This window comes from Sus scrofa, chromosome Y, assembly GCF_000003025.6.
Source record: "Sus scrofa isolate TJ Tabasco breed Duroc chromosome Y, Sscrofa11.1, whole genome shotgun sequence".
NCBI lineage: Eukaryota > Metazoa > Chordata > Mammalia > Artiodactyla > Suidae > Sus > Sus scrofa.
Genome location: NC_010462.3, coordinates 1,573,043 through 1,629,885, shown reverse-complemented (window position 1 = coordinate 1,629,885; position 56,843 = coordinate 1,573,043). Strand labels below are relative to the sequence as shown.

The 56,843-nt window shown below is 40.2% G+C and overlaps 1 long non-coding RNA gene across 3 annotated transcripts; it reads left to right on the top strand.

Annotated features, from left to right (window-relative positions):
• On the top strand, window positions 6,349-49,292 carry LOC102164143. 3 transcript variants are annotated; one of them, XR_002340929.1, is made up of 7 exons: window positions 6,349-6,766; window positions 7,922-8,005; window positions 30,682-31,683; window positions 32,542-32,764; window positions 36,072-36,174; window positions 39,541-39,684; window positions 48,495-49,292. It is a non-coding gene; the product is annotated as an uncharacterized LOC102164143 (long non-coding RNA). The 3 variants fall into 3 exon arrangements; XR_002340927.1 differs by having other exon boundaries at window positions 6,350-6,766; window positions 39,541-39,680; XR_002340928.1 differs by lacking the exon at window positions 36,072-36,174 and having other exon boundaries at window positions 6,352-6,766; window positions 39,541-39,680.

Sequence of the window (56,843 nt, the reverse complement as noted above, 5' to 3'; positions counted from 1 at the left end):
ATAACTTGGATTGGGAGGCTTCTTGGAAAGACCAGATATTAAGTCCAGCCTCCATTCGACCGCGGACATTATTGTGTGTCCTGTGTATGTGTTGTCTTCTTCTGTGATGTGAAGGATTGAGACCAGCATCTTGGGAAAGGGAACACCCTAGCATGAGGATCAAGCAGGCAGAAAGGGAAGATATAAGGAGCTTAGTCTGTGCCAGCATTGTTGAATGTCTGGATTTGTCAACCTGGGAGCTCCCCCCGATTTAGCATTTAATTCTTTGTGACATCATGCATTTTTCTAGGACTCAAGGCCATTTTCAGTTCTGTCCAGGTTTCATTGATGGAGTGATGTGGGCTTGAGTTGTAAGTTGAGACCAATTCAAGGAGCCCAGATGGCTGGAAGGAATTTTGTAAGGAGGACCACCTGAAGTCTTTAAGCCTTGCAGTGTCACATAGAAAGGAGTGCATACAGAGAGATGGACTAAGGGAGAGAGAGACACACACACACACAATGCAGAGAGATAAGCGAAAGCATTTATGCAATAATTGATAATTCAGGTGTCAAGAAGCTGATATGGAATGCCAATCTATGAAAGGGGAAGTAGGATAATAGGAGAAATTCACTTAAAAATGAGAAACCACAAGACAGCGTGAGCAGGGCAGGAGCAAAACGGGAAGAAAAAAAAAGTGTTCACAATTAAGTCTCTCCTTCAAACAATTCAAAGGCTTAATATATTTTTTAATAAAGCAGGTGTTCCCTTGTGATGCAGTGGGTTAAGGATCTGGCACTTTTACTGCAGTGGCTTGGGTCACTGCTGTGGGACAGGTTCAATCCATGGCCCAGGAACTTCCACATACCATGGATGAGGCAAATAAACAAACAAACAAACAAACAAAAAGCAGCTAATCTGTAATTCAGATGATGTTGAAACTTAAATTACCAATGTATATGAAGTTCCCATCATGGTGCAGCAGAAATGAATCCAACTAGGAACCATGAGGTTTCAGGTTCCATCCCTGGCCTCATTCAAGGGGCATTGCCATGGGCTGTGGTGTGGGTCACAGATACAGCTTGGATCCTGCATTGTTGTGGCTGTGGTGTAAGCTGGCAGCTGTAGCTCAGATTGGACCCCTGGGCTGGGAACCTCCATATGCCATGGTGAATCCCTTAAAAAGCAAAAAATAATCAAAAACCTTTCAGCTTAAGCTTATTTTATTTCAGGGATAATTAATGCAGGTAAAATTATAACAGTTAATAAATATGGATTTAACAGAAATAGCTTTTCCAAAAAAAAAATACATGCCAAAGAAATTAAATGTTCTCAATATTCTTAAACTATAAAAGCAAGATATCCATGAAGTTTTTCTTCATCTTTTTTTTTTTTTAAATCGTGGTGGAAAACATTGAGAATATGGCCAGACGTTGGTCTCAGACACTAACAATACAAGGATGAAAAATACAGAGCTTACCTTTAAACAATCTAGAGTGTAAGGTTTAGAAGCCAACAAACAGTTGAAATAGGGTAGAAAATACTGAAATTTTGGTGTACTGAGAGTTATGGGAATTCAAAGAAATGTCATCTAACCAAGCTTGGGGTGAGATGGTGTGGAGGACCAGAATAGAGCTGCTGGAGAAATAACTCTCCAGTGAGTTTTGAAGAATGACAAACAATAAATGCTGGAGAGGGTGTGGAGAAAAGGGAAGCCTCTTACACTATTGATGGGAATCTAAGTTGGTGCAGCCACTTATGGAAAACAGTATGGAGGTTCTTTAAAAACCTAAAACTAGAACGATCATATGATCCAGCAATCCCACTCCTGGGCATCTATCCAAAGAAAACCATCATTTGAAAAGATACATGTACTCCAGTGTTCATAGCAGCACCATATACAATAACAAAGACTGGGAAGCCACCTAAATATCCACGGACAGAGGAGTAGTTCAAGAAGATGTGGTACATATATACAATGGAATATTACTCAGTCATAAACAAGACTGGAGTAATGGCATTTGCAGCAACATGGATGGACTGAGAAATTATCATACTAAGTGAAGTTAGATAGTAGAAAACATCATATGATATCACTTACATGTGGAATCTAAAAAAAAATAATTATCCATATGAACTCATTTGCAGAGCAGAAACAGACTCACAGACTTTGAAAAACGTATGGTTACCAAAGGTGTCAGGTTGCGGGGAGGGATAGACTGGGGGTTTGTGATAGGTATATGCACACTGAGGTCTATGGAATGATTGAGCAGCAGAGACCTCCTGTCTAGCATAGGGCACTCTACCCATTCCGTGATTCTGTGATCATTTATATGGGAAAAGAATCTGAAAGAGAATGGGTGTGTGTGTCTGTATAACTGAATCATTTTGTTAGACCGCAGAAATGATTATGACCTTGTCCATCAACTATACTTCAATAAAGCTTTATAAACAACAACGAAGAAGACAATGAACTGACAAGAAGAAGGGATGCCATGGCTGTGATTTTCCTTCCAAGAAGGAAGTTGGCTGCCTCAGGCCATTTGGAGTGTCCGAGAGAGGATGGTTCTAGAAGGAAGTTAGGTAAGGCTATGGATACAAGCATGGTGGCTTCAGAAAGAGCTTGTTATTCCCAAATGAGACAACTTATTCTTTTTGTCCTTGCTTTTGGTTGCTGATGAAACTTGGCTCTTCCATGTTGCATAGAATTTCTTAAGCATTGGTTCTAGTGAAACCAACCCATTTATTTTCCCCCTGAAACTTGTGTGAGCAAAGAAGGCAAGGTTATTCCTGTTTTCGGATGTTTTTCTTTCCAGGAAATTAAAACAACAACAACAAAAAAAAAACAAAAAAAAACACGTTTACCCCAGATTGAATTTAATCAAAGACTTCTTAGACTTTCATGATTAAAAAAAACCTCTGGGTGGATGTGTCCAATAAGTGAATCAACATTTATGTGAGTTGATAAACCCATCAGGATCAACAAGAGCAAATTGCTTGTATATATGTTAATATGAAATTATTGATGCAGGCTTGATTTGTGTAAAATAAACGGTTAACATTTACATATTTAATTTCAGCTTCAAGTGATACAGTTCTTTAAATAAGATTTGTAATCCCAAATGTTCTCACTTGTTATTTTTTGCAAAGACCAGATTGAAATTTAACCATCTACATCCTACATCAGTGGACTGACAAAGTAAGCCAGCTCGTAGCAATAAAATTAAATCGAATAGTATTTCAATACCCCCTGTTAAGCATGAAATTATAATACTAATGAAACTATTCTATGCTTCCCTGAAAAGACACTTTATATCTTTCCCGATATAAAATCACATGAGGGTAACACTTTGTACATTTTCTTCTTGATGAGAAAATGGGAAACCATGGTTGTGCAAGTGCATGGATTCAAAAATTTGGCCAAATGTATTTCATTTTCTTTAAAATTTTAATTTAGCTCTTGAAGAGTATTAACCTCGACAGAATTTATTAGGAGGTGAAATCTTTGCTTTTACAAAAGTCTTGGGTGCCGTGAAAATAGGAGTCACAGGTCTTTAAGAACTGGAAAGTGGGGCGTTCCCATTGTGGCTCAGCGGTAATAAACCTGACTAGTATCCACAAAGACCTGAGTTTGATCCCTGGCCTTGCTCAGTGGGTTGAGGATCCGGCGTCGCTGTGAGCTGTAGTGTAGGTCACAGACATGCCTCGGATCCCACGTTGCTGTGACTGTGGTGTAGGCTGGCATCTGCAGCTCTGATTCAAACCCTACCCTGGGAACTTGGAAACTTCCATATGGCACAGGGGCAGCCCTAAAAAGCCAAAAAAAAAAAAAAGAACTGGCAAATGGGTCCCCTAACTTTAAGAAGTATTTTTGCTGACATTTGTTTTCAAGACACCAGCAAGGTTAGATGAGATATCATTATAGGAGGAAAAATCTCCATCCTTTGAGTCACAAGCGTCTGTGTGTATCTAATCAAAACGATTGACCTTGACCAGAAAAATACATGTATGTGCTTTTGCACATACCACAGTGTCAGGGATTTTCAGCCCATATATGGATCAGTGGTTAGGAATGCCTCCTTCAAAAAGTAAGTTCTCCTTGGAGGAGCAAGTGGCCTTTCTTAATTTGGGAGAAACAAGACCTTAAAGAATTACCAGCAAAGATTCACGATGTAAAGGATGTTACCAGCCTTTGCTGAAATGCCTGTACAGGAAAGAAAATGATTTGCTGGAGTAAGACTTTTTCATGACCTTAGTGTTTGTACAGATGTTATAAGAATAACATGCAATTCTGAATGCTCAAATGGATTTTTCTAAAGCTGGATGTTTCTTTGGTAGAAATCTTAGGTCAAACCCAACATCAGTGGATTCTTCACTCAGGTCCTAGTAGGTACCAGAGGGATAGGTCCTCTTTTGCGGCTCTGAGGTTGGTGTTTAGACCATCTCCCAAGTTCTGTTTAAGAATGTTGAACCCATACCTAAAACTGTGTCTCACTAAGTGGTATTCACAGGATTCTACTTTACTAGGGATCGTTTTGACCCTGGGTCCATTTCCTTCGGTCGTTTCATCTTATAACTCCTCTCAAAATTAAAATCAAACACAAGTCGATAATGCAGTTTCCTGGTGTTGGATGAGCATGGCGGTTCAAGAACAAAACCTAGATCCATCCCTCTTAGAGCTGACCAGCACACTGCAGGATCCAACTCATGGCAATGCTGAGTTATTAAGAAGAAGTGAACTTAAACTGGAAGAAAGCCCACCTGCCCGTCTAAAACATTTTGTTCCGTAGAAGAAGTCAGAAACAAACCTATGCAATTCTGCTGATACAAAGTTCAAGGTCCGGTGAGGCTCATGTAGTGATTTTCTCGAGATAGGAAATGTTTTGGAAGTGGGCAGGAAGGAGGGAAATGCAGAAATATTTTATATCATGTTCTGGCTGCTGTTTCCACAGACACATCTCTTTGTCCAGAGTCCTGAAGCTGCACACTTAAGACAGATGCATCCTATTCCATGTATATGATATCTGATTGAACTACCATTAGTTTTTAAAGACAGTAAGTTAAATTAGCAGCTGCTAAAATGTCTCTGTGGAAGCAGCAATTCCACAGGGCTTTCATAGATGTGATGCCATGTATTTCGTGTATCAAATAATATACCTTGTGGATAGGTGTGCCTGACAACACAATTTGGGAAACTCTCACATAAAGAGTGCTGAGTATTTAAACATGATATTACATTATAACCTAATTTTAAAATTTTTACTTTTATTAGTAGTACTTAAGTTTTATTTATTATTTTATTTTATTTTTATTTAGAGATTTTTATTATGGTTGATTTACAATGTTCTGTCAATTTCTGCTGTATAGCAAAGTGACCCGGTTATACACACAATTTTTTTTTTTTAGAAGTGAGTCCTTTCAAAATGGTTAGACTTTGGAAAAGTGGGTTTCAGTGGAGGAGCCCACTGATGAATAATTTAAAATGACAATTACTGCAGAGAGATGAGGTGAAGTTTTTCATTTTATTGTTGAAACTATAAAAACCTCAGTGAACAGACTGAATAATTTTACAAAATTTCTTTTCTTTTCTTTTCTTTTTTTAACACCACACCTATGGCACATGGATGTTTCCAGGCTAGAGGTCAAATTGGAGCTGCGGCTGCCAGCTTGCACTACAGCCACAGCAATGCCAGATCTGAGCCGTGTCTGTGACCTACACCACAGCTCATGGCAACACCGGATCCTTAACCCATTGAGCAAGGCCAGGGATCCCACCTGTGTCTTCATGAATACTGGTCAGATTCATTTCCGCAGAGCCACGACAGGAACTCCTGGTTGTTTATATTCTGATCGATGCCACAAACATTTATTTTTCTCTCTTAAAATTCACTGAGTTATCACACGGCCTGGCACCCTAAGAGGTGATTTACTGCTTCTTTCAATGGGCCCAAGCAATGACACACCTAGAAATGTAGGACCTCATGAAATATCATATAATATGTCATATACATTGAAATGTGTGACATGACTTAATTGCTAATTTAATTTGAATATCTTCCCTGCATCAACAACAACAACAACAAAAAAACAGCCATGCTGGAGTTCATGCTATGGCACAGCAGAAATGAATCCAGCTAGTATCCAGGAGGATGCAGGTTTGATCCTTGGCCTCACTCAGTGAGTTAAGGATCTGGCATTGTGCATGAGCTGTGGTGTAGGTCACAGATGCGACTCAGATCCTGTGTTACCATGGCTGTGGTGTAGGCCAGCAGCTGCAGCTCTGATTCCACCCCTGGGACCTTCCATCCGTCACAGGTGCAGCCCTCAAGAAGGAAAACAAACAAACGTACGAACAAACAAGAAAACTCCACCTGTAAGTTGAGAATTAGGTTTTATTAGGTGGCATACTGAGGGCTTACACCCAGGCAGCAGCTTCGTAGACCGCTCTGAGGGACCGTTCCAAAGAGGTCAGTGAGGAATGGGGATGCAGAGAAATTTTTGCAACAAAAACCAGAGAGTGGGAACATCCAACAGTGACTGTTATTTTAAGAAAAACCAGACATCTCACAGGAAGGAAGGGAGTGCTTTTCTGTGTCTGGGAAGATGCAGGGTTCTGGGTTCAGTGAAACCACTCCTTTCATAGGCACCTCAGCTCCTTGGGGCCAGAGTCCTATTTTTCCCCAACCCACCATCCTTCCCCACAGGAGGCACTGCCCAGAGCAGCTGTGGTGGCTGCTGGCTTGATGGCTGCAAGCGTGATGGCTGCAAGCGTGTTTATTTACGGGAAAGGTAAGGTGACTTTCTTTATCCACCCCTTCTGTATCACGAGAGCCTGGAAATGTTGTCTCTGTCCATTCGGTTGCCCTCTGACATAATCTGGGGAGGGATTAATTATCTGGGGAGAAAAACATGAAACATTCAAACTTCTTAGAAACCATCGAATGGTAGAGGTCTCCTGAGTGCATTTTAAATTTCAGCCTTCTGTGATCTGATGGGTTCAATCCGTATCAGTTCATTTTTAAGCCTGTTCATTTCATGAAAATTCATGAAGGTGGATTTCTTCTTTTTTTCCCGCCTTTAACTGTCAGTACGTGCTAAATCTGAACGCTCCTTCAAGGCTTCCACGGGAGACCATAGTGCTTTGCATCACCTTCTCAGCAGAGCCCTGGGTGGGGAATGGGCCGCCGGGACCCTTTTAACTTGATGATCTTTGTGTCTGTGGCCTGCCTCTTGTCTCAGGAGATTTTTCTCTGACATTTGGAACTAGGACTGCAGTTCCATTTTGGTTGGCCACCGGTAAAGAGTCTGCTATTTATATCAGCAACAGCCTACAGTTGGAAAGTGGTCAGGGATGCATTCTCCCTGGAGCTGAAAATACCCGGCTTGCTCACAAACAGATGATATGAGTGAGAGCATCATTGTCAGGGCAAATCGAACAAGAAACCCTTGAAATTCGATGGTTTGTTTTAGCATCAAATTAGAAGACAATGGCGCATATGCAGCCACCATCGTCAGAATAAAGGTGGGACATGATTTGATAGCATTTCTGTTGGGAGCTAAACTTCTTCCAACCAATTTCCACCCATTCCATCCATTTTTTGGGCTACTGGTAGACTAGATGGACCATAGTTCTCTTTTTCTATTCCTTACTCGTAAAATACAGCGGATTATGCCACTTGATTAAGAAGCATGTTTTATAAATCATCTGAAGAAAAATAGAACCCAGTGAAGAATGAAGCCTGCCCCATATTATATGGGTAGAGTTTGCACCACATTCTTTTTTTTTTTTTCTATTTGCAGGCAAATTCTCATCCTAAAATCTTACGTGCATCACAGATTCTTAGGTAGAACACGTGCTAGATATTAAATCATGTGTTTTATTCAGTGTGTGTGCTCTTTTTTCCTTTTGCTGCCTTGTGTTTGACAGAGGTCATTATCTTTCAGGTGATATTAAAAGGTAATGCATGTTGGATTAAAAAAACCCATTTGTATTGAGATGTCTTTCAACGCCCAGAAAACACACTGATCGTAAGTATTCAGTGGGATGCTTTCGGTCCATTTATGTATTTTTATCATGTGATATATGCACACAATTTTTCATTATCCTAGGAAATTCCCACCAGCATCCTAGGAAATTCTCCATCAATTAACTCCCCACCAGAGCCCAGCTTCTGTTGCTCTTGAAAAGGTTTCCCAGTTCTTGCACTTTTTGTTAATTAGATGTTACGATATATTTTTGTCATTTTTAAAACAGGTAACATTTCTGAGATTTATAGTGTTGTGTATATCAATGGGTCATTTGTTTTTATTGCATATTGCTGGTTTGGACACATATACAGTTTATATTTTCCTCAACAAAATTTGGGTTGTTTTTTAGGTTTTGGCCATTACAAATATTTAGGCTCTGTAAACTTTCATGTATATGTCTTTGCCTGGATGTATTTCTTTATGTTATTGGAACTGGTTATGTTATTGGAACTTCATGTTATTGGAACTGGTACACTTTTAACTTTGTAATAAACTACTAAAAAATTTTCCAGAAGTTACTGTCATGGCTCAGTGGTAAAGAACCTGACTAGTATCCATGAGGATGCAGGTTTGGTCCCTGACCTCTCTCAGTAGTTTACGAATGTGGTGTTGCCATGAGCTGTGGTGTAGTTTGCAGATGTGGCTTGGATCTGGCATGGCTATGGCTGTGGTGCAGGCCAGCAGCTGCAGCTCTGATGCAACCCCTAGCCTGGGAACTTTATATGCTGCAGGTGCAGCCTTAAAAAAAAAAAAAAAAAAAAAAAGTAATAATAATAATATAAAAATAGTGTAAAAATAATTTTCCAAAGAGGTTGTCTGATTTTGTACTTCTTCAGCAAGGCATGAAAATTCCAGTTGCTCCTGTACTCACTAATATGTGAATCATCCATCTTTATGCTATTCTGGTAGATGTGGTTTGATTTTAATGTTTTCATGTGGTTATTGGTAATGTTTATGTCTTGAATGGTAGTTACACATTTTAATTTTTTTTTTACCTTTCATTTATTTATTTTTGTCTTTTGAAAGCCACACCTGCAGCGTATGGAAGTTCCCAGGCTAGGGGTAGAATATGCTGGATCCTTAACCCACTGAGCAAGGCCAGGGACAGAACCTGTGTCCTCACAGATACTAGTCAGTTTCATTACTGCAGAGGCACAACAGGAACCCCAACACATTTTAGTTTTTAATTCATTTTATTGCACTGTTCATCTTCATTGTTTATTTGTAGGAATTGTTTATATATTCTGGATATGTCTTATAGATATGTATATACATAATTTATAAATTATAATTTACAATATATGATTTTTATGTTTTATTTATATATTTACATCATTTATATATTATTTTTTATACAAATGATATAAATATGTTGTGTATTATTGATATATCATTTTTATATATGAAATACTATTTATATAAATAATACATATTAAATATATTCATACATTATCTATATATAAAATATATATACATATATATATACTTTTTAGTGGTTAGCCTAAATATTTTCACAGTGATCTCTCTAAGCAGAAATTAGCAATTTTGATTGAGTATAATTTTCTTTTTTCTTTTTTTGTCTTTTTGTCTTTTTAGACCCTCACCCATGGCATATGGAGGTTCCCAGGCTAGGGGTCTCATCAGAGCTGCAGCCACCAGCCTACGCCACAGCCACAGCATCGCCAGATCCGAGCCACATCTGCAGCCTCTACCACAGCTCACGGCAATGCTGGATCCTTAACGCACTGATCGAGGCCAGGGATCGAACCCGCAACCTCATGGTTCCTAGTTGGATTCGTTTCCACTGCACCACGATGGGAAGTCCGAGTATACTGTTCCCATTTTCCCCAGGTTTTCCCATTTTTCCCCCATTTCCCAGTTTTTCCTGTCCTGTCCAAGAAACTTTGTTAAAGTGAAATCCTTCTGTATTCCCTGACAGAATCTTTATGTTAAGCTCAGGTGTATATATCCTCTAGAATTAATTATTAGCTGTTGTGAGGTAGAAGTATCAGTTCTGGTTTTTCTGTTTACCTGTTTTTCCGCCATCATGTATTGAAACTGTTTTATACCAGCTGGAGTCTCTTCCTTGATACCCTGTTACTTTTTGTAGTTTTTTCTCTTACCGCTGCAAGATCACTACAGCAATAGTAATAGGATATGACCTCTTGATATCTGACGGTATAAATCCTCCCTTTGTTCTCATTTTTCAAAGTCATAATGTAACAACCATTTTACACTTTGCTGGATTCAGTTGCCTACTGTGTTGTTGGTCTTTACTGCCTCCTTATTCATGAACTTATTGTTCTGTGTTGTTCCTACTTAGTAACATGTGTTTCAGGTTTTTGTGTTGAGGTAATGCTGACTGTTAGAACAAGAGGGGACATGTGCATTTCATTTTTAGAAAGTGTTTAGGTGGTGTAGATGTCATATCTTCTTTAAATGTTTATTTATGTACTTATTTTTGTGTTAGATTTACAAATGTGTTACAATGGAATACTACTCAGCCATAAAAAAGAATGACATAATGCCATTTATAGCAACATGGATGGAACTAGAGACTCTCATACTGAGTGAAATAAGTCAGAAAGACAAAGACAAATACCATATGATATCACTTATAACTGGAGTCTAATATACAGCACAAATGAACATCATAGACTTGGAGAATAGACTTGTGGCCACCCCAGGGGGAGAGGGAGGGAGTGGGATGGATCAGGAGCTTGGGGTTGTCGGATACAACTTGGAATGGATTTACAATGGGATCCTGCTGAGTAGCATTGAGAACTATGTCTAGATACTTATATTGCAACAGAACAGAGGGTGGGAAAAAAAGTATACATATAAGTGTAACTTGGCCCCCATGCTATACAGTGGAAAAATAAATAAATTTTAAAAAATGTTGTGTTAGTTTCAGGTGTACAGTGAAGTGATTCAGTTAGACATAGATTTTTTTTCAGACTCTTTCCCCTTATAGGTTATTGCAAAATATTGAGTATAATTCCCTGTGCTACACAGTAGGTCCTGGTTGGTTATCTATTTTATAGATAGCAGTGTGTTTATGTTAATCCCAAACTCCTAATTTAAATGTTTTAGAGAATTTATCAGAAAATCTATACCTCCTGAAGGGAGGTGTTTTTTTTATGGTATTTAAAAATTATTATTTTCCAAACTAATTTGATAGTTATATATCTGTTTGAATTTTATTTCTCCTCATGTCAGTTCTGATACATTGTGTTTTTTAAGGAAATATCTTTTTATCTGTGTTTATTACTATAAAGTTATTCATGGTGTGCCCTAATCGTTTTAACATTCCTGGCATTAGAAATGTCTATTTTCTGTCTTTTTCTGGATCCCTCTTCTTAGAATTTATCAATTTTCTTAAATTTGCAGAAAAAGACAAACTTTAATCCAGATATCTCTATTTTGCATGTTTTCTAAAGTATGACTTCCTACATTTGGTTTTATTATTATTTAATTTCTTAACTTATTTTGGTTTTATTTTGCTCTTATTTTTCTAGCTTGTTAATATGTTGATTTTATACTTTTTCTTAATTCTATGCACACTTTTGGTGCATCTCACACGCATATCGATATGTGGTCTTTTCATCTGCAGCTGTCAGCATTTCTAATTCTTCTTGCAATTTTGTATTCTTTCTCAGGGTTTTTAAAAAGCATTTTCTTAATTTCCAAATATATAAATGGTCTCTGTCTCTCTCTGCCTCTCTCTGTCTCACACACACACACACACACACCACAGATAGAACTCTTTCTCTGTTAAAGTGTGTTGAAGGCTTTCTACCTATTTAATTGCCAGTGGTACATAATTTAATATCCTTTTAGTTGGTGAAGAGGCTTAAAACTACTGCAACCGTCTAGTGGGTTTTGATGTTGGTATTAATGTATAGCACGTAATCTTAGCGAATGTGCCTATGCCCTTGAAAATCAGTATCTATTCTAAAGTTCCTGGATATGCTGTTACAGAAATGTTGATTAGGTAAATTTTATTGACCATGTAATTCAAATCTACCATATTTTTATTGAATATTTGTTTCATGCTGCTGAACATGGGTCTCTTTTTCTGCGTCTTTTTTTTTTTTCTATTTAGAACTGCATTATTTCCTACATTTTAAAGCTCCAATATTGACATCTCCTACATTGTAAGTCTGTGGGAGAACAATTTTTTCAGCAATTTATAGGTTTTTTTCAATTTTATTCCAGGCTCCCTTGTGTGTGGTGGATGGTTATATTTCATCCTTCCCAGTATTTTCTTGAACTCAATATGTCTTTATTCTCTGATTACTTTAAGGCTTAAGTTTAGTTTTATTTTCATCAGTGTGCCTATTTTGTAGCCAGTGCAGTTTTCTGTGTATGTATTCTGCCTGGTGACTGTCAAGCTTCTGGCCTTATTTGGGGGATGTGTTTTACCAACTTTAGAATTTTTTGACCATTTTGCTTTCAAATATTTATTTTTCCCCTTTGCATGTCTCAGCTCTCCGGAAGTACCAATTATACGTGTTATAGCGTTCAATATTTTGTTTGTTGGATGTCAAATGATGTGCTCCTTGGTTTGTGTTCCACTTTTTTATTTAAAATATTTATTTATCAGTTTCAACACTTTTCTTGCCTATGTCAAAGGTACATATACTTTGTTGCTGTTCCAGGCTCCTGTGGAGCAAATCCACTGAACAGGTCATTTTTTTGTAGCCTAGTTTTTTGTTTCCAGTGTTTCATGTTGATGCCTTTTTATAACTTCCATCACTTTACCAAAATACCCACTCTTTTTTTTAAAAAAAATTGAAATATAGTTGATTTAAAATACAATGTTCACTTCAGGTGTACAGCAAAGTGATTCTGTTATATGCATATATTCTTTTTTGTATTCTTTTCCATTATAGGTTATTATAAGTTATTGAATAGCGTCCTCCTGTGCTATACAGTAGGTCCTTATTGTTTATCTATTTTGTATATAGTAGGGTATATATGTTAACATAAAACCCCTAATTTATCCCCCCTTTCCCCTATGGTAACTGTAAGTTTGTTTTCTATGTCTATGAATTGGTTTCTATTTCATAAATTAGTTCATTTGTATCATATTTTAGATTCCACATATACATGATATCATATGATGTTTGTTATTCTCTGATTTACTTCACTCTAGTTGCATCCATGTTGTTACAGATGGCATTATTTCATTCCTTTTTATGGTTGAGTAGTATTCCTTTGTATGTATGTACCACATCTTCTTTATCCACTCATCTGTCAGTGGACATTTAGGTTGTTTCCGTGTCTTGGCTATTGTAACTAGTGCTGCTATGAACATAGAGATGCATATATTTTTTTGAATTACAGTTTTGTCTGGCTATATGCCCAGGAGTGGGATTTCTGGGTCATATAGTAATTCTATTTTTAGTTTTCTGAGGAACCTCCATATTGTTTTCCGCAGTGATTGAAGCAATTTATGTTCCCCACCAACAGTGTAGGAGGGTTCCCTTTTCTCCACACCTTCTCCAGTATTTGTTATTTGTAGACTTATTAATGATGACCATTCTGACCTGTGTGAGGCAGTACTGCATTATAGTTTTGATTTGTATATCTCTAATAATTTGTAATGCTGAGCATCTTTTCATGTGTCTGTTGGCCATCTGTATGTGTTCTTTGGAGAAATGCTTATTTAGGTCTACTGGACATTTTTTGATGGGATTGTTAATTTTGTTGGTGTTGATCTGTATGAGATGTTTGTGTATTTTGGAAATTAATTCCTTCCTTGTCAGTCAGTTGTTGGCAAATATTTTCTCCCATTCCATAGGTGGTCTTTTCATTTTGTTTGTGGTTTTCTTTTCTGTGCAAAATGTGTAAGTCTGGTTAGGTCCCATTTGTTTAATTTTGCTCAGTCTTCATTCTTTTGTTCAATCTCTACATTAGTTCCTATATTCTATCATTGCTCTGTCTTTCTATCTACTGTAGTTATTTTAAATACCTTGTCTGATAACTTTAACATCTGGACCATCTATGGGTCTGCTTTTATTGACTATTTTCTCTTTTAAGCACAAGTTACATATTTTTATTTCTTTAGATGTCTCTTGATCTTTATTTTGCCTAGTGGTTCATTTGTATGAAAGGATAGTAGGATGTGAAATCCAAAATCTTTTACTCTATGTAGAAAAATGCATCCCTCCTTTTTTTCTCTCAAGCTCCTAGAGTGTGGGACTATGTCAGTGTGACCTCTAGTTTAGCTAAACCCGTGCTTTTTGCAGCTTTGATTGGATTTAATCTACTAATTGCTTTACGTGTTTTCAGACATGCTCCAAGGCTTCTGTTCAGCATCAGTTAGAGCTGAGCACTAGTATGATTTCATTCTATGGGTGGCCTCTCTTGCTTAATGCTCAGCATCCTCCTTTTAGGTTTGCTTAGGGTTTTTCCTTTTTTCTCTAGCCCTGCTCCTATATTTCTCTTTTTGAGAGACCTCTCTTTGTCCCGAGGCTCTTCCTCCAGGCTTCTGAGGGCAGTTGGTTCACAAAGTATGCTTTGGTGAATTTCTCTTAGCTCTCATCCCATACCCCTGCCTTTGAGGTGTAGATATATACTACTTGGGTGAAGCTTGAATACATCATAGGGGATATATAGCAACTTTCTTGGTCTGCCCCAGGAAAGTATGTGTAGCAAAGATATGGTGGTAAGAATCAGTGGGAAACTGGAGTTCCCATTGTGGGTCAGTAGTAAAGAACCCAGCTACTATCCATGAGAATGTGGTTTGATCTCTGGCCTTGCTCAGTGGGCTAAGCATCTGGCATTGCTGTGAGCTGTGGTGTAAGTCACAGATGTGGATTGAATCCCACGTTTCTGTGGCTGTGACTGTGGCTAGCACCTGCAGCTCTGATTTGACCCCTAGCCTGGGAATTTCCATATGTCATGGGTGTGACCCTAAAAAGAAAAAAAAAAATAGTGGGAAATACAGAGCCCATTTGGGACACATCCACACATGTGGTTATGTACTTAGATATAAAGTCATATTTGTGAACCTGCTCTGAAGTCTTTTGTATTTGTGACATGACAGAAGGTCTAATCACTGAAGGCTATAATGGAAACGTTTTTATTTGTCCTTAGTATTATAGGACCTAGCAGTGTAGAAGAAAAAGGCTCCAGTATTCCCCAATAGACCCTTCAATTTCACAGACTATTTTGTAATCCCTGCTTCTTCAAGTCTCTGTAAAGTTATATTAATAGGTTTTATTCAGAGTTCCTATCTGAAGAAAGCATTCAGCCCTTTGTAACCTCACATATTAAAACATTCAAATAATTATATTTTTATAGTGATGGCAGATGGTATATTTCACTTGACGCATTGAAGCATGCATGTGCAGAATGAAGATAAAAGGTATTAGGAATTTTCTGGTGGAGAAGAATCTCTTGGGAATTATAGTCTCTCTGCTCCTGATAATCCCCTCAAGGCTTAGACCCTATAAAAGTGAAAATGACCCTTTTCCCCAAGACCAGAGGTCGAACTGATGTCTCTTCCATGCTGGGACCCATTCCCAACTGAATTCCTGATATTTTATACTTTTTATTTAGCACAACCCTTGCCTAATGCCATTCCTTGTGACAAAACTTGCTGAGCCCAACCTCTCCCTGTGCTATTTGTTACCCTGCTGCTGTTAAAACACTAACCATTTTCATTTAGTTTGTCCTTCTTTGAGTTGTCCATGTAGGGTGGGTTCATCTCACTGGCCCTTCTGGTCTAGGCTGAGCCGGGATGGCCCCACGGCTTTGTGCAGTACACATGAGCCACTTTCTTTCCTCCTGGAGGCTGACTGGCCATTAACTGAGGGATTCCTGTTCTCAGATGGTCTCAGACGGAACAAATTGTCTTGGGGTGATGAGGAACAGCGCAGATTCAAGAGACGGATCAGGAAATAGACTCCACATCCTTCTAGGAGGAATATATATTGGAAGGACACAGAGACAGAGAAGGGTGGAAAAGCATGGCCCAGGTTCTAACCCATCTACCAAGGTGTATACGCCTTTAGACCACCTGATATTCTTGACTAACTCCTACCTTTCACTTGTCCACTCCCTTCCCTCATTTCCATGCTCTGGTTCATCCCAGATTCCCCTGGTTATTCTAATCTCTCCCTGGTATGAAGTGTATATCCCTACTGGTTCCCAAATATGTTTCTGTGGTTTGCAAGTTGCCATCAGAAGGGCCATCTTGCCATCAATGATGATATCCTGGTAGTTCATCCATGGTTTGGAGTGAAATCATTCAGGTGGATCATTTAAGTCTATTGAAGGGCTGGAGGTCATTCCTACAAATGACCCTTAGCTCTCACATGTAGCCTGCTCAGCCTTGTGCCCTAATTACTTGTTCACTTGTTAGCAAGTAGAAAGTTAACGATGAAGTACAGTTTGCAATGGACTCTGAGTGCCAATTAGGTGAGAGAGAAATCAAGCTGGATTTGGGTGCCAAGGTTGGTCTTATTCATAGGCTGGTAGCTGAAGCATTGTATGCCCAGACAAATGAATGTTCTACATCGCTAACTTCTTGCTGGTCCTAGAACACATGATTTCTTTCTATCTGAGATGTGTGTATTTCTTACAGGTGTGATATCATTATCTAAACAGGCTTGTAATGCAAGTAGAGAAATCATTCTATGGTAAATGTTTTCAGGGACGTTTTTCATATACTCTTGAAAGAGAGAAGCCCATGCCATTTAAAAAATGCATGATTTGATTGATTTAAATGGCAATGACAGCACTTCTATGTGGAATCTAAATATGGCACAAATGAACCTATCTACAAAACAAAAAGATTCATAGACCTAGAGAACAGGTTTCTGGTTGCCAAGGCGAGGCAGAGGCTGGGGGAGGAAGTGGGATTGACTGGGAGTTTGGGGTTCATAGGTGCAAACTATGACATTTAGAATAGATAAGCAATGAGGTCCCACTAAACAGCACAAGGAACCATATCCAATTTCTTGGGATAGAGCATAATGGAAGATAGTATGAAAAAAAAAAAGAACGTACATATATGTGTGCCTGGGTCACTTGGCTGTACTGCAGACATGGATAAAACATTGTAAATCAACCATCCTTTCATAAAAATAAAATTAAACTAAAAGCCTAACTGGACAGAGAGTTAAATTAGAGATTCCTTTTATGTTTGGGGAGATTCTGTTTTGCTTTCTCATATTGACAGATCTTGCCTTCCAAAGTAGATTCAAGCATTGAGTCATGGACTAGAAGCTTTGGTCCAGCAGATGATGGACTTGGATGGAGGGTGGGTTCAGGAAGAGGCTGGCGTCTGCCTTCCCAAGTGTTTGGATTAAGCCCAGGGAAAACCGAGGCAGGGATGCACAGTCTGGTCCTTGCCTTCTCAGATTATGTTCAGACTCCATGCTGATGTCTTCTTGACAACCTTAAAAAACAACTGCTGCCAGGTAATAGGAGGAAACGAGACATTAGTATGATACTCAGTGCAGACTGCAATTTCTGAAATAACGAAAGCATCTGCATTAGGTGAGCCCCTTATATCAATTTAGTGCTTGTGGCTTACAGAGAATGCCTAAGCCTCTTCTCTTTTGAAGACCTGTTATTGATAAAAGCCAAAGCTAAAATGCTGAGGAGTGAAGTCTGTAGAGAGATGACACATGCACTAATTGAGCTCATAAGATTTCCTGGAAACCCAATTGCAGATCCTGGCCACTGATGAGTTCTGCTGCTTTGAAGTGGCCACTTATTAGGGCAAAAGTGCAGGTGGATATTCTATCCAAGGTCCTAAGAGGGGAAAAAAAAATGCTTCTCGAAAATGCATGTCAATTAGCTGTGAAAGCATTTACAACCCCTCTCTCGGACACTTGTGTTATTATCGTTCTCCAAGCTGATCATATTTCTCAATTCTGAAACGGATCTTCAACACTGGCTGGTCTGAGTCGTGCTGCTGGAGCCTGTGACTAAGGTCAAGGCTGTAGTTTGTTTCAGGTATGTTTTACCTGTGTTTCTTGGAGTCTAAGCAGGAGGCGGCCGTGGCTTTTTCCTGGAACTCAAGGATCATTCTACCAGTGCTGGCATTTTTTTCATCCTCTCTTCCCCTCGCATTGGCTCATGTCCTCGTGACCAAAGAAAGTCATGTGGTCAAACCCAAAGGCAAGGTAAGGCAGACAGATGGAAAAATGTGTATATATTATCTGTGGCAGTGGAGTGGGAAAAAAATCAGACAAATTACGGAATCTTCCATAAGCACTTTTTCATGTCATTTGGATGATAAAATAGTCACCAATAAACAAGAGCAAAAAATACACTTATGCTCTGAGAGAGGGATGGATAAAGGGCTGTCACAGATCATTGGAATGAAATTCGTCAAGGGAAGTGATCTGAGTCAAGCTTGGGATACAGTGTCTGAGACAGAGGCACTGACCTAAAATTTCCATAGTTTGTTTGTTTTTTGTTTTTTTTTTGCATTTTAGGGCCACACCTGCAGCATATGGAAGTTCCAAGGCAAGGGGTCAAATTGGAACTACAGCTGCCAGCCTATGCCACAGCCCAGCAATGCCGTGGGCTCCGAGCAGCATCGGCCACCTACACCACAGCTCATGGCAATGCTGGATCCTTAACCCAGTGAGTGAGACCAAGGATCAAACCCGAGTCCTCATGGATACTACTCCTCATGGTTACTACTTGGATTCATTTCCACTGCACCACAGTGGGAACTCCCAGTGTCTGTTTTTCTGTGTCTGGCTTATTTCATGTAACAATCTTTTCAAGGTCCATCAATGTTGACACAAATGGCAGGGTTTACTTCTTTCTAAAGACCCAGTAATATTCCATTGTGTGTGTCTCATCTCTCTATCATCATCAGCATCATCATTATCATCCATCTAAATGTCTGTCCATCTATCTATTAAATATCTTTTATATATTATTTATCTATCATCTATAAAGCTATCATCTATGTTGGTATGTATCTATGTATGTATCTATCGCTTGTCAACTTTCAAGCTAACATCTATGTATATCTATCATCTCTATCTGTATCTATTTATCTATATCAATCATCTATCTAAATATGTATCTAATCTATCTATCTATCTGTCTGTCTATCTATCTAAATATGTATCTGATCTATCTATCTAAATATGTATCTACCTATCTAAATATGTATCTGATCTATCTATCTATCTAAATATGTATCTACCTATCTAAATATGTATCTGATCTATCTATCTATCTAAATATGTATCTACCTATCTAAATATGTATCTGATCTATCTATCTATCTAAATATGTATCTACCTATCTAAATATGTATCTAATCTATCCATTCATCCATCATCTATGATCTACCTATCATCTGTATCTATCTGTCTGTCTGTGTGTCTATCATCTGCATCTATCTCTCTCTCTAATATTCCTATCTATCTATCTATCTATCTATCTATCTATCTATCTATCTATCTATCATCTATCTATCTATCATGTGCATCTCTCTCTGACACCCACATTTTCCTTATGCCTTCATCCATCCACAGACACTTAGGTTGTTTCCATGCCCTGGCTATCATGAGTAATGCTGCAGTGAGCATGGTAATTCAGATATGCCTTTGAGATCTTGATGTCATCATCACTCCATCTTAACCCCTTGGTATTAAACAGTCCATCTTGCTAGATCAGATGATACAGAGGTTGCAGACAGATCTGGGATATTAATGCTCTCCTGCAATGGGGAGTCATATTATTGCATCCCTTTCCTTATTGCAAAGGTTTGGGCAAAAAAAAAATGTTTACCCATACCTTTTCAAAACAGCATGACTGCTGGATTGCTTTGGAATTCAGCTGCATATCACAAAATTATATTGGTAGCAACCTAAACCACGTAAGCATTGGTGCCTGCTTTCGTGACAGCCAACGTACATTTTCCAGGGAAGATATTTAGAAGTGACCAACCTTGCACATGGATGACACGACATGTTATAAGTGAAGGTAGAAAAGTGCCACCTTTCACATTTTTTTTTTAAATGTCACTCCTGTTTCTTACCAACCGGAGAGTTGATTAGACTGTTTCGTTTTCTCAGCGGTTTTGTTTTTCCAGAACAGAAGCAAATTCAGGACTAAAGACAACGTTCTTTTGGCAACTTCCACAAGGGTGTGGGGGGTTTCAAACGTTGCCTCCTTTTCTAGACCCCTGGATAGAGGTGTGTGTCCATGATTATACATTGTAGCTGGAAATATTAGCAAGCTTCAGAGTTCAGGATTCAATTGAAGATATTCTAAAGGATGCATTGCTTTGTGTTCTTACTAAGCTGGAGGCAGAGCACGCCATATGGAAGAAGGAAAATATATTTTCAGATAACATATATTGTTATCAAAAATAAATCTGCCTAATGGAAAAGAAAGTCAGAGAAAGGGCTGTTAGGGTGCAATAAGAACAGCGTCCAATCAGGTAATTATTGTCATCAGATATACATGTTTGAAGATGCAGGGAATCTGAGAAACTGTTTTTATCCAACTGACTTAATATAGACAGAACACTGAGGCCAAAGATTGTGTTTTATTTTTACTCTCAGTGATAAAAAAAAAAGAACTGTTCAGCAGCTCCCTGGTGGCCCAGTGGTTAAGGATCAGGCGTTGTCACGGCTATGGTTTGGGTCACTGCAGCAGTGTGGGTTTGATCCCTGGCCTGGGAACTTCTACATGCTGCAGGCATGACCCCCCAAAATGACTGTTTATTAATTTTTCCACTCTCTAACCATATTTCTCAAAGAGTTATCCCTACATTTAGTACGGAGGAGAAAATTCCATTTAGATAAGTGTGTGAATACAGGAAAAGCAGGATCCTTCGTGCAGGATCGTTCAGAGATTTTAACACTCGAATGTATATAGCAAATCCATACATCTTATTTGACCCCAGGAACTCCCCCCAACCTTTTTCTCTCAAAGTATCCCCTCAAATGAGTGTTCTGATTAATAACACACTTCAGCAAGCACAGGATGTACCATACCCTTAACCTCTCAGGACCTTCCCTGGAGAGTGACAGCTGACAGTGAGCCCATGGCATGTCTGCCCCTCCAGATTCTGTCCATACCTGTGGTCCACCACAATGAAGTTCCAGGAAACCCTTCGGTCTGCACACCTTCCCTGTCTCAGATGGACACAGCTATTCACGGTCCTTCAGGAGGTAGGCTGCTTCTAAACTAATTGAGAAAGCTTCCGAAATTTCACTCTGAACGTGTACACCTGTCCCAGAACAGAATATGTGCCTGTGTGCTAAACTCTTCATGTTTAAAATCCTGCTATCTTTATGAAATGAATGTGAAAGAAAACAGAAGGAATTCAGTAGGAATAGGAATATATACCATTTGAGAATAAGAAATGGATTAGGATTATATTTACATATATTTTTCTTTCCTAAGGAAACACGTGATGATGTCATGATGAAATATATATATGTATATACAAATACACATGTGTAATATATACATTTATATGATACAAATATATATCTACATTTATATCACAAATACACAGTATATATATTATATAAATACATTCAAATATAGTATCTTCCTTTATATTATGCAAACACATACATATATAATATATACATTTGTATGAATACACATAATATATACATCCATAAGAACATGTTATGTACAGATATACATAAATAATATTTACATTTATATTATACAAATGCCTAATATATATTATGCAAATACATACAAATATAATGTCTACCTTTATATCTACAAATACATACATATAGAATATATACATTCATGTTATAATAGCATGTATGTATAAATATACATATATAATACCTGCATTTATATGATATAAATACTAATATATAATGTATACATGTATATTTCATGAACACCTATATAATATATACATCCATATAATAAGAACATGTGTATATACAAATATGCATATATAATATCTACATTTACATCATACAAATATATAATATACACATTTATGATATACAAATACATAAATACATTATACAAACACATACATATATAATATATACATTTGTATCATGCAAATATATACATATGTATTATAGACATATAATATACATTCATCTTATAATAATATATGTATATGCAAACATACGTATATATTAGCTACATTTATATTATACAAATACATAATATCTACATTTATATTATACAAATACATAATATCTACACTTATATTATATAATGACATACAAATATACACACATACAATACTTACATATTGTACGTATATAATAACCTATATTATAGACAACCTATATAACCTATAGTATATACGATTGCTGTCTAGGGATGGACATCAGTGATGTATGTAGATACCATTTCTATGAAGATATCCCATTGCTATTGCTGTATATAATAAATATAATATATATAAAATATGATATATATGCTATATACGTATCTGAATCTTCCAGTCACCTTCTGCTCCTCTGAAAATAGAGTTTATGTCTGGAATATAGTGTTACTCAGATGCACCAAAAAAAAAGACAAGGGTCTTAGGTTTGTACCATTGAGTCTCTCAGTGTCATTTTTTTCCCTGGATGTATTTTCCTGGACACAGCTCCATGGGTCACATTAAGTACAGCCCTTTTCATTTCAATTACCACTGCATCTGCCGTCCTGCTCCCTGTGACGCAGTAATGACACCTGTAACGGGCATCTCAAAGCCAGAGAAGAGGAGGAAATGGAGCAAAATCCACCCAGAACACAAAGGCTTGAGGTGAGATGGCTAAGTTACACCTCCTGCCTCCTCTGATGACTTTGAAGTATAATGAGAACTGCAAAAGTGCATTCTTTGAATTTAAATATGAGTTCCTGACGTAACCAAACACAAATGCGAATAGGCAGTCAACCCATGTGAAATCAAAGTAAAAATTAAAGCTCGTACTTAAAGGCGTCCCATGGTGGTTCCGTGGAAAGAAACCCGACTAGGATCCATGAGGACGCGGGTTCGATCCCTGGCCTTGCTCAGTGGGTTATGGATCCAGTGTTGGCCATGAGCTGTGGTGTAGATCGCAGGTGTTGCTTAAATCTGGCCTTGCTGTGGCTGTGGTGTAGGTCGGCCGCTGCAGCTCTGATGGGACCCCTAGCCTGGGGATTTTCAGCGGCCCTGAAAAGCAAAACAAAACAAAACAACAACAAAAAAATAAAATAAAAAAGCAAGTACACATGTAAAAGGCACAACAGGTACCAAAAAATAGTGACCCAGCCCCATAATTGCTGGGATCCACCTTTGTAAAGTTATTCAATGTTAACTATAAATATCAGTATCCATCACCCTCTTCAAGAATATTTTTCATTGGAAATATGTGGTAGCAGCCAAGTACACTTGCACTTTCTTCTTGCTCACCCTGTGTTAAAGCACTAATTAAAAAAAAGAACAACGCAGCATGTTAAAAACAGATTTGCACTGGGAACTCCACCCCGTATTCTGTGACCATCTATGTGGGAAAAGAATCTGAAAGAGAATGCATGTGTGTACATGGACCATGGAGTCACTCTGTTGTACAATAGAAATGAGCAGACTCTTCAAAATCAACTCTACTTCAATAAAAATTTTAAAAAAAGACAACACAATCCTCAGGAAATCCTCACTAAATACCATTTCACCGCAGTGCACAGTGTCAGTTTGGAAGGATCCCTAATCCATTGACTTTTTGGCCAAACCCAAATTGCCTGAAACCCAAATTTATGAAGTGTGATTCTGGGTTCGATGTTCTTAAGAGGATACTACAGTAGGCTTTGCCTCTATAGCTTCTGTTTCATTCGAAAGCTGATTCTCATTTTGGGCCAGAAAGTGAAGGATTCTTTGATCGTCCTGGCCACCAAAATCCCATCCCCAAAAAAGGCACTTCACTGACATCTTACAATAAATGAATTTTCTGTTTCCATGAGGTGTCCTTCCGGGACTTGGGTTTTGGGAAGGCAATGGCCACAAAATTTTTGGAATTGGATGCTTATTTATGTTCTCAGAAACATCATGGAATCTGTTCAAAATCCCTCGAAGCCCTTTGAAAGATCTGTTTTTAATTCTGCACATGATCTGATTTCTTTGGCCCTGCTGTCTAAGTAGGTATACACATATTTATTGCCCTTTGTTTCATTTCCTTTTCGCATCGGCTTTCCTATCCGTTCTGTGTCTGAATTTAATTAACATTTTACGTTTCTTAATTTCTTTCCTGGATTTGAGTAATGTTGCCTTATTAGCACCTCAAAGTCAGAGGGCGAACTCCAAGCAGGGGCCTTAATTGCATGAGAAGTTAATTTCCGATTACAGGCAAACTCATACATCGTAAGTGGTCTTTCCCCTTTTAAATATTCACAGAAAAATTAAGACTGTGAAGGCCTTGGATCCATTTTTACGTATTAATTTTCTCCAAACTTCGGTGAGATAATACAAGAAGATAAAATAATAACATGGCTCTCGTTCACAATAATCAAAATTTGCTGCACTTGCTAATATATGACAATTTTTAAGCATCTAGTTTCCTACGACTTGTAGATACGAACTACCTATCCCATGTCAGATAGGTAACATTTGCTGCAGGGCATAATTTTTCTTCTGGGTTGTCCTTTCTGGAAGAATGATCAGCATCATTTCATTTGGGGAAAAAAAAAAGATGATATATTTATTTTAGGAATTTCCTTTAGGAAATGGTGAAGGGGGGGTTAAGTTTTCCGATGAGTCTATTGAAAAGAGACTTCAAATTTCTAAATGTGTGGCCATGGATAGCTGGATAAATTATTTCTTTTTTTTTTCTTTTTTTTTTTTCTTTGTCTTTTTGCCATTTCTTGGGCCACTCCCGCAGCATATGGAGGTTCCCAGGCTAGGGGTTGAATCGGAGCTGTAGCTGCCAGCCTATGCCAGAGCCACAGCAACTCGGGATCCGAGCCGCATCTGCAACCTACGCCACAGCTCATGGCAACGCCGGATCGTTAACCCACTGAGCAAGGCCAGGGATTGAACCTGCAACCTCATGGTTCCTAGTCAGATTCATTAACCACTGCGCCATGATGGGAACTCCTGGATAAATTATTTGTAATATATCCATCTATGCCATCAATCGCTATGATGATGCAGAAAAGCATTTAACAGCAAAAGGGAAGTTTTTTATATTATTGATGGGTTGAAGAAATGCATAGTTCCAAAAAAGGTGGAGGATACGTAACTATGATGGTATAACATCATATAATATGTATTTGTGCCCGTAGAGAATGACTGGAGGTACATAAGACAAAATGTTAAGAATAGTCATCTCTAAAAAGAAAAAAAAAGAATAATTATATCCAGGTAGTAGATAGAAGAAGGTTGTTTTTCTTTTTGCCGCCCCCCCCCTTTGGGCTTTTTGGTGCAATGTAGATTTTTTGACATTGTCCATGTTCACACAATGAAATAGTGAAATTGCATTAAAATATGTATTTGGAGGAGTTCCCATTGTGGCTCAGTGGGTTAAGACCCACTGGGAGGATGCAAGTTTGATCCCTGACCACGATCAGTGGGTTAAGGATTGGGCATTGCTGCACACTGCGGTGTAAGGTGCAGATGTGGCTCAGATCTGGTGGTGTTGCTGTGGCTGTGGTGTAGGCCAGCAGCTGCAGCTCCGATTCGACCCCTAGCCCAGCAACTTTGTATGCTGCCAGGGTGGCCCTAAAAATTTATGAATAAAAAATGTATTTGGAAATGTTTAGTGCAAGTATTTGGAACAACTAAATTTAGAGTATAGTTACAGGATCATGGGTCTACAAACATAAGTTTGTACAGTATTATTTAATATAGAAAGATAACAACGTTCACTTATTGTTTGGTCTTTTCACCATGAACTTTGCCTTCCTGGCCATGGATACCTGGAAGGTGATGAAAGGGAGAAGATAATACCTAGCTGAAATCCTTCCTCATTAGAGGTAGGAAAGAAAAATGAGAGTTGTATCAGACTTGTGCTAAATCACAGAGGATGGGTGACTATTACCTTTCACTCCACTCCCAAGCCTAGGAACACGAAAAATCACTCCCCTCCCTCTATCTTTAATATTCCTTTGGACTTGCCATCTTATCCACTATACCTGTGGCTTTTAGACTATCCTTACATGGGCAGGAAACGATTGCCAGGGAGTGATTGGCAATGAGATTTATTCAGGAAAAGCTCAAAGACTTGGGGGAACTTGATAGGGAGACATTATGGTGCATTGGGAGAAGGGTCTACTCTGGTCCTAATGGATCCCATCTTCAGAGGGATGCCTTTCGGCTGGAAGTTGTGGCTGCTGGCTGTTCCAAGCTCCATCCCCTCCTGAGAATGTCCAAGACTGCAGGGTGTTTGCCTACCCCCAAATTTCTCCTCCTCCCCTGCTCGGTGGTGGACTTGGACCCATGATTGCTTGGATAATAGCAGGTGGCCACTTTCTTCAATTTGGGAGACCCTTGAAAGGCCCTTCCTGCCTCATCAGGCCACTGTGCGGCAAGGTCTAGAATTCTGACCAGCTTCAAGACTTAGCTTGAATTGAGCAAGACTGCTTCATGAATGATCCTGAGCTCTTCCCGCAAAAGGCAAGGTTGTCTCTCTTGGGTGGATGTTAGAAATTCCTTGATCATCATTGGCAAGAGCCGTTCATTCCTAAGGGGCTAAAATGTAGCGATGGTTTCCTTTTGCCCATTTTTCTTAACTTTTCACCTGGAATTCATCTAGAAAAGAGTCCTTTCATCAATTGTGCAGTTACTAGAAAGAAGGACTGTTTAAAACTTCTAGGATGGCATCAGAAAGATTCAAGAGCCAAAGGGCATGCTTTCTCACTGGTTAAAGATGCTATACTGTGACCATCCATCAGGATGCTAATTTACATGGACCAGAATACAAAGTTGCATATGGGGATGTGTTACTGATAATGCTAAAATTAGGTGCAGGGATTATCTTTGGAAAAATCCCCCTGCCTCAGCCCATGACTTTGAAAAGCAGCGCCTCAAGGGAAAGAAACAAGCAGGTATCCTCCTCTTCAGACCAGATAATAATAACTCTAGCTCAGCTTCGTCAGTGGAATCTGAATTTTTAAAAAATTGAAGGTCCTGAGTTCCTCTGAGATCCATGTTGCATAAACACAGATCTTACTTTCCTTCATCAATCTGTTAACCCCATATATTATTCACGTGCAAGGTATAAAGTAAGAAATGAGAGGAAAAAACACGCCCAAACTGAGGCCACCATGGTGCATTTTAGCAATAGCAGGGAATCCACTGGCCTGGGTTTTTTTGTTTGTTTTGTTCTGTTTTGTTGCACCCTTTTAGCATGAAATGCCAGTAGCTCACGAGTCAAAGTCGTGTTTTGTGTGCCTGGAGGAAAGGATTTTTCCTACTTGGTTAGCTGGTGGCACGTAGTATATATCTTTGAGGATCCCTTCAGAAGAAATGAAGATAATTTATGGGAGCATATTAACATCTCCTTATTACCTGTGGTGTGAATTATTTCCTAATGATTCCAGTGCCACGAAGATGAGCTAAATTAAGTCCAGCAAACTAAGGTGGTAATGAACACATCCATTGAATGATGACAAAATTAGATAAATAGGAAATAAATTAAAACCACCCTCTTACAACACAAATGGAATCATTTCAGATATCATGATTCTAACGTCCCACTTCATTTATTATGTGTGGTATGTGTATTCCTAAATTTCTTTAGAAGCAAAATGAGCCGTCATGGTGATTACTGCTTGTGCTATATTTTAGAGAAATCTTCCTTTAATACGAATGCACATTGTAAATTCGAAGGAGACGGATATACCGGTGCCAGGTTGGGCATATCAAGTGTGGAAATATCAAGTTTGGAATATAACAGTGCAAATGCTGTGAAGGTCTGAAGTCTCACAGGTTGTATATCAATGCACAGGATAAGAGTAATGTAATATTATTCCAGGCAGTGTTCCCAGAGTTTGTCATGTTTTTCTGCTCGCCACGGAAAACACACTGAAGAAAAAAAAAATTAGGTGGCAGAAGCAGAGAGTATTGCCCCAACACAGGCTAATTAATCTGCTTGTCACTGTTGTCACAGAAGGCATTGCTGATTGCCGTTGAGAAAAGAGATTTGGCCCTTGAAACATCTCTACATTTAAATAGCCATTTAGTTGTCGCACGCACAGTGTAACCTCAACAAACAAAGTCGCACGAATGTTGGTCAGAACAGGTGCTGGGGTTGAAAGGAAAGAAAATGTCCCTAGATGCCTTAGAGCTGGCTCGCTCTTTCCTCCTATGGGGAGATGGTGAATATATAGAAACATATTTTTATATAAATTAGTTTTGTTATCTCCCCAAAGAATCAGGCAGGAATGATAACCTCCCAGGTTTAGCAGCCAGATAGTCATGGGTTCAAAGTCTAATGCTGGCCCTTAACTGTGTCTTCTCAGCCAGGGGACTAAACCCTCATTTGGAGGCGGCTATTGTCAGAATTAGAGTGAGTGACGCTCCAATGCTTGGCCCAAGAATCAAGCGTGGCTATGACTCTGTGGCCAGCGCATGAGGCTGGCAAGATTTGAAAGTGCATCCTTGAACATAGTTTTTTAAAGGGCCCATCAATGCCCTGTGCTGTTTTAACTTTTCATTTATTTATTCACACATGTATATAACCAAATTTAAGCAACATGGATGCAACTAGAGATTTAAGAGTTAAGAATCTTAAGAGCAAATGGCATTATGCTCCCTCCTGGAGCATAGAGATTCATGGTAGATACATACATTTTATGACAGCGTAGTCTAGCCAGAGAGAAGTGCAAAAGATGAACCAGAGGATGGATGGGGGTGCAAAAGATGAACCAGAGAATGGATGAGGGTGGATGTGAGGATTTGAGATGGCGCACATCAATGTGTGAGGGTGTACTTGGTGCTCAGCTGAGAATGAGTAGCATGACCGGTACTCTGTGAAAAATGGAGAGTCTTCTCTTACCTAATCTGAGAGTCTATTCCCATAGGCTATTCTTTTTTAAATAATAAAAGTGTTGGTCTACACCCCTAACCCTGGGATAATTTCTTTTTTTATTATTAAAGTGGAATTGATTTATCATGTTGTGCCAGCTTCTGCTGTATAGCAAAATGAGCCAGTCATACATATAGATACATTCCCTTTCTTATATTATTTTCCATCATGTGCTTTCCCAAGAGACTGGACATGGTTCCCTGTGCTGGACAGCAGGACCTCCTCGTTTATCATTCTCAATGTCATAGTTTGCATCTACGAACCCCAAACTCCCAGTCCATCCCACTCCCTCCCCCTCTACCTTGGCAACCACACGTCTGTTGTCCATGTCCGTGAGTCTGTTGCTGCAATGTAGAGAGGTTCATTGGTGCCATATTTTAGATTCCACATAGAAGTGATATCACATGGTATTTGCCTTTCTCTTTCTGACTTCCTTCACTTGGTATGAGACTCTTTAGTTGCATCCAGGTTGCTGCAAATGGCATTATTCTGTCCTTTTTTATGGCTGAGTAATATTCCATTATATGTATGCACTGCATCTTCTTTATTCATTCATCTGTCAAGGGACATTTAGGTTCTGATGCAGCAAACCCTGGAACAGGTATGCTTGCCTTGCCGGTATCCATATTCTGCCATTCCAAGTGGGCAGGTGGTTATACCTATTTCCACAGCATTACATGGTACCACACAGCATCAACATATTCAATATTTGTGCATCTACCTAATGGATGTTGGTCTGGACATGAGGAAAAATGCTATTGCCAGTGTCTACAGAGTAATGATCATGCCCATTATGGTAATAGCAGCACTTCTGCAGCCCTTAGTAGGAGCCTAAGCACTTTGCATATAATGCTCATCCAGTCTGTGGACCAGCCTTATACCGTGGTTAGCGTTATTCTTATTTTGCCAGTGAGGACCACAAGAAAGAAAGAGATGGAGTAACTGCCTTGAATTCCCCCTGCTAGTACATCTTGAATCCATAACTTGAACCCAGGAAGTCTGGCTTGAATGTCTGTGCGTCTAACCAAGAGAGGAAAGCTTTTCCACAATACATGGATATTTCAAAAAGGGAAATGATACCAGCTTCCCTACCATGGGTATAATTGTTTTGTAATGTTTTGCTTTGAGGAATTTCCCCTTTAGAAAGTTAAAAACACAAAATCAGTACCACACACGTCAGGAACTCACGCATCTCCAAGTGGGAGAGGTCCGTGAAAATGCTGCTCTGTGTGTTTCTGATGACGTTTGCTCCCCCCTTTCTCTTGAGTTGGCAGTCTGTCTCCTCTTCGTACCTTAACCAGGCGTCTGAGCTCATGGAATCAGGTACTGCATAAATTATCAAATGGCTCAGCCACCCAGAGCCATGATTTTAGTCCAGCTGAAAACATGCCTAGATCCAACCAGTGGATGCCAGGGAACCACCGATCAATCAACACGGTCAAATTAGTGTCTCCACATGATGGCCAGGACTCTGCAGAAGATGTTCAATAACAACTAAAGGCCAGCTAGAGTGTCTTTGAAGATCCATCGATGGGTGCTGGGCATGATATGGTGGTGCTGGGTGAATAAGACCGGAGGTGTTAGAATCTTGCTGTTCTCATCTCAGCTGCTTAACTCTGTGACACACAGCAGGTGCTCACGACATGCTGCGTGAGGGAGGGGACTCTACTGATTTTCTCTCTCCATCCTTCTTCCCTCCAGAATCCTGTGACTTTTGAGGAATATATGGAAAGTTAAGATTCCCATCAAAATGTCTTTATGTCCAAGAAACACGGGATCTGAATCACTATCCATATAAAGAAGTTTCTCCCTGTGGATGACAGCGGTGCCTTACCACGCATCAAATTGAAACCGTAAATTTGTTCCTGAGCAGGACTCTACGGAGCCTTCGCATGTCCTCTGCCTGCTTCCTGTCGGTAGAAAAGCTTTAGCCTCAGGACCCAGCCATAAAAAAGAATGACACCACCTCATTCGTTGCAACATGGGTGGACCTAGAGACCCTCATGCTGAGACATCCCTCTGACAGAGAAAGACAAATACCGCATGATATCACTCCTATGTGAAATGTAATAAAAATGACATAAAAACTTATTGACAAAACAGAAACAGACCCATAGATTTCAAAATAAAACTTATGGTTAGCAAAGGGGAAATGGGGGGTGGGGAGGTAGGATAAATGAGGAGGTTGGGATTAACTTTTAATAGATACACTGTATATAACATGGATAAGCAACAAAGAGTTGCTGTCTGACACAGGGAATGCTATTCGATATTCTGTAACCATCAGCATGGGAAAAGAACCTGAAAAAGAATGGATATGCGTGTATGTAAAATAGTTTCACTTGGCCGTACACCTGAAATTAACACAACATTATAAGTCAACTATACTCCAATATTTTTTTAAAAAAAGAACAAATATCCAAGCAAAAAGAGGATGCAATTTGAATTTGAATTTGAATCACTCTAAACATATTAATACAGTATTTCTGCTAGTTAAAACCAAACCAAAAAATAAATAAATAAATAAATAAATAAACCTTTAGCCTCCTAGGCCTTCCCTGAGTTTCAGAACAAATTTAATCAGAGAAGTGAGAAAATTCAGAAATAAAGGAAAACCGTCAAGCAAGACAAACTAAGAAGAGTTTAGCCATTCGACAAAGTCAAGGACCTCAAGAACCTTAAGTTCCTCCTCAAGGACTACAGGTAATATTCTGAGCCATGTCTGGTGAGCCCTTGTGCAGGTGCTAAAACCCCCACCAGGTGGAAGAAGTTAATTGTATGCTGCCCACAGCGTGGAGACCCCAGACCAGCTGGAACCGGAAGGTGGTTGATGTTGATTCCCGATGACCTCACCGCCAACCAATCAGAAGGGTGTCTGTGAGCTGATTAAACCCCCCCTACAACTGCCTCCCTTGCCCTGTCTTTAAAAACCCTTCCCAGAAAGTCACGGGGGCTAGTTAAGCACCAGGAGTCTTCTAAGCACACGGAGAGTCGTCTCCTGGCTTGGCGCCTGCAGTAAATGCTCTTTTCTTCACCAAAATTCGGGTTCAGGAGACAGGCTTGGCTTCTGTGTGGGTGAGCAGACGTAAGTTTGGTTCAGTCACTATTTCATGAAAAATACACCTCATTTTCTCGGAGGACGTGGTATTGATTTTATGAGTGTGAGAAAATGACAACAAAGCTGTGTCCTATAATTATTTTTAAAAATACCGTATGTATCTAGCCTATGAAAATAGGCTTGTGGTCAACGTTGATCTCAGTGAATTCCATAGATTTTTATTGGGAATTGAGAATTAGAGAACAGACCTTTCTTTCTTTACTTGAAGCCCATAAGCAGATGGCGCTCTGACGTCTTAGGAGTTGTCCTTTTATTTCAAATGAAATTATTACACCAGCATTGACTTCTGCTCCAAAAAAGCACACTTAGTTGTATAGATGGACTTACATCCAAGGAGAATTTTGCACAGCACCGGTTTACAAAAGCCAGTCCCATCTGATTCTGTTTTAATTTGATTCTCTTCAAACACGGTTCTGTTTTAATTTGATTCTCTCCAAACACAGGTGTGATGACCGTTTTTAACTCCACGGCGATTTTGAAGACCAGGAACGTTCATGGGAAACACGTTCCATTTGATGTGAGCGTCTCCTCTGAGTTTCCTTGTGGTGTCTGCCTCCCAAAGCCTTCTTCCTCCCTCCTCCGTACCTGATCAAGCACAGGTGAAGGAATGAAGTCATTGCTCTAGACCTGCCACCCAAGAGTCAGGATGCAGACACATCACCAAAGGTAAGATCACAACGTATATATTTATCTCTTTTATACACGACCTGAAATGCCAGCCAGTCACTAATACTTAAGGACTACATCCATCCAGAAATAGGATGACATCAAAACTTGTGTCGAGAACACAGGTGATTCTCAGCTATGAGGTGGTTAAAATACACCTGTTAAAACCAACGTGTTGATTGTGCCAGGAAGACTTCTTTCTTAGTTGAGTCATGAAACCTCTGGGTGTTTTTTTCACTCCTCCTCTTCACAGAATTTCACCTGGACTCAATGTACATCTTTCAGCTTCACCTACGTCTGATCCTTCTCCTGTCAGTTCTTCTAAATTATTGGGGTTTTTTTTGTTTTTTGTTTTTGCAACCCTGTGACATCACTTTTTGTGCAGCCCCGCTGAGCTGAAATTTTTCCAGAGGAGCCCATCCTAGCCGACACCCCATCATTCAACATTTTATAGCTAGACCTCTGAGAAAAGCCAGGTCATTCATGTAGAGACACATACAACCTGATTCTTATAATCTCAAAAAGTGGTAAAATTGGAAGCAATTTTTTTTTGGCTTGCATTAGTGCTTTGACAAGAGGAGTCTGCCTCTCACTAGGTATGCTGTCTGTTTTGTTTTTTGCTCTCGAACAAGGAGAAAGATGAAGAGTTCCAACAATAGTTGTTTAATAAAATGGATGTATTGCTGCGCCAACAGCTCATTTTAAGAAGCAGAGAAAAGTTTAGATTTTATGTGATGTTAATTTTTATATATTATATATTTAATACACATATTTTTTATTATTTTCTGGTCGCACCAGCAGCGTACAGACATTCCTGGGTCAGGGATGGAACCCGAGCCACAGCAGTGACAACACCAGATCCTTAACCCTGAGCCACCAGGGAACACCATACATTTTTTTAAATTAACATGTTGGCCTAGAAATGAATGAAATCGCAGATTATAAGGGGCTCACAGATAAGGAGAAAAGATGTGTGGTTGCCAAAGGGGAGAGGGAGGGAGTGGGATGGATGGGGAGTTGGGGGTTGGTAGCTGCAAACGATGACATTTAGGTTGGATCAGCAAGGAGGTCCTGCTGTGTAGCACAGGGAACTCTATCCAGTCTCTTGGGACAGACCACGATGGAAGATAATTTAAGAAAGGGAATATATATATATATATATATATATATATATATATATATATATGCATGACTGGGTCACTGTGCCGTGTGGCACAAAGTGGCACAACACTGTACATCAAGGATCCTTTAATAAAAAACTGAAAAAATACATCAAAAAGTCAAATTATAGGGGACGATTGACCTGAACACATTTAATATATAAAAGGTATTAGTCTGCGTTCTTTTGTGTATTTTTGAATCCAGACATCACATCATTCTAACAAACTGCTCTCAATGTGTCTCCCACTGAGGCATTCTTTGCCTTACGTTTTCCTCTTTCTGATGTATCCATCATGGAAAAAAGCAGGAAAGAGTCTCCCTCCTTACAGGGGTGAAAATAGACTCATGAAGGATTCAGATGGACTAAAGCCATGGTCCCTCTCCTCGGGAGAACCAGACAAGTCCATCCGGTATTGGGTAAGCCCCTCCCCTCATGGCTCTTCATGAATTTCAAGATTCATGAATTTCAAGTCTCAAGACGGCCCATATAATTAGTCCCTTTAATCCCACTTAACCAAAACAAAGTAAATCTTGCCTTCAATTATAATAATGGAATGGCCAGGGCATCAAACCTCCAGACTTAGCAAGTGGACCTCTTCCCAAGGGTCACCTGTCACCACTTCTTCAAGGCCCGTCAGTGCCTTCAGAATTTCCCGGCAGCACTTCCACTAATTGTGCGGCTAGGACCAAGTCCTTGGCAGAAAAACGTTTCTGGCTACCCTGGGTGACCATTTGTGGAGTAGAAACTCAAGTTCACAGATAAAGAGAGCAGATGTGTGGTTGCCAAGGAGGAGAGTCGTGCAGAGACATGTTTCTTTGAAAACTCCATCTCATCCTGCTTTACTTTTTCCCATCTTCATTCTTTACTTTATTCCATCTTCCTGCTTGAAAAACAGTCATAGTGCTGGTAAATGACTTAAGCTTAAGAACAAAGACCTAAAGGCATAAATGGCTTAAGCTTAAGAACTGTTACGTGCCTAGAGGTCAGAGTAAGAGTTTAACCCTTTACCACCTAAGTGGCTTTTTAAATAGTAAAAGAACTTAAAAAATAGTAAACAAACCCTATATCCTCCACCCATAGTCCCACCTCACTTGATCTCATCTAAAGAGCACAATAAAAGCGTGTGGTTTCTTGAGACAGGGCTCTTGCTCCCTGAGACCTCGAGTCCCCTGGTTCCCACCTTTACTGTCTCTGTGTCTTGTTTTATGTTAACTCTCTTCCTTAAGTTCTTCAGCCCCATCCTGCTGAGCTGGTCTCGGCAGAGGTGGAGGGGGGAGCGAGTGGGATGGACGGGGAGTTTGGGGTTCATAGATGCAAACTAGGACATTGAGAATGGAGAAGCCATGAGGTCCTGCTGTGCAGCACAGGGAACTCTATCCAGTCTCTTGGGATAGACCAGGATGGAAGAGAATATATGTATTTTGTATGCTCTGTTCTTTAACCTTCTATTTTTCTTGTACCTATTCCACGAGGTTTGTTTGTTTGCCTAGTTTCAAGAGAATTAAGGGCATAGAAAATGAGGATGCAACTAGAGACTCTCATCCTAAGTGAAGTGAGTCAGAAAGAGAAAGACAAATACCATATGATATCATTTGTATGTGGAATAAAAAATACGGCAGAACTGAACCTAGCTACGGAACTGAAACAGACTCACAGACACAGAGAACAGACTTGTGGTTGCCAAGGGGGAGCGGGAGGGAGTGGGATGGACGGGGAGTTTGGTGTTGGTAGATGCAAACTACGACACCGAGACTGGATAAGCCGTGAGGTCCTGCCGTACAGCACAGGGAACTCTATCCAGTCTCTTGGGATAGACCAGGATGGAAGATAGTATGAGAACAGGAATGGATCTATATGTATGACTGGGTCACTTTGCTGCCCAGCAGAAATGGGCACAACATACATCAACTAGAATTTTAAAAAAAGAAACACAAGTCATGCTTTGAAAGAACGGTGATCTTAAGATTTATTTGAAACTCCTATAAAAGGTGGTTCCTCTCCTGAAATAGTTGCCCACTACAGACAGACCAAGGCGGGTGGGCACTGGTCACCACGTCCAGACTCTCTTCATTGGATCACGGCCTGTAATCACCCACAGCTGTGAGCTGCTAGCTGTTAATTTCACACAGCTCCATTCTTTTCCAGAACAAGGTCCTTCCAGAGTGGCCCGACTTTGGTGCTGTTGACAACTGAGGCTGGATCCTTTAGGGTGGGGGCTGATCAGGAGGATGGGCAACTCCAGCGGAAGGTACAAGTCCTTTGAATTTCCCCGGCCCCATTTTGCTGCCATGCCTGGCTCACCAGCCTTTCTTAGGAATAAGTCATTTAGGTCAGATGCTGCTCGAGGGAATTCTGCCCAAGAGAAGCATGTATTTCCATGCCATCCTATTCCTTCTCCTCCTTTCCCTTGCCTCCTTTCTGTCTCCCCTCTCTTTGCTCTCCCTTCCTCCTCCTCTTCTTAGCAGGCACCATCAGCAGGTATTCCATCACATATTTCATGCGTGTTAATTCCTATGTACTTAGCATCCTTTTACATGAGAACCAGGGGCATTAGAAGGAGGGAGAACCTCGCCCGTGGGCTCACGGGTGACTCATGACAGGTAGGAGGTGAGCTGGAGCCACATTTGAAGGATAATTCTGGACGCCAGCATGCCCAAAGGGCCAAGCCAACTCTAAAGCATGCTACACATCTGCTGTTTGTTTGGCGACCTGACAACGTCACCGCTGTAGTTAAAAAGGGATCACACACAGCATTTGCCACAGAGAAGGAACTCTCTTGATGGTCCCTTCCTGCTGAGATTCAAATCGAGTGCAGAGATTATTTGTAAAGCCAAACACCTGTGGCAGGACAGAAGCAGAATGCATTAGAGTACATATTATATAATATAGGTATGACCCTATTGTGTGTTGGTGGGTATGTATTCTTATAAAACGATTGAGGAATTCCCTGGTGGCCAAACAGTTAAGGATATAGCATTGTACTGCTATGACTTGGGTTCGATCCCTAGCCTAGGAATGTCTGCATGCCGCAGGTACAGCCAAAAAAATTTAGTAAGATTAATTATTAATTAAAAGTTAATAAGATAATCAAGATTATTAATTATTCATCTTTTTAATAGGGTCGCAACCGAAAACTATGGCAGGGCTACACACAGGTCTGAAATCTGTGCCCTTTTTTTTCACATTGAGAAAGTGCAGAGGGGAGTTCCCGTCGTGGCGAAGTGGTTAACGAATCCGACTAGGAACCATGAGGTTGCGGGTTCGATCCCTGCCCTTGCTCAGTGGGTTAACGATCCAGCGTTGCCGTGAGCTGTGGTGTAGGTTGCAGATGCAGCTCGGATCCCACGTTGCTGTGGCTCTGGCGTAGGCTGGCGGCTACAGCTCCGATTCGACCCCTAGCCTGGGAACCTCCATATGCCGCGGGAGTGGCCTAAGAAATGGCAAAAAGACAAAAAAAAAAAAAAAAAAAGAAAGAAAAGAAAGTGCAGAGAGGTTCTTTGCAGAGAAACTGCCCAGCAATTAGTTTTAGGGTCTGAGCTGCACTCTTTGTTTGCCTTGATTGTATGCTAGAGGCCTTGAGCCCCTTAATAAGTCATTGTCATTCCACTTGGGTCCCCAACCCCCTAATTCAATGCAGAAGTCATCCCTCTGGATGGGAAAATAAACGAGGGCTGAAGTCAGCTTCCTTGATGTTTTAACATTCCGTTTTAATATCAACTCCTCCTTTAAGATCCGTAAACATTGGGAGGAACGGCCTTGCTCCATTTCTGCAGTGAGCTGGCTCTTTATGTTTCTAAATTCTCAACAACCTGCTGTGCTCATCTGCCACTGTCCCTGGACCTGCAGATTTCTGTCTCTTCTCTGCCACATTTCCTCTGATGCCACTCTATCTTTATTTTGAGAGAGAGGAGCTTTTATTTCCAACAGCGGGAGATAGAGTCATGACATAAACGCTTGTAATCCAGGCCACGATTTCAGGAGTACCAAATTCCAGGTTCAGATCATCTGCTCTGGAATAGACTCCCTCATGGTCAAAATTGGACAGAGCTCTGCTAGCCTCCAGGTACATATCCGTCCTGCACGCCAATGGGCTCAGCCTGGAAAGACTGCATGTTATTTACTGAGTAGCAGGCCGTGCTAGTGTTGCCTGGGAGAATCATTTACTGTTGCCTGGTAAATAAATCCAGCTGCTCTATTCTCTAAGGCAGCCTGGATGCAGGGAGAAGCGGACAGGCAGCGGGCTCAGTTGCCAGCAGCTGCAAATCAGAGCTTACTCCCTGGTGAGACAGACAGTGCAGGGCCCGGGGAAGAACGCCTGGTGGGTTTTCTCTGCCTGGAGCATCTTCGAGAAGGCACGTTTCATCCACCCATAAGGTAGATTGCTCTCTCCATGTCCATCCAGTTTGCAAAGGCAGGTCAGTCTTCGCAGGGGCCTTCAGAACGCCCCACATGGCTTCTGGTGTGCCATGTTCCCCATTATTTTTGTCAGAATGTTTCAGGCACACTCCAAATTTCATGGAAATCTTTCCTGGAACTGTTGCATGCGCAAGAAATAGACAACGGTTTGGAGAATGAATGTTTGTTATGTAGCTGATGTGTATACACATAGCTAATAGATAGATAATAGATAAAATAGATAGATAATAGTTATAGATAAAATAGATGAGAGATGATGCATATAGATAGGTAGATGATATATATATATAGTTGATAGAGATAGTATAGATAGACGTTAAATAGAGATAATACAGATGATATAGATAATAGATAGGACAGATGATATAAATAGGTAGATAACAGATACAGATAGATGATAGAGATAGAAAATATAGAGAGATGATATATAGAGAGAAATGATAAGATATAAATATAGATAGGGAGATAGATGGGTAGATAGATATACAAAGATGGCAGAGATAGGTAAATAGATTATAGATACAAATTAGGTGGATAGATAAAAATACAATAAATATAGATAGATGGATAGTTAATAGAGATTATCGATATAGATAGATATAGATAATAGATAGAAGGATGATAAGACAGATTACATAGCTAGATGGTAGATAATACGTATGATTATATCATCCTTAAGTGTTTATAGTTAACTATAACGTCCTTAAATTTACTGTTCATATATATTTTATGTTACAATTTTGGAACATCTGTTAAAGATCAAAAAGCATGTAATTAATGAAAATCAATTGCAAGTATGTCATTAGGGTAATTATCATTTGGGGGTACATTTAAAACTTGCCTTTCATTCAACAAAAAAGACTTTGGGTGTTTTCTAAAGATGACTTTAGAAGTTCCTATTGTGGCTCAGTGGTCATGAGCCTGACTCGTATCCATGAGGATGTGGGTTCGGTCCTTGGCCTCGCTGAGTAGGTTAAGAATCCAGTGTTGTCTTGAGCTGTGGTGTAGGTTGCAGACTCAGCTCGGATCTGGTGTTGCTGTGGCTATAGGCTGGCAACTGGAGCTTTGATTTGACTCTTAGCCTGGGAACCTCCAGATGCTGCAGGTGCAGCCCTAAAAAAAAAAAATTAAAAATAATAAAGTAAAAAAAAAAAGTTAAAAAAAAAGATGATTTCATGTGGCTTATATGGTTTTTCAGACTTAAGAGAGACAGAAGAAATGCCTTCTCCACGGGCAGATGGAGTGAGCAGTGTAGAATCCATCACCACAGTTCAAGGCATCTCAGAGACTCATTTCTGAAGCCAGGGCAGAAGAATCGTGCTGCATCTCTACAGAAACGTAGGTTTGTCAGCGGTTTCTGTTTTTGTTTCTCTCCCATTATTTTTCCAGATATTTTTCTTCTTTCTTCTCTTGACTTCCTACCTCCTGCCCCTTCATGTTTTTTTCTTCCCTTCCTTCCTCTTCCTCCTCTAGGAAAACAGGGGACTTTTACTTTTGTGTACTGGCTGAAAAAAATGTAACATCAGGAGACACTTTGATAATCCTGTGATTGTGACCGTGATAAGGAGGAGAGAAGGAAGAACAGCAAAACTAATTTGTCCCCATACAAAATCACTCACCTTTTGCAGACAAACTGCCCATTTTCTCTATTCCATTCAAGCTACATTGGGTGGGAGAATTTCGATCATAAACTCCCTGAAGATGGCGTTCCCGTCATGGCTCAGTGGTTAACAAACCCAACTAGTATCCATGAGGACACAGGTTCGATCCTTGGCCTCGCTCAGTGGGTTAAGGATCCAGCATTGCTGTGAGCTGTGGTGTAAGTCGAAGACGCAGCTCAGATCCTGTGTCGCTGTGGCTGGGACGTAAGCTGGCAGCTACAGCTGCAATTCAACCCCTAGCCTGGAACTTCCATTTGCCCGCAGGTGCAGCCCTAAAAAGACAACAACGACACACACACAAAAATCACTGAAGAAGGTAAAACTGAATTATTTGTGTTAGGGTCTTTTTTAAAGGAAAGATCAGTTTTTCTCTGGTTTTCATAGATGTCACGTTCAAGTTCATGTGTTTTTCATGCTGGGGAGGTGGTGGGAGTGGATTGTATTTCATGCAAGCAATTCTTCTAAGGAGATGTATCAGTGATAGTCAATGCAGACTTCAAAACCTACTTCATCTGAGACAGTGAACATCTAGGGAAACATGAATGTACCTTTTTTCTATACAACTAAAACCCATCAGAGTAGCCCAGGTAGCCAATAATTCAAGTGCCATTATCTCATTATCCATAGGATCAATTTTGGTCCCTGTGGTGCACCTGTAGACACTTGCTGCTGCCAACTGGGAAAGAAAAAAGCACAACCTAAAAGTTATGAATTACGGTTTGTTCAGCAGATTTTCTGGGGACTTTAAGCCCAGGAGGCAGCCTCTCAGCTCCGAGGATCGGTTCTGAAAAGGCCAAGGAGGAGCCAGGATATAGAAGAGTTTTTGCAGCAAAGACCAGATAACAGCAAAAGATTACTGTTTGTGAAAGAAAACCAGACATCTCCAGTTAATGAATTAGTGCTTTTCTCTGTATGGGAAGGTGCAAAATCTGGGCTTATTGAAATCATTTCTTGGATCTGCACCTGAACTATTTAGCATCAATGTCCTGTTTTTCTCCATGCTGAATCCCCTTGGGGGCACAATTGGGGGCAGCTACAGTGGCTGATGGCTCGATGGTCACAACATCCTTTGTTGACTGATGTGGCAGGTGGCATTTTTCATCCTTAGCATCAATAGCCAGAACAGTGCCTGTATTTACAGAGTGCTTAAGGAGCCGAGCACAGCTGGGGCGACTGCAGTGGCTGCTGGATTAACGGCCATAGCATCTTTCATTTGCTGATACAACACTCTTCCCTCCACGCCGCTACTGTTTCCAGTGTGGAGTTGGTGGGGCAGGGGGGAATCACATTGAAAATAGTTTACAAAGAAGAGAAAGTGTATTTTATCTAGGTGACTTGGAAAGAGACACTGCTCAAAAACCACCAGTCCACTAGGTTTAGTGGGTTTTTTGTTTTGTTCTTGGTTTTGTATTTTAGGGCCATACCCGCGGCACATGGAGGTTCCCAGGCTAGGGGTCAAATCGGAGCTGTAGCTGTTGGTGTACACCACAGCCTCAGCGACACAGTATCCCAGTTGTGTCTGTGACGTACACCACAGCTCATGGCAATTCCAGATCCTTAACCTAGTGAGTGAGGCCAGGGATTGAACATGTGTCCTCATGGATATTACTCAGATTCATTTCCTCTGAGCCACGACGGGAACTCCTCATTCAGAATTTTTGTTACCGTCATAACCCTTGGCTAGGAAATGAGGGGAAGTGTGGTTAAAACATTGTTTTTACAGCCAAGTTGCATAAAAAAATCATTAAGGAGTTTGCATCGTGGCTCAGTGGCAGCGAGCCTGACTAGTATCCAAGAGAATGCAGGTTCGATCCCTGGCCTTGCTCAGTGGGTTAAGGATCTGGCGTTGCCGTGCACTGTGGTGTGGGTCACAGACGTGGGTCACAGACATGTCTCAGATCCGGTGTGGCTGTGGTGTAGGCCAGTGGCTGCAGCTCTGATTTGACCCCTAACCCCTTATGCTGCAGTGCAGCCCTAAAAAACAAAAAATAAATAAATAACAAAAGATCATTAAGAAAAGGCTTCATGTCTTCTGCCCTGCCCCCAAGGGGAACTTTCGCCTTTAGAATACACAAACGAGGCCTGCCTTTCAGTTCACAGAGGAGGCTGGAAGATCTGGGTTTCCTAAGACAGACCCTTCATAGAGAGGATCCAGAGACAGAATGCCCATGGCTCTTGGGAGAAATTATGGTTTTCCTTGGAACCCTCCCTTCCCCAAGTGTTTACCAATAATCCACAGGCCATTGACAGATTCAAAGAGGCCAGTGGTGTAGTCCCTCTGTCACTATCATCAAGAGCACAGCACCTCAGCAGGACCCTTCATGGCCATTGTGTTCTTGGGTTAAATTGTTCTTATGCGTCTTTTTGGTTGGTTGGTTGTTTTTTGTTTTTTTTCCTTTGGATTGTTACAATGGGGAGATGCCTTAGTTGTCCTAATGAAAGGAAACAAGTTTATCTGGATGGACTGATCATAAATCATTGAGTGGAGAGGAGGAGAATCTTAAGATGTAAGAGAGGCTGCTGTGCTGCTCAGATAGCAGGGATTAGCTACATCTAAAGGAGCATGGAATACAGATGGATGTGTGATGTGCTCTCAGACGTTAAGGTGGTGCTGTGACGTGGAGTCTAGATGCAAGTATAGCAGGAGGGTGGGGTGTTTCTCTCATTCGAATAGTATGCTGAGCCAAATGTGTGCAATAGAAAAACCAGGGGCATTCTGTCCAGTCTCTTGGGCTCCCTCCTCTGGGGGATCTCGAGGCTCGGAGGAACGTGGGCTGGAAACCCCTGGTGGAGGGAGGGTGGTGGCAGTAGTGCACCAACACGGCTGCCTTCAAATTCTGTCCTAAGTCACCACTTCTTGAGTTCCTACTTTGTGTCCATTCTCTGTTGTGGTGGGATGTCCTTGCAGGTAAAACTGGTATAAATAATAATATCTCCAGGAGTATGAAAACTATAGAATGAGAGGAAACGTAGAAAGCATTTAGCAAGCTCTTCTTCGATTCATGTTGGTTGATTTTAGCTGGGTACTTTGGACCTGTCCCCTGTCCCTAACCTCATACATCCTTTTCCTACTACAAGTCCATCCACATGCATCTCCAGGTGATACACATAAGGCTTGTGTCACCTGTAGATTGAGAGCAAGTTGGGATCATGAATTGGGATCAGCACAAATGCTCTTTTCATCTTTCTGTCTGATACATTGTGGCACAATGGAAACGCTCTGATTTCTTCATGTTGGAATATAAATCTCCCTTAGCAGCTCTATGTTTATCAGTTTCTGATTATTTTTTTAAAAATGCTCATCTAAATGTTTAGGTTAGGAAGGAATTGTATCATATAATTCAGAAAGCTGCATTCCAGGTGGCCCCATGCAAGTGTGCAGCTGGATTCTTTGTTGCATATTTGCAGTATACACATGTATGTAATGTATGCATATGTATTTTATACAATGTGTATGAGTGATTATATCCATTTATATTGCATATAAGCATACATTTATGTATATAAATAAAATATACATATTTCTGGTTTTTTAATATATACATTGTATACACATACATGTAACACACCCATATGTATTTTATACAATGTGTATAAGTATATATACATGTGTTGCTTATAAATATATATTTATGTGTATAAATAAAATGTAGATTTGTATATAAGTATATACATTGTATACATAATATAGGTGATATACCCATATATATTTTATACATTTTGCATGTGTCTATTTCCATATGTATTGCATGCACACATATACATTTGTGTATAAATAAAATATAAATTTTATTTAGTGTAATATATATGCATACAGTACACTTAAATTTATAAATATGTACAATATATCTAGACATATGTTCTATACATGGTATGGATGAATGTTTGTGTCTCACCAAATTCATATGTTGAGGCCCTAACCCTCCCCCCGCCACCATAGGGGTGATTAGATTTAGATGAGCTCCTGAGGGTGGGGTCCTCATGATGGGATTAGCGCCTTGACTGGAATAAGTACATGTGGGCATGAATTATAATTTCCCCTCCTTCCACTCAAGCCATACAGGGGCAGGGAGCCCTCTCTGAAACCAGAGTTTCCCTTTCCACAAAGCTGAAACCACATTTTTTTCTCCCTTTATTTTTTCTTTTTGGGGCCCCCATCTGCAGCATTTGGAAGTTCCCAGGCCAGGGGTCAAATTGGAGCTATAGCTGCAGGTCTACACCACAGCAACACCAGATCTGAGCCACTTCATGACCTGTGCTGCAGCTTGTGGCAGTGCCAGTTCCTTAACCCAGTGATCTAGGCCAGGGATTGAACCTGTATCCTCCCAGAGACAATATTGGGTCCCCAACAGCCTGAACCACAATGGCAACTCCTTAAACCACATTTTAATTTCTTTCTTTTTTTTTCTTTTTTTTTTCTTTTTTTCCTTTTGGCTCTACCTGCAATATATGGAAGTTCCTGAACCCGCACCACAGCAGTGACCTGAGCCATTCCAGATGACAGTGCTGGATCCTTAACTAGCTGCACTACTAGGGAACTCGCATTTTAATTTCTTTCTTACTTTCTGTCTCCCCGCATACTATTAGGAAAGGGACTGTTTCTATTTTATGCATCTCTTCATCCACAAAACTCAGCTCAAGACCTAGCACAGGAGTTCCCATTGTGGCTCAGTGGTAATGAACCAGATGAGTATCCATGAGGTTGCAGGTTCGACCCCTGGCCTCGATCAGTGGATTAAGGATTCTACGTTGCTGTGAGGTGTGGTGCAGGTCACAGATGCATCTCAGATCCTGTGTTTCTCTGGCTGTGGTGCAGGCTGGCAGCTGCAGCTCCGATTCAACCCTTAGCCTGGGATCTTCCTTATGCCGTGGGTGAGGCCCTAAAAACTAACTAAAAAGACCTAGCACACATGAAAAACTGAGAATGGATCCAGATGGAAGTCTAGGGGTTCGATTTTGGCACCTGTGCTTGTTTATGGTTCAATTGTGATATAATAGACTTATCACCTTACACTTGCTGTAGGTACACAGCATCTTGCCCTCTAAGGGGTGCACTGGACTCTGCATCTCTGGAAGCATTAGGGAACCTCCCTCTCCCCTCTGACCGGGGGGACTCATTATTGGAGCTCACAGATTGCATGTGTGCTGCTTTTGCTCCCCCAGATCCACAAAACCATCTGTGCTGATGAGCCTGAGATCCTGAAGCAAGGCAAAGAGTGGGCGATGCTGCCTTAGATAAGTGCAGCGAGCAGAGTGGACGGGGGCCCAGGGCTTGATGGAGACAAAGGGCTAAATGTTGGAAATTTACACTGGGTGCTTCATCTCAGGTGTTGTCATCTCTCTGAGTGTCACTTAGTATTTAGATGTACCCATGCATCTAGATCTGTGTCTATTCTCAAGTTGCTACAATATTCCCAAGAGAATAGCAACATTGATTTTAAGCAGGGGCGAGTTAATATTGGCTGGGTCAGGAAAAATATATATAGAAAGAAAGCAGATATTTCCGCAGGAATCAGGGAAACAGGGACGGATGCTAAGGAAGCTTTGCTAAGAACTCCTGAGGGTGGACATGCCAACACTTTCCCAGAGGAGACCACAGGGCACTGTGAGCCACAGTGAGGTTATACCCTATTTCTATTAACAATGGCATCCTTTTTTTTTTTCTTTCTTTTTTCTTCTTTTTTAGGGCCATACCTGTGGCATATGGAGGTTCCCAGGCTAGGGATCCAATTGGAGCTACTGCTGCTGGTATACACCACATTAACAGCAATGCAGGATCCAAGCCGCATCTGTGAACTACACCACAGCTCACAGCAACACCGGATGCTTCACCCACTCAGCGAGGCCATGGATGGAACCTGCATCCTCATGGATATTAGCTGGATTTGTTTTCGCTGTGCCACAACGGGAACTCCCTTTTTCTTTCTTTTCTTTTCTTTTTTCTTTTTTAAACAATGGCATCTTATAAGAGCTAATGATTAAGCAAATTTGAACACCTTTGTTTAAAACCCATATTTCTGGCAATCCTGTCAGACAAGGTAAGGAGGGAATAAAGAGTGAAAAAGTCCAATGTAGGTTTTTGTTTGTTTGTTTCTTGAAAGGAATTCATTCATCAAATAATCATTTTCTGTTTATATTCTCGCTGTCCCCCCCCCTTTCCTTCCTGTCATTTTTAATTTTTTTTTTTTTTTTTTTTGGCGTTTTGCTATTTCTTTGGGCCGCTCCTGTGGCATATGGAGGTACCCAGGCTAGGGGTCGAATCGGAGCTGTAGCCACTGGCTTACGCCAGAGCCACAGCGATGCGGGATCCGAGCCGCATCTGCAACCTACACCACAGCTCACGGCAACGCCGGATCCCCAACCCACTGAGCAAGGGCAGGGACCGAACCCGCAACCTCATGGTTCCTATTTGGATTCGTTAACCACTGTGCCACGATGGGAACTCCTCCTTCCTGTCATTTTTGACAACGTTCTTGTTTTGTCTCTGCCTCATGAATATTTCCAAGTATCTATCGTTAAATGTTCTAATGATGGGAGTTCCTGGCATGGCAAAGAGGAAATGAATCTGACTAGAATCCACGAGGACACAGGTTCGATCCCTGGCCTCACTCAGTGGGTTAAGGATCCAGCGTTACTGTGAGCTGTGGTGTAGGTCACAGACATGGCTTGGATTGGAGGTGGCTGTGGTGTAGGCCAGCAGCTGCAGCTCCGATTCAACCCCTAGCCTGGAAACTTCCTTTTGTTGCAGGTGTGGCCCTCAAAAATGCACACACACACAAATTTTTTTTTTCATGGTGGATTTAGATGAGGAGATATTTAGTGTGCTCTCAAAAATATTTTTCTTTTTATTTCCTCTATAACTCAAGATGGTGAAATGCTCTAAGAGAATACATACTTTCAAAATGGATTTATATTACAATTCAGTTCATCTCGCATTTGTTACCATGAAAAACAAACAAACAAACATAGAAGGCATTGGTATCCATCAGTTTTCTCCTGAAACCCCTCTTTATTGGAAACACTGTAGCAAATGGAACATGAATGATGCTTTCCTTTAGTTTTCCTGATCTGAGCAGTGCAGGATGGCGGACTTCCCACGTGCAATCCTAAACCTCTTTGCTGTTTCAGGGGAACTTACGGCAGGAAAGCCCCCCACCCCCCTGAGCCTCCGGAAAGCTGGCGGCCTAACATTCAGCACCCTGGCCCCATCTTGGAAGGAAGGTCAGAAGGGGTGATTACTTCCCGCTAAGAAAGTGAGGTTGTTTGATTCCAAAGGGCGGGAGAAGTTATTTGTATCCGAGAGCTGTGAGATGGGGGCCATTAGTATCAGAAAGGCAGCCTGATGTTTATCAACAGTGTACATTCTTCATTTCAGCTGCACGCCCCAGCCCTTATCTCTGATCACCAACAGTGAGAAAGTCCCTGGGAACAGCCAGCGAGGAAACAATTTATATTCTTCCAAAAACGCACAAGGCTTTGATTCTATCTGGACCCTGGGACGAAGGTTAAAAATGAAGTCCGAGTCATATGAATGAATCTCCCCTAGCTGTTCTGTATTTATCCCTTTTCGATTATTTTTATTTAAAAAAGCGTATACGGATAGTGTTCTCCGTCTGATGAGTGCGTTTTTCTGTTCATCCTCTAACTGCATACCTAACACCTTCAAATTCCACAAACACAGGTTTAGATGGTCTTTGTCCTAAAATGTCATAAATAAACACAAAGAGCCTATCTTTGCTGGGGACCAGGGGAGGGGGGGATTGCTCGTCCTGCCTGATGGGTTCACGTGCCGTTTGCTGCCCTTGAAATGCATGGACCTTTCATAAGGAATCATAGGACCTTTTATTGAAGATGGAGAAGCCAGCAGTATCTTGAAAGCACATTTCTGTACAAGAAAGGCCTCCTTTGAACTCTGTCATAGATATTTACATCCTGAAGTATGAAAACAATCTAGTGACAAGCAGGCAATTGGTACATAGATAGACGATCTCATGGGGTGTGAAGTGAAGAAGGCAGAAAAGGAGTCGTAGAGTCTCTTTTCCAGAGACCATGCTGCCTCCTAAGACAAAGAATTGGATGGTATTGATGGGAAATCTGATTTATCTGTGCAAGAAAAAGAGCCTGTATGCCTACATATTTTTGTTCATTTTTTAGTTCATGTCAACAACAAGAAGAATTTGTGTGTGTGTGTATGCCATCCTAATAGTCTGGGACTTAAGCCTGCTGTATCTATCTGCTTTTTAAAAAGCATATTTAAATATAAAAGCACACATACATATTTGTTTATCCAGAAAAAATGATGATTAGGAAATTCACATTGGAAGTATTCTTTGGTTTCTTTTCCTGCAAAAACAACAACAATAACAACCCTGCTATTTCTTGAAGACGTATCTTAAGTACCTATTTTGAAAGAGGTATTTTCTGCTTTTATAAAAAAAAGAAAAAGACCATCACAAAGATATTTGATTTTTAATCCTTTGCTACTAAACAGGAACTGGGACTGGTGGATCAACAGTTATTACAGAAGTTGAAAGAAGGAAGGAAAGAAGAAAACATGAGTAGCAGATGAAGAGAAACCCATCATTTTATGTCTTTTTGCTTCTCGCTGCACCCTCACTCCAGGGAGACTCAGTGCATGAGGTAAGTCTTATTCACACTTGGCATGACCGAGGCGGCAGGCAATATGTGGGAAAGACCTGGACTTTTGCAGAAGCTCTGCCCTTTACTCGTTATGTGATTGGAACGACGCCTGGGTCGCTTTTTGTCTCAGTGGTGCAGCAGTAAACAGAGGGAAATAATCTCTCTCCTAGTGGATGTGCAGATTCAAGGGGATGTGGTCATGGTGCTGAGAAGAGTGTGTGCCTTTTCATTATTGCCAACTAATCACTTCGTGCACTTATATTTTAAAAGGGGCAATTCATTGAATTTGAATAATATCCATTCCCTGTGCCGTTTTTCTTTTTGATGGCAGTGTAGCTGATTTAGATTATACTTCAATCAAAAAGAAAGGAAAAAAAAGGAACAGGCAACGGATTAAGAAAATTGTGTTGTTTTAGCTGTACGTAAAGTGATTCAGGTTATTACAACATATTGAACGCGGGCTGTAGATTAAGTCCTTATTGTACATTTGTTTTATACGTGGTAGTGCGTATCTGTTAATCCCAAACTCCTAATGATTCCCTCTCCCACATCCCTTTTCCCTTTGGTACCCAAGAGTTTGCTTTCTCCACCTGTGAGTCTATTTCTGTTTTCTTAAAGAAGTTCATTGGTGTTATTTCTTTAACTCCACATGTAAGTGATAGCATATAATGTGTATCTATCTGACTTACTTCCCTCAGCATGATAATCTCTACATCTGCCCATATTGCTGCAAATGCCATTATTGAGCTCTTTTTTATGGCTGAGTAATATTCCACTGTGTATCTCTGCCTTATCTTCTTTATCCATTTATCTCTCAATGGACATTTAGGTTGTTTCCATGTCTTGGCTATTTTAAATTGTGCTGCTATGAACATTTGGGGGGGCATGTATCTTTTTGGATTATAGTTTTGTCTAGATAGATGCCCAGGAGTGGGATTGTTGGATCATATAGCAACTCTCTTTTTAGTTTTTTCAGGAACCTCCATACTGTTTTCCATAAGGGCTACAGCTACACCTGTTTAAATTCCCACCAACAGTGTTGTTGGGTTCCCTTTTCTCCATGCCCTCTCTAGCATTTGTTATTTGTAGACTTTTTGATGCTGGCCATTCTTATTGGGCTGATGTGATATTTCATTGAGTTTTGATTTGCATTTCTCTGATGATTAGTGCTGATGAACATCTTTTCATGCGCCTGTTGGCCATCTGTACATCTTCTTTGAAGAAATGGCTATTTATGTCTTCTGCCCATTTATTGTTATTATTGTTGTTATTATTGGGTTGTTTGTTTTTTTTTGTTATTGAGTTATATGAGCTGTTTGCATATTTTGGCAGTGAATCTCTTGGTGGTTGCATTGTTTGTAAATATTTTCTTCCAAACCATAGATTTTTCTTTCAGTTTGTCAATGGTTTCTTTTGCTATACAAAAACGTGTAACGTTAATTAGGTCCCATTTGTTTATTTTTGCTCTTATTTTTTTCATGCACATGTTCTCTTTGGACAAGGCAATGCTTATTTCTAAGTAAAACTACCTTTGTTTTAAACTCATATTTCTGGCAATCCCATCAGACAAAGTAAGGAGAGAGTAAAGTGTTGAAAAGTCCAATAGAGGTTTTTTTTTGTTGTTTCTTGAAATGAACTCATTTCATGAAATAATTATTTTCTATTTGTAGTCTTGATGTCCCACCTTTTCTCCCAGTAGTTTTTGAGAAAGTTCCAGTTTTGTCTCCGCAACATGAATATTTCAAAGTATATATAATTAATGTTTTAATTATGTACTTAGATGTGGAACTATTTGGATTTCTCTCAAAAATATTGTTCATTTTGCTTTGTTGCCTCTGCTGACTCCAAATGGTGACATCCTCTAAGATTAAGATTGTACGTATTTTCAAAGTGAACTTATATTAGTTACAATTCAATTCGTCTAATATTTGAGCAATTCCTGTGTGCAAAGTTCTGTGTTGGAGGACAAGGAGAGGAAACCCTTGTGTGGTTTCTGCACCTGATGGGTTGATATGCAGGAGTGATGGCCTATATATATGATGAGTTAAAGCCAATTATGAAAATAGACATCTTCTAGTAGATAGATTAAAGGAAAAAGCAAGCGATGAATTAAACCTTGGAGGCTGTGAGTAAAACTTCTTAGAGATGTGGGCATTTTATCAGAAGTATAGAGGCACATGAAGATTTTATTAGAAAATGTGGGAGTTCCTGTTATGACTCATCGAGTCATGAATCTGACCATGAGGATGCGGGTTTGATCCCTGGCTTTATTCATTGGGTTAAGGATCCAGTATTGCTGTGAGCTGCAATGTAGTTTGCAGACATGGCTCAGATCTGGCATGTTGTGGCTGTGGCAGGGGCTGTGGCTGGCAGCTGTAGCTCTGATTCCGCCCTTAGCCTGGGAACTTCCATATGACACAAGTATAGCCCTAAACAGAAAAAAAAAAAAAAAAAAAAAAAAAGGTAGAGAGATTCAGGTCTATGATGATAGGATTAGTCAGGACACCAAACACTAAAATTAAAAAGTTACACACACAACTTCACAGCTTTCCATGATGCTTTATGCTTGAGTACAAACTCTGAATGGAGTGAAGTTGTTGAAAGGTTTTTATTCGTATCATCAAATACCCTTATTCTATAATACAAGGTGATAATCACTACTCTAATTACAATGATTAATTGCTAAAAATATTTGAGACTCGTCCAGAAGGAAAAAATAGATGCAGAAGAAGGCAGAATTAAACACAGATGATAAATCTGAAAGTTAGCCAAACGCATATCTTGGAAAGAAGAACTCCAGATCTTTTTTTAAAAATACATATTTGATAATCAGAATTAAAATGTAGAAATGTATAAGAAAGAATCAGGGAAATTGGAATAGCGTGATTAAAAGAAAGAAGAACTTGGGAGCGTTACCATGAAGGGATCCACAGAAAATGGAGAACAGAAATAAAAATCGTCAAACTATCAAACAGAAGGTTAGAAGAAGCAAAATAGATTCATACGGACGGTATGAAATATATCTGTTTGGGTTCTAAGAAAGAATAGCAGAGCTACCATTGTGTCTCAGGGGTTAAGAACCCAACCTAGTGTCCATGAGAATGTCAGTCCGATCCCTGGCCTTGCTAAGTGGGTTAAGGATCTGGAGTTGCTGTGAGCTGTGGTGTAGGTCACAGATGGGGCTCAGATCTGGCATCGCTGTGGGTGTGGCATAGGCCTCAGCTGTAGCTCCCATTCAACCCCTAGCCTGGGAACTTCCATATGCCACAGGTATGACCATAAAAAGAAAGAAAAGAAAAGAAAAGAAAAGAAAAGAAAAGAAAAGAAAAGAAAAGAAAAGAAAAGAAAAGAATAGAATAGTACTCTATGAGTAGCTAGTGGAAACAGAAGTGGTCTATGCAAAACTGCACCCCAAAACCGTCACACAAAGTAGTCAACAAGCCTTTCTAACCCGCCCTGGGCTGTTTGAAAGATTAGCCTGAACTACTGAAAGTGTTGTCCCAAAAGTTTCCCACCTCGTTATCTGAACAATATAAAACATTGAACAAATTCACAAGGGAAAGCATTAAGACACAAGAAGCTCTAGCTGTCTTTAGCCAAAGATACACCAGGACTTGGTTGGGTTTCTTCCTCTCAACCCAACTTATCTTATAGATATCCAGGTTCCAAGATACCTGAACAGTTCTCACGTGGGATGACAAGGCATGTCTAAGGAGAGACCAATAGTCTTAGAGGAACGGCCACCTTCAGTCACAAGTAATAAAACCAGCTGAGAGAAGCCCATTGGAGCCACCTGCCCCTTCCACTGATGAGAAAAGAAACCTTCCTGGTCCCACCTACGTCGCCAAAATGTCACCCACCTTGACAAATATAATCACCTCTTTTATGCCTACCTATTTCTTCTGACCCTTCATGACTTCTTGTTTTAAAATCATAATTTGCGCAGGTCACCTTACTTTAGTATTTACAGATCATTTATTATTGAAGGCCAGGTCATACATTTTTGATGAGTGATTTCCATTCCTTTTTCTTTTTCACACTCTCAATCTGAGCTGTGGGTGTTTCCCGCCCCCCATCACATTAGTCATTTTCTGATATTTCCCCTGAGGCTACAACTTTATTTTCCAATTTTTTTTTGGCTTGGATTTCATTTTCTGCTGGTTTAGCTTCCCTTAAACCAGAGAGTAAAATTTAATTTTTAAAACCTGACCCGTTTCTATGATTTCTGTCATCCCACTTGCTTAGTTGCAGGCTATGTTAGAATAATGCACTTTAGGGCTGCATTCCACAGGAAGGGAGCTGCTGCCTGGATAATTAGAAATAACAAAGTTTAAAACATGCTGTTCATATGGAGCAAGAATTGCAACTTAAACAGTTCCTGGACACAGTAAAAAAAAAATAAAATGTATCCAGTGGATATTTACCCATGCATTGCTATGACTTTATTTATTATACTGTACATGGATTTATTTTAGTCTTTGCCATTTATTTTCTTCACTTCTGGTGATCAGGATCATTAGCCAAGACATCATGGATGCTTATCTACGAGGTCATGGAGCCTCATCCAGGAAGTCCTGGAGCCAAAGCCAGGAGGTCATGGACCCTCATTCAGAAGGTCATGGGCCCTTATCCGGGAGGTCACTGATGCTCATCAGGACCAGCTCTTAAAGATCCTGAAGCTTCAACCCTGGCCTTCACCATCATGTTGCACCATCTCGTATGACCCTCCAAACCTGCTAAAATGATCCTTCTTCTTTTCTTAGAGTCTTCCTTTCGCCAACCAAGTCTGTAATTGGATCCACGTCATATTCTCCATGATGGAAACCCTTGAGCTGACCAACTCTCTGGTCAGCCACTTTCTTTGTGCGATATTCTGCTCTAAGTCTCAGCAAAGGCATTTCATCCCCCCACCCCAGTGAAATCTCTCTTCCTCTCCCTCATTCGGCCACTCCCTTAGGATGCTGGCTGATCATCACTTCCTTCACTGTTTGCCTTCCTTACCAGATGGGTAGCCCCCACCCTCCCAGGAGTAGTGGAAGATCCCATTTGCCATACTGTCTTCTCTGCCCTTCGCAAACCTATTGCAAAGCAGCATGGGGTGGATGCTGCCAAAGAGTTATTGAATAAAGTAATGAGATATTTTATTCTCCACATTTTGGATTTATTTAGACATATGACATCCTGATTCTCATGCAATTTTTTTTTCTTTTGCTCTTCTGATAGAGGGGGCTATTTTAGATGGACGTTCTTGGATTGCAAGCCCTGGATGTAGTTCCCATTCTTTTATTTGGTATTTGCATCTGTTTGCTTTTTTCTTAATCATGTTGAATAAGATGAAAGCTGTCAACAGCCTGAGGGAGGGCAGTGCTTGAGCTTCATGGCCTCACATCTGCTCCAACCTTGGGGGCAGCCACAGACAAGAATCTCAAGTCTTCGCTGTTCCACGGATATTCTTGGGCCGGTTCATCCTCTTTCTCTTCCTGTCTCCCTATTTTTCTGAGATGAATTTAGTACCTTTTTAAAAGCAACTCCTAGGTTCAGAAGATGCATGGTGTTTTCTCTGTCTGCACTTAGAACATTCTGTTTAGAGTGAAATTCTCTCTCAAGATACCCTGCACCTCTGATCGCTTTCTGCACACCCTTATGCAGGAAGTCTCCTGAAATCTACACCCTCTCCCTAGATGTAGGGAAGCCGAGGCTGAGATGGATGGGAGACTCTCTGGGTAAAGAACCATCCTGAGTTCTGCTCTGAAGGGTTAGAGAAATTTTGCTGTTTGTTTTTGGTTTCCCTTTCTCTCTCTCTCTCTCTCTCTCTCTCTCTCCCTCTCCCTCTCCCTCTCTCTCTCTCTCTCTCTCTCAAGGTAAGACTTGGGGTTTCATAAAAGGTAAGAAGCCTGGCTTCCCTCTTCTTAGGTGGTGTCCACGGCCGAGATTTGAGGACACACATAGCAGTAAGTCCCTGTGACCTGTTTTTGGAAAGTTTTCCTGGAACCCAGATACCCCCTTTCTTTTTCATATGGTCAACATCTGCTTCTGTCCTATGAAGTCAGAGTTGATCATCCAGCTCCTAGAACCAAAAGCACTGATTATCAGAGCTCCCTTGGGGCTCAGTGGGTTAAGGCTCTGGCATTGTCATTGCAGTGGCTCCGGTCATTTCTGTGGTACTGGTTCTGTCCCTGGCTGAGCAATGTGCAGGTGCCTTGGGCACAGCCAAAAAACTAACAAACAGACCAAAAAAAAAAAAACAAAAAACCAACCAAACAAAAAAACCCGCTGATTATCCGTCCCCTTGTAGAAAAATATGACTTTTCCAAAGTCGTGAAATGAATCTGGGGTTTGCTATGAGCCAAACGTGTATAGATTTTCTCATTGTGTTTTGTTTCTCCCACAAAGTAGCTGACGGTGCTGTTGCCTTCTGAATTCCTCCCAGATGTGTTGGCACAGACTTTCTGTCACATCTGTAACTATTCCTGACACCTCTCTCTTTTTCTCTCCGGCTCGCTTCCCAGTATCAAGCTGGAAGAAACAAAATCTTCATGGTGCCTAGCCGAAGAGCTATAACCGAAGTAAGGGGTATGAGTGATAGAAACCTTTTTTGTTTAATTAAAACTGATCATTTCCTGGTAAGACGGTTTGTACTGTCTGTTAGATATTTCCAGGTACACTCTAGGAAAATGAGGAGAGAGGGTATTTTGCAAAAGGTGGTAGAACTGGTGACAAAGAAGCGTTTAGGTAAAAAAAAAAAAAAATGTACAGGTTGTGGGAATACATGCAGATTAAAGGTGTATGGATTGATACAGGATATCTTACCATTAGGTCAAAACCTGACCTCAATTTTTTAGTGGAAGTACAAGTTAATATTGTAAAGAATTCACGAAAAAAAATACATTGGTGACATGATCACCATACGACAAAAATGCTATGTCTACCAGATGAAGACAAAATAGACCTTTTATTTTATGTGGTAAGTTAAAGGAGGGAACACTTTTAAAATGGATAAAATGAGCAAAAAAATCAGCATTATCCTACCACCACAGAGAGAACTAATGCTAACCATGCAATTTCACATTGGATGCCTTCTCTTTTTCTCTTTTGCTAAATGACTAAGTGTGACATGATTCCTCTGTGTGGAGATAAAAGAAAGGGAGCATTGAAGACTTCATGACCAACAGTGAAAAGATATTTAAAACCAAAGTCAAATATAGTTTAAAAATTAGCGGAATGGATGCTATTTGTGTGTGTGCATACTTCTGTGTACAAATCTGAATACCGGAACAAAAATTCAGTATAATGAGATTTTTCTTAAGATACTCAAGAATCATTTAAGGAGGAAATTAAACAGAACACATCTTTCCTTTGTAAAAACATTTTGAGGACAAATTACAAACAAACAATTTTGTCCCAGAAGTGCCCTTGGGGGGAAATCCTATTTGCTTACTGAAACATTACAAAATATTGAACATAATTCAATTTAATCATTCCCTCAAAAGAACAGTAAAAAGAAACACACACACACACACACACCAAGAAACTATACTTTGGAAATAATCATTGTTTGGAAACAATGATTTTTAAATTTTCATTTTAATGTTTAACAACTGCTGTGAGCTTACTGTAAAATCATGTATTTAGATTTTTATTTTATAACTGAATGATGCCACTTTCTTCTATAATGATATTTTTCCCTTTGGGAGAACTGTATCCGTAATAAAACCTTAATGATAAGAAAGATTTCCATTATTTGAGCATAACAGGGACTCACATTGCATCTTCAAAGTCAAAGCACTGATAAAGGGATAAAAGGTGTGATTCAGTTGGGCTCCATGTTATCTCTTTTACTTGCCTTTAAAGACCTCAAAGCTATCCTCTGAGACTCGGTGCCAGAAATTTACTCTCTTTCCAGGAAATCTTTATTTTGTCCCTGAGAAAACTGACACAGGATGGCAGCTATCACCATGAGGGTGTCCTCTGTAAACACAGTAAATAAGATATGTGTGTACCTTTTAAATAAGACATGATTCAAAGCATTCGATATACGTTACACCTCTTATTTGTCACATACTAAGAACAGTCCAATTATCCTGCCCTTTTAGTATCTGAGGAAATTGAGGCACAGAAAAAGGAAGTTGTCCAAAGTTACATGTTTAGTCAACTGGAGAGATGAGATGGGAACTCAGTTGATGATATTCCATTTTCCTTT